This window comes from Triticum aestivum, chromosome 4D (assembly GCF_018294505.1).
Source record: "Triticum aestivum cultivar Chinese Spring chromosome 4D, IWGSC CS RefSeq v2.1, whole genome shotgun sequence".
NCBI classification, from domain to species: Eukaryota; Viridiplantae; Streptophyta; class Magnoliopsida; order Poales; family Poaceae; genus Triticum; species Triticum aestivum.
The window spans coordinates 418416298-418487304 of NC_057805.1; the positions used below are offsets into that span (position 1 = coordinate 418416298).

Genomic DNA, 71007 nt, shown 5'->3' on the forward strand with positions numbered 1-71007 from the left:
AGTGACAAATCCCAGTCTCGATCCGTGCCAACCCAACAGACACTTTCGGAGATACCCGTAGTGCACCTTTATAGTCACCCAGTTACGTTGTGACGTTTGGCACACCCAAAGCACTCCTACGGCATCCGGGAGTTGCACGATCTCATGGTCTAAGGAAATGATACTTGACATGGAAAAGCTCTAGCAAACGAACTACACGATCTTTTGTGCTATGCTTAGGATTGGGTCTTGTCCATCACATCATTCTCCTAATGATGTGATCCCGTTATCAATGACATCCAATGTCCATAGTCAGGAAACCATGACTATCTGTTGATCAACGAGCTAGTCAACTAGAGGCTTACTAGGGACACGTTGTGGTCTATGTATTCACACATGTATTACGATTTCCGGATAACACAATTATAGCATGAACAATAGACAATTATCATGAATAAGGAAACATAATAATAACCATTTATTATTGCCTCTAGGGCATATTTCCAACAAGGGCGTGCCAGGTGACCATGGGGAAAGGTGATGTTGGGGTTGAACCCGCCATGCGCGTCACCATCGGCGTAGCCCGGCGACGGCGTGCAGCCCCAGGGTTGCGGCGACGTTGAGAAACCGGCCGGAGAACCGACGCTTTGCTGGCTCCAGGGCGCGTACGGGCCGTGGTCGCCGGACGGGTTCATCATCACGCGAGCCGCCTCTGCCTGCTTCGCCGCCATCGCAGCCACGAGCCGCGCTGTCCCGAGCCTTCTTGGCATTGGCCCTGTTCCACCGGTCGATGGTGACAGCCTCCCGGCGCTGAACTTCAGCCCTCCAGTCGGTGTTGGACATGCCCGGGGGCTTGGACGGCGGCGCCCTCGGCTTCCTCTGCTTTGGCTGAGTGATGGCGTCGGTTGCAGCCGTCGTGACGCGGGGGATCACGTACTAATTCGGCGGCATGGCGGCCGGCTGGGAGGGGAGGGAGGAGGAGAATGGCGGGAGGAGTGGAGAGAATGGGAGGGAAAGCGGGAAGAAACGGCGGGAAAAAACCCTCCTCTCGCCGACGGAGCGGGCCCACGCCCCTTTTCGCTTGTGCCGGCGCCCCCAGGTGCCCCCAGCGCGCCGGGTTCGGCTCAGGCGTGCCGGCTATTATTTCGGCCCAATCCGGCGAAAAACTGACTCCTAGGGGCGCAACTGGGCCGATTTTCGCCTGCCGGCGCTAAAAATTCGCCTGGGGAGGGCCTGTTGGGGCGCAGCTGGAGATGCTCTAAACGTATGTTTTACCGCGCCGTTTTTACTTATGAAACTAATTCTACTTTTTCTTTCAAAGGTTATTATTTAGGGTAAAGCTTACCTTCTACCGGTCGATCGCGCGCGCCTGTCCGCCGGCTCCGCGGCCATCTGATCTATGTTTTATCAGATGGTCGAGAGCACTCCCGTTTCCGCTAGAGGCGTGTCTGTTTCCTGCAACTCACCTCTTGTTTCAAGACAGCCATGAAGGAAATATTCCCTAGAGGCAATAATAAAGTTATTATTTATTTCCTTATATCATGATGAATGTTTATTATTCATGCTAGAATTGTATTAACCGGAAACATAATACATGTGTGAATACATAGACAAACATAGTGTCACTAGTATGCCTCTACTTGACTAGCTCGTTGATCAAAGATGGTTATGTTTCCTAGCCATAGACATGAGTTGTCATTTGATTAACGGGATCACATCATTAGGAGAATGATGTGATTGACTTGACCCATTCCGTTAGCTTAGCACACGATCGTTTAGTATTCTGCTATTGCTTTCTTCATGACTTATACATGTTCCTATGACTATGAGATTATGCAACTCCCGTTTACCAGAGGAACACTTTGTGTGCTACCAAACGTCACAACGTAACTGGGTGATTATAAAGGTGCTCTATAGGTGTCTCCGAATGTACTTGTTGGGTTGGCGTATTTCGAGATTAGGATTTGTCACTCCGATTGTCGGAGAGGTATCTCTAGGCCCACTCGGTAATGCACATCACTATAAGCCTTGAAAGCATTGCAACTAATGAGTTAGTTGCGGGATGATGTATTACGGAATGAGTAAAGAGACTTGCCGATAACGAGATTGAACTAGGTATTGAGATACCGACGATCGAATCTCGGGCAAGTAACATACCGATGACAAAAGGAACAACGTATGTTGCTATGCGGTCTGACCGACAAAGATCTTCGTAGAATATGTGGGAGCCAATATGAGCATCCAGGTTCCGCTATTGGTTATTGACCGAAGACGTGTCTCAGTCATGTCTACATAGTTCTCGAACCCATAGGGTCCGCACGCTTAAAGTTCGATGACGGTTATATTATGAGTTTATGTGATTTGATGTACCGAAGATAGTTCGGAGTCCCGGATGAGATTGGGGACATGACGAGGAGTCTCGAAATGGTCGAGACGTAAAGATTGATATATTGGACGACTATATTCGGACATCGGAAAGGTTCCAAGTGATTCGGGTATTTTTCGGAGTACCGGAGAGTTATGGGAATTCGCCGGGGAGTATATGGGCCTTATTGGGCTACAGGGGAAAGAGAGAGGAGAGGCTGCGCGCGCCCCCAAGGCCTAGTCCGAATTGGACTAAGGGGGAGGGGTTGCGCCCCCTCCTTCCTTCTCTTCTCTTTCCCCTTTCCTTGACTCCTACTCCTACTACTTGGAAGGGGGGGGGGGGGAAATCCTACTCCCGGTGGGAGTAGGACTCCTCCTAGGGCGCGCCATAGAGAGGGCCGACCCTCCCCCTCCTCCACTCCTTTATATACGGGGAGGGGGCACCCCTTGGAGACACAACAATTGATCTCTTGATCTCTTAGCCGTGTGCGGTGCCCCCCTCCATCATAATCCACCTCGATTATATCGTAGCGGTGCTTAGGCGAAGCCCTGCATCGGTAGAACATCATCATCGTCACCACGCCGTCGTGCTGGCGGAACTCTCCCTCAAAGCTCGGCTGGATCGGAGTTCGAGGGACGTCATCGAGTTGAACGTGTGCAGAACTCGGAGGTGCCGTGCGTTCGGTACTTGATCGGTCGGATCGTGAAGACGTACGACTACATCAACCGCGTTGTGCTAACGCTTCCGCTTTCGGTCTACGAGGGTACGTGGACACACTCTCCCCTCTCGTTGCTATGCATCATCATGATCTTGCGTGTGCGTAGGAATTTTTTTGAAATTACTACGTTCCCCAACAAGCCATTCCTGCAACTCACCTCTTGTTTCAGGACAACCATTCCTACAACTGGATAACAGAAGGGGGTTTCATCCCGCAGCAGCGTGGGCTTGTGTGGCTGGGAGTGTGAGCGGCTGAATTTGGGAGGGCGGCGGACGCGGCGGCGCAAGGCGTTGGGCAATCGGGGCTTATCCAACGCGGTGGCGTCGAGGACTGGCTCAGGATCGGCGGTGGCCGGCGACTACTCAAGCAGGTACGGTTCAGAGATCCCTTCTCCCATTTTCTTGCCGAAGTGGCGATGGTGGTGCTCCCTGCTATTTCTCTTGTTTCTGCAATAGAGCATTTGTTGCGGGAAGTAACGAGTGGCATGCGGCCTTGTTTCCGCAACAGAGTGTTTGTTGCGGGAAGTAACGAGTGGGCATGCGGTCTTGTTTCTGAAACATAGCGTTTGTTGCGGGAAGTAACGAGTGGGCATGCGGTCTTGTTTCTGCACCAAAGCGTTTGTTGCGGGAAGTAATGAGTGGGCATGCAGTCTTGTTTCTGCAACAGAGCGTTTGTTGCAGGAAGTAACAATGGGCGTATGCGGGGCGCGGACACTACATCGGACGGCTATCAGCTCGGGCATCCAACGCCCATCAAGGCGGCGGATAATATGTAAACATCGGCCGGCGGACGTGTAGCAGCGCCCTATTATTTATGGCAACAAAAAAAAACCCGCGCATACTGCATAGTCGGTCGGGCAACCGGGGAACCCCACTTTTGCTATTGAGCTAGCCATAGGACTATCTTTCTGGTTTTGGGAAGGTTTCATTTTGTTTCTTCTTTTTCTTCTACCGGTTTCTTTCTTTTTCTCCATCGTTATTTTTCATTTTTCTTTTATTTTTCATTTTTTATTTACTTATTTCAGGAAAAGATATTCTCAAATTTCTGAATATTTTCCAAAATTTTGGGACATACTTGAATTGATGACAATTTATCTAATTTGTTAAATAATTAAATTCATGAATATTTTTTTTGTATCCATGAACAATTTTGAAATTCACAAACGCTTATAACCCATGAACATTTTTTATTATTTTCACCAATTTTAAAACTCGTGAGCATTTTTCACAACTCATGAATATATTTTTCATATTCATGAACAATAATTAAATTAACAAAGATTATTTCAATTCATGAATGTTTCTTAAAACTGGTGATTATTTTTCGAAATGAAAAAAAATCCTGCCTATTTTTAGAAAACATTCAAAGTATTAAATAGAATAACCGGATGAAATAAGATAATTCGGCTGAAAACCAAACAAGGATCATCAACAATACGCATGGGGTGTTGACATGCACATTTGACCGTAAATCTATTTTATTAAAAAAAATTGAAATCATTTTAATAGAAAAATGACCAAAATAAAGAGTCGGTTGATAAATCAGCCAAGAAAAAACTCACCAGCGGAGTATGCGCATAGCGATACATAGACCGCGGCGTGTCGATTTTAACACTATCATGTGGGACACATGACCAGATCAGACAGTTGCAGGTGAGGTCTCCAAATTTATGATTTTAATTGGGGAACATATTTCAATTCGTAGACATTTATTCTAATTTCTGAACATTTTAAAATTCAAGAAAAAACATATTGGTGAACAATTTTTAATCCGTGAAAATTTTAGCCATTTAAAAATATTCATGTTTCTTCTAGAACTCACAGTTTTTAGAATTCATGAATATAATTTTCATGTTCATGAACAATTTAAGAATTTGTGAAGTTTATTTAAATTCGTGAACATTTTAAAATAATGTACAGGAGCGCCGCATCGAACAAAGAAGAAATTCAGAAAAGAAAAACCCAAAAGGTGTTTGTCACGGTGAAGGATGAGAATCCTATTTGACAAAACAGAACCATTTACCACATATGGCTCTTTTCATTATGCATACCAGGATGGTATTCTTTATGTGTTGGCATCTATTGTTGGATCTTAATGTGATGTCATCTAGTGTTGGAGGCAACTAGCATTGTGACATATGTGTGATCGAGTTGGAGAAGACGAATAGATTTATTTTTTACACGGTGGTAAAATCACCTTAGTACTGACACCTGTCTTTCTTGTTGCGGGGTAAACTCGCCTGACTGACACATGTCATAGTGCTGTTTTTACGGCTGCAGTGCCATCTGAATATTTCCTTTGAGCCTGGGGAGCACCAAAAATAATCCTCCCGCTGATTCAAGTATCAAGCAGTGGTAATTTGGTAGTAATAACAAAACAGAAAAGGAGAAGGATTCATGCAGCCCGTGAGGGTCCGTGGCGGGTCGACAACGCATTGCATGCAGGTTGATGCATCAGATCAAGCGTGAGGGACCGAGCGAGGTAGGAGCTGGCCGTAGCCATATCTCTTCTCTTTACTGAAAGTGGCGCCGTCGTGTCGCCGTCCTCATCTCATGTTTGCGTCAGTTCACTTCACAGGAAGTGGATCCTGATTCCTGATTTGAATGCGGATGTGAGCTAGCGAGGAGGCCGGTTTCTTCTTCTTCTTCGTTGCACGACGAAATTCAGATTATTCTCCATCTCTTGTAAACCCATATCGTAAGAGTAAGATGGCCTCAGTTTAGAGCATGAGGTCCTTGTGTAGGCAAAGCAAGCCATGCATGTGCAAACGTGAAACTGAAATTCTTATCCTTGTAGCACAAAGATGACAATTTCAGGCAAGAAATTAGGCGAACAATCTCGTCATTTTTGCACACGAGGGGGCACAGAGTCAGGCGGCTTATTCTCTAGTTACTCTGCTGCTACTAGCATCAGAAGGCACTGATCCAGGATTCAGAACATACGAACCGAAAGCTTCAAACAACTACTGGAAAAAGTAGTGCCATGCCGGTGATGAGCACGCCGACACGTACGGCTGATACAGTTGATCGCCAGCACCGATCAGTCCACGAAGGAGCCGTCCAGCTTGCGGACCTGCACCTTGAGCTCGTGGTCCTCGCCGCCGCGGAGCGCGCGGAAGAAGCAGGTGTCGCCGACGGTGAGGCGGTTGTCCACCAGGAACTGGTGCCACCCGTACCTGAAGGACGACCGGGTCTTGCCGCCCGCCCGGTTGGTGTGCTTCAGGGTCACCGGCCACGACTTGCCGCTCATCCGCAGCACCACCTTGCTCCTCTCCGCGTACCCGTGCGCCTCATGGAACTCCAGCGGCACGTTCTGCACCCAAATGATCCGGCCCGAAATTAGTTGCTACTCCCTTCGTTTCAAATTATTCGTCGTGGTTTTAGTTTAAATTTGAAGTAAAACCATGACGAGTAATTTGGAACGGAGGGAGAGGAAGTACTAGCACATAATTAAGGATGCGTGACGGGTAATGATCCAGCCCGAATGCTAGCTCTCACCAGATACTGCTGCTGCTTCTCCAGGAAGTGGCAGCCGCTCAGCCTGACCGTGAACTGCGACGTCGGAGCCTCGTCGACCTCCGTCTCCGCCGAGCCGCTGCCGTCATTGCTGCTCCCGCTGCCTGGCCAGATGCAACAGAGTTCTCTTCAATTTTTGCTTACCAATCGTTGCGAAGCGAGACGGGGGACGGAGGAGAGCAAGAAGACGCGCGTACTGGCATCGTCGTCGCGCTGGTAGTGCCTGCGGCACATGCTCACGTCGAACACCTTGACGGTGAGCACGGCGTCGCCGTCGAAGCTGAACAGGAGGATGTAGCCGAGCCGCAGGTCGTGCGCGCGGGCGAACTGCTCCCAGCCGCGCCCTAGGTACATGTGGCCGTCGGCGTCCAGCACCACCTTCACGTCACACAGGCTGTGGCGCCCGCTGCCGGCCTCCCGCAGCTTCACTTCCCGGGGCTCACGTCCGGCGAGCACCTTGGCGAACTTGTCCGGCATCCTCTGCGACGTGGATGAGCACCTTAAGCAGCGGTGGAAGTCGAAGTGTTGAACCAACCAAACCCGGGGTTCAGTGACCAAACATCACGGTGTAGAACCCCAAAACGTAAATAAATCTAATAATTGTGCGACTAGGGTGTGTATGTAAATCCGTACCAGTTTCTTCAAGGAATTGGAGAGCATGATCATGAAGAACTCGAAACCTGACAAGTCACTGGGAAAGGCCCTCTCCTCTTCCATGGTAGCAAAACCCTCTTCTTCTTCTTCGTCCTCCTCCTCCTTGCCTCTGCCCTCTCTTCCCAGATGTGAAGGAGTCATAAGCAACGACATAACAGACAGATTCCTCCTGCTTTAGTCACGTGTGGAAAGACGGCACCAAAATCTTTTGCTTGTTGGGCTACTTGAGGAACGTCTCCAGCCCTTACGTGTCGAGCTCCACGAGCTCCAGTGGTGGGCTGCCTATATATTGTGAGCTCCTAATTAACTGCCCTAGCAACAAAAGGGCATAATCAAACATCAGAGGCGGCACCAAACACCTTTCAACCCCGCCATATATAGGATATGAAGTATTCATATAATCATCCGCATTACAGGAAGTCGCATGGCGGGACATACCCGAATAACAAACCAACAGATTTAAAACTGAAACTAAACTTAGCAATCTCATGTGCTGCTCTATTTTCGTCTCTCGGATCTTAAGAGAGATAGAGAGTAGATCATTTGCAATCAGCACTACTGTCTCCTTGCCCATTCAGGAAGATAGTAGACCAGACTTCAAAGGCCATCGATAGGAAGACAAATGTTTTTCTTCACCGGCATAGGATTGCACACAAATCTTGCTGCCACCGAAAGTGCTCAGCCAATAGAAATAAGATGGTGTAGGCTTAGACTGGAGAGTACATAATATGCTGATAGCCAACGACTGTAGATGCACATGAAAGAGACAGTCTACTCATTTTTCTATGTTTTGTATTTATTGATTTCTTTACCGAATCAGATTGTGGGGAGACTGATATATACAAAGATTACAATTACTTCTGGCTAATGAGGAAAAAAATAAGTTCACTCGAATTTTGCCGCAAAACTAGCGTAAATCAATGCCTTCATCCAGGGCTGTGGAGCCCATCATCACATTTGAATCAATCTGCTTGTCAAACTTCTTCCTTCTGCGTGCTTCAAATTCCCCGAATCCATCCATCTGCAACAGATGAGAAAGAGAATTAGGATTAAAATTAAAATTAAAATAGTGTTGATTCAGTTGCAGGAATCTGTGGTGCCCTCATGTCACTAACTTGCTGAAACTGGTCCATCGAGATTGGGTTGCTGTGCAGTGACAAGTTCTGAAGAGCCTTGCAATCCTTCAGCAAGTTTGGGGGAAGCTGCAGCCAAAAAAGGAGTTTGAGGATGGATAGCTCCTTAATTGCTTCTTGTTTCATAATGGCATGGACAATATGTACATAAAGTGCACAAGATAGTCAAAGATGCCAAATAAATTCACTGGCACATACCTGACGAATTTTGTTTCCATTCAATGATAGAGATTTGAGGCAAGCAAGGTTGCAAATTGATGAAGGCACATCTTCGATTGCATTTCCTGAATATTATTTAGCATGAAGGTTAGCCATAGGTAGCTTTGGTCAACACATAAAGCCGAATAGCATTATCCTAAGAGGTGGTGATTTGACAACCGTAAATTATTTGCAGACTAGCAAATTACACTACTAAATCAACATTTAAACTTCTGGATATTTGTAGACGCTAAGGCAAGATAACATTCATAGCAAAGTAATCATTACTAAATCGACATTTAAAGTACTGAACAGTTGTAGACGAGAAGGCAAGATAACATTCACAGCATGGTAATCGTTAGTAAATCAAAATTTACATTTCTAGACATCTCATTTATATAAATGGTACAAGTCCTTAATTTCATGAAAGAAAAGATCACCAAAAACATACATCCATTAACATGACAATAATGATAGTAAGCAAATCTTAAGTTGATTAACTGGTTCCTTCATTCATCCAGAGCACAGCTAGTCGAGCTGATCCATACCACTTTCAGGCTCTGAGAAGGTAATATTGATGATCTCTGCGCCAAATGTCGAAGGTAATGTCGATGATCTCTGTGCCAAATGTCGATTTAGTATTGATTTCTCTGCTGTGACTGGTGCCTTGCCTTCTCCGGTTCTATATTTTTCTTCTTTGTATATCAAAGTGTTGAAATTACTAGGTACAGATGTACATTGTTGATTTTGTATGGACAATTATCAAAATTGTATCATCTTTATGTTTCTTATATCACGTATTGACAAATTATGGAAGCTGTACCATTTCCATGTTTCTTGTGCTATTTATTAGTCGGAACGTACCTTGCCTGGCCACGATTACTAGTGCAAGCAAAAAGCGGAGAACAGGAAACTCAAATTATATAGGACTAGTAGTATTGCAGAAACAAGCGGGTTTTACCATTAGCCTGCAATTCTTCCAGGGACTTGCAGCCTCCTATTGATTCGGGAAGGGCATTTAGTTTGTTATCAGATACATTGAGTAGCAGCATCTGCATAGTCAAACACAAAATGATGGTAAGCTATTGACAACAACACCACATAGCTCCACAATACCAAAAAGGATAACACTAGGGCATTGACCATTACAAAAAATTAGCTTTCGAATATTTAATGGTGACACAAAATGATGGAATGCAGACTGAATCAATTTCATAAAATTAACTTATTTTGACAAAACAGAAAACAAAGAATACTCCTGTTGTGAAACAAAAACCAATACTGACTGCATCTTTATGGTTTTCGGCAATTAGACATTCCTTTTGTGCTTGAAAACAAGTCTTTTGCAGAGATAAGCTAAGTTTGGCATATTGAACCAAATAAAAAACTTACATTGCACAAATCTCCAACACTTTTAGGTAGGCACAGTAAAGAATTCTGAGAAACTGTAAGCTGCTGAAGATTTGATAGAGAACCCACTGAATGGAAAGAAAGATCATGTGAGAAAATGGAAACAAAGCTAGTAGAATAATGTTATGAAAGTCATAACTCTGTACTAACTCCTTGTTAGGGCAAGGTTTTAGACTAGAGCCTAGGCCACCTTTGTAATGTAATAATAAAATAATAAACCTATGGTAATACTTTGCTTGTTTCACTTCAATTCTTACAAAAGTATAGATAAGATGTATGAACTAACATTCTTCAGGCAAGACAGTGATCCTATTTCTGTCAAGCGTGAGGATTTTAAGGTTCCGCAGGTATCCAATATTAGCTGGAATGTTTTCAATCAAATTACCAGCCAAAACCTACAGGAGAGGAGAAAACATCACTATCAAGCCGCAATTACTGAGAATGAACAAATGGAAGAACCGTTGCTTGCAACTACACATCTCTAAAAAATCCAAGACGATTTTTACTAAGAATGCTTACCAGTCTTTGCATATTCACAATGGTACCAACTTCCTGGGGAACCTCAACTGCAAAATAAAAAGAAAGAATTGTCATTGCTCAAGAGAAATACAATTATACAAACATCAAAGATGTGAAAACAGCTTATGCAGTTTCAGGCAAGACAGCTTATTCAGAACAGCGAATTCAGCCCAAGTAAGATGCTAAAGTAATCTTGCCCAGCACAGGTTTTGGATAAATTGTGTCCACAAACTGGTAGAAAAATAAATGCAAGAAAATAAAGGGTCCAATTGTAGCAAGTAGGCTCACACTGTGAAGTGATAAATAAATGTGCATATAACTTCCAACCAGTTTCTTTCTCTGAATGGAGATAACTACTTGAAAATTCTGATTACCTATTTTGTTATTTGTCAAATCCAGAGTTCTAAGGGAATTTCCCACTTGCAGAACTTCATGTGGTACCACCTGCATGGAATGATATTAAGTAACTCTGGAAGATAAGTGCAATGTTACAGTAAGAAGTGCAGAAAGGCACCCTTTTTCATGTAGACATGCTAAGTTCACTTATATGCTAAATATTTGAAATATGAGAACTATCTGATAGGAAATATTTATACAAGGACAAACAACTGAGTAAGCACCATATGAATTTCATTTAGTGAACCAGTAGCGATATCAAGCACCCCCGCACACACACACACCCAAAAAGGAGAGAGAAAAAACACCAAAAGCTTACGAGTGCCACTCATACCTATTTGCCCAGTCAATGCCGAAAAAAAAAGAACCGTCCATGACACCTGGACAAATAGCCCTTGTGCTGCTGACCTGAGGAGCTGTGTGTCTTCTGGCTCCTTGCTGGATTTCAGAAGGCCATGGACAGCGGTACAGAAGGTAGCGCTCGACACAGACACCACCGATACCACTTTCTGTTGGAAGTTCACACTTCACGGATAGCACATGCGGGCACTACTCGTCATCTTCGGCATACAAAATTCATTTCCTAGGCTTAATGCGAGGCTGAGATTTCGAAGGTCTGGGCATCAGCAGAGTGGCGTCTTCATGTGTGGTTAGAAAATTGGATACTGACAGCAGACTGGCTGCTAGCAAGCCAATAGCCCAGCACCTATATATGCCATCTATGCATCCGAAAACTGTTTACCCACCTGTGTGCTAGAAATCAATTGGTGTGGCAGTTATGGGACAAGCTAGTGCTGCTATGACGGCTTCACTCCTTCAGGGCAAATTACCTGGTATCCTGGAGGTTTGCCTCCCTAACTGATGAGCTAAATTCAACTGGCGGTAAGCGCTCTCGGTCCTGTTAATGCTTGTAGTTTGGGACGTTTCGAGCAGAGAAGCAGGCGTGTGATTCAAGCAAAAGAAGCTTCCATCAATGTGGTTTCTGAGAATTAAAAATAAAAAAGACGAGGCAAACGCCTGGCTGTTGGTCAGGGCACGACACCTGCCAACACAATTGGGGCCTCTGTGTGGCTGGGTGAAACAACTAGTGCTTACCCGCAGTTTGTAACTTTGTATTTTTCTCATCATCTATCAATGAAGCTGTCAGATAGCCTTTTGATTTTAAAAAATGTTAACTGGGAAGTACATCGTTGCAGGCTTGCAGCAGTAACATCGGTACACATCAAGGTGTCGAAAGGATGACAGTTATTCGTAAACACTTTTAGGCACGCCTTTACCAGTACTCTAGAGTTCCTAGAATGCTTAATTTTGGAGTGGCAAGTATGATAATCTTCCTAAGGTTGCATTTCTCTCATTATAATGATGACGAAACCAGCGATTAAAGGTGCCAGGTTTATCGTGTCATCGGCTAAAAAGTTATTTCAGAGAAAAGAAAAGCAACACAGTTCCAAGTTTTAGTGCACCACCACATAGGATGGCATACTTTTAACTTTTATATCGGCAAAATTGCGCTTTCCTTCCACCTAGGATAGGAATCCTCCGTAGATACTCAACCAGTTAATCAAACGGCGATGTACCATCGCTCAGAAAAACATCGTCGCTCGTACTCTCAACGTATAAGCATCCGAAATTCAGGGACGCTGGTACGGCGGACGCCCCCCAAAATGCCAATTTACAGGAAAGGGGGGGGGGGGGGGGGGGGGGGCAGATAACAACCTTCAGTTTGGCGTCCCGGAGGGCGACGATCCCGGTGGAGCGCCAGCGCGTGACGCGGCTGGCCGGCGAGTCCGAGCTCCGGCTGCTGCAGCAGCCCATCTCCGCCGCCGCCGGCCGCCCGCGCGAGGGCGAAACTCGCAGATACTTTCCCCTCCGATTCTGGAAGAGATTTTGTTTCGGGGGGAGGGGCGGGCGACGACTTCGGCGTGGAGGCAGTTGGGGGCGGCCGGCGGGATCTGCCTTGACCTCGTCCACTCGCTGTCAGCTGGGGCCACTGCTGGGTGCCTCTCCTCGCTGGGCTGCGGGTCCCGGTGCTGCTTACCTGGCATCTCGATCTTGTCAAAGGGTTATACTATATGATACTGACAGTGGCAGGCAACGGACCAATTATTTTTTTTATGAACAGACAAGGTTGCCTCTTTGTAAATTTGCAACTCCACTTCCAGTTTTTTTACAGTAACTAGACTTTATTTCCCACATGTCATATCGTATACAAAAAGATGCGAAATAAAATCAGGGATCACAACATCCCAAGAACTAGAAGATTTCGAGCTAAAGGATTCTCTGGCTAATTCATCCGGGATCTGATCAGCTCACAATAACTTTTATGGGCATCGATGTTTTCTCCAGAGTTTGGATCACAGGGCCTTTTACCAGCTGACGGCGCTGCCACCAGAGGAACCATGTTGCAACTGCCGCCAGCTCTGCCATCGGGAGCCCATCAACAACATCACTGAGGCCTCATTTGGTTACCGGGGATCCCCCCCGGTATCCGGCTCATGGCCCACGCGGCAAATCAGTCCGTGAAAAACTTAATGCGCCATTTGGCTACTCGCCCCCTGGAGGCTTTCTGGCCCGATCCACGTCGCTTCCCCGGGAGAGTAATGCACGACCCAAGGGGTCGGGCAGGAAATCCAGGCCGCTGCTTCTCTTCCGCACTCGACCTCCACCTAGCAGCCTGGATCATGGCGCCCCGTAATCTAGCCACCAAATGAGTTAGGGAAATCTCCCAGGTGGTGAAAGGGGATCTCATCTACCCGAGAAAAATCCCCCGACGGGGGTTTCTGCCCTTGTTTTGTTCACCTTGCTACCAAACTAGCCCTGAGTTTTATCAAAATCCCCATGGTGATTGACCCTGATCTGTCATTTGCAATTGCTCTCTGTAGATTCCCAGCTGTGATCACACTTCTTTTACGCAGCAACAACTGAAAAGAGTATGTTATACAACTATGTGTGCTCTTGGGGGGTTGTGCCCCCCTCCCCCCTCTCCCCAGCCTTGCAAAAAGTGTGAATGAATTTTTGTTAGAGGGTTTTGATGAGGATAAATTTAGTATTTGGCCTACTCATGTTTGCATGTTTAATCATTTGCCCCCCCCCCCCCCCCCCCCCCGCCGAACTTTCTCCCTAGCTCCGCCGGTGGCTGTACATCTTCGGCATGAGCCAAACAGTGCGGGCATCTTCATTGACTAAATTGTTCTTACCGTTTCATCTGAATATTTTTTTTAAAGGTCTCTGGAATGCTTTGAAAATTGTAACCAGCTAGTTTTGATTAAAAGAAAAACTCTTGGCTGTGTTTTGTGAATAAAACAATAGGATTACCAACGGTAAAACAAAAGTATCCTGTAGTTTTGTATGTTCATCTTAATTGTCAATTTATCTTTGAATACTTGTCCATTGTATGAGGAAAATATCTAATATGAAAATTAATAAAGCGCGCAAACATCCTTATGTGGTTGTAGCACACGACATCTCAGCTTATACTACCAAAAAATAAAGGCAATTGATCATCTCTTCGTTTGAGCTTCTATTGTCATCTCTTCATTTGGGCACCCTTGCCTTTTGCGGTAGGGGATGATCAGGCTACTATTTCTCCCTCCATCCATGGCAGCTAGAAATCACAAGCGCCATAGCTTGGGTCTTGATCTTCTCCGGTGTGGTTATGAAGGTGATGTTCTATAGTTTAGGTCCCCCGTCAGTTTGACGTGTTGCCGTTCTGTCTTACTGTTTATTCCTATATGTGTGTAGTATTGTGATATGGTTAGTGGTATATATGATAACTGCAGTTTACGAATGCCTCCCTCCACAGCTCCACTGCTCAGATTCCGTTCACCTTCACAAGTCAGAACCTATGATTTTCACAAGCTACCTGTGCCCAGTGCAAGTCGTCCTACAGGAAATAATGCAGAAACTCAGAACATCTGGATCCTAAAATCAAGAGGTGATACTGTAAAATCTGAATAAAAATAATGTATATGGAGCATTGCCAGCAGTTTTTTTTTTCTTCAGACGAGGGCGAAAGGTTTGCCCTATTCATTAATTAAGAAGAAGAGTTCTACATTAACAGGTGACGACCCACAAAGTATTACTCTAGTGGCATGATCCAACACGAAGGCTTGGCGCCCGCTACAACCCATAGTATGGCCTCCTCCGTAATGTTACCAATTTTTACACTTGGCTTAGATGAAATGCTCCTATAAACTCTCGCATTGCGTTCATTCCACACCTCCCACGAAACAAGCATGAGGGAAACAAGCCCCTTCCTAACAGCACCACGGCACCACCATTGTCATTGATATTAGCCATGGCGCACCACCATTCCTTGACCAAAGTGAAATTGCACCACTCATCCATGTGCAGCTCAACGAGGTCCAGTAGGGTCGGAAACAGAGATAAGGGTAGTCAGTCACCTAGAACAAGACATAAGATAAGCCAGCATGCCGGTTTTGGGTTAGGCAACAACCATATCAAAGGACTAGCACATTTAATTCATGATTACGGATACAGCACACTTGAGCAAACTAGCTAATTAGAATGTGGCCTCAGAATTGTTCAATACTTCCCCAGGAGCCAAAATGCAGACAAGCTTATCTGGAATTTTTTAAACTAAATAATCATTTAAAAAGTAGACCCTTACCAAGCATATTTGCAGGCATAGCCTTTTTATCTACACAAAATGGTCTTATGTTGCACAAGAAAAACTACTGCACCATGAGTTTAGACCTGGGTCAATGCATAAAAATACACCCTCTGTTCCTAAATATAACACATTTTTGCAGTTTAAATTGAACTAAAATAAGTCTTATATTTAGAAACAGAGGTAGTAGCTACGAAGCTTTCTGGCCATCCAAACCCATCAACAGTGGTGGAGGGACACATATAGAGCGGGGTAGGGCAGCCGCCCGACCTAACAGGTGTAGCAAATATTCCCTACTATTATGCTTCTATAACATGGCCACAGCCCACAGGCCAGCTTGAGCTCAGGATGGCGACATTGCTGACTCAAAGGTCACCAGGACACAAGACAGACGACCGATGAGCGAAGTGTCAGGGCCTGAGCAGCAAGGCTTTACACGTTTAAGGCACATGAGAGTCAATCAGGCTAGGCTTTACTGAGATTCCTTTACGCTTAAACATCAATGAAGCTTTCATATAGTTAAACATCGATGAAATGTCAAAAAATGTAGTGCAAGCTTGGTGAGGTATTTTTCCATGTGCTAATTTCATTTCAATATGTTTCTACACGGATTTGTTGTCATAAATCTAACATCAAATACCCTTATTAGTATGTATAAAACTATGATCATGATTTCACCCTACCAAAATTTCATCAACATGGCCAAAATGGTTAGTTTATCGACAAAAGTTTGGTGATACAGCACCATTTTTATTTCAAATAATAGTTGCATAATAAAAATAAACCCATTAATGGTGAGGACAATATAGTTGAGCTTTCAAGCACCAATCAACTACAAGATGGTTAATTTCTCTCCCAAAACAGACTTCTTTCGCACATTTAACGGAATGATGGTTAGGCCTGGATCAACATTACAGAGATGTACTGAGTATGTACTTGATGTAATAGACATATATAAAGACACTCAGTTTACTGCTATAGTAAGCACCAGTACAAATAACATAGCTGGTGACCTTTTAAGTCCTAAATAAATCAAAGTTGTCAGAAAAACTCCAGTGGTAAGAAAGAACATCAGACACAAGGGTTCCTAAAAAATTGGTCTGGCCGAATGTTGCTCTAAACACTGCACGAAGTAGCCTTGGCGGCAAGGAGTCACAAGAGAATCCGTAAAAAAAAAGTTTCTCTGGCTTGTGGATAATTCGGTAAGTGGGAATTTTACCATCCAAGCTCAACAATATTGAATTTACTATTTTATTTTTACTGCACACGTTTGATAACATTTTCCCACTAATTTTACTGGAAGAAGTCTTTTGATTACTCTGGTTAGTTCTGCAGACAGTTACAATAATAACTTCACGATTTTAATTTGCACACCCACGGAAATTATGAAACAGAAACTTCAGTTAGTCAAACTCTGAAGAATTATAATTGTGACTTGCTCAGCACTCATGAGCTGTATGATAAGAAAACAAATGTGTACCTCATATGCTTACCTTTTAATGCCGGAATGCTAGGATGACCGCAATGATGAAAAGTACCAAGAGAGCAGCATTCCCACCAGGCAAAATGTCTTCACATGAACCAGGTGACCTGGAGGGTGAAGAAGCAAACCAAAAATGTTGAACAAAATGAAAGTTTACAGTTTAGATACTCGAAATATTGATGCTAACCTACTCTTTTGAAGTTTTTATATAATAAATTATATCATCCTTCACAAGATTAAATATTTCTTGCACATAAAATGACCGCTATCACATAAATTAGTATATTATACATGATACTACTCACACACGTAATGACAAAAAGGCCATCGTGTGCTCTGAAAGCTGGAGGCAAAAAATTGACAGTTTGACTGCAGAACGAATAAAGACAAACGATTGCCTAACTGAAACTGATAAATCGTTAGTGGTTCCACAAACTATACAGCGTCTGTTTAGTAGAATGACATGTTCGTATCCAGAAAAGAGGTAGATGAAAGGGCTGTAGAAGTGTGTGATTGCATTATGCAAGAAACTGAGATGTCTTGTTGTCAGGCTAATCTGAGTAGTAATAAATGTCCTGTAGAAAATTTTAAAGGGGCAGCATAGTTTCAGACAAAAAGTGTAGCAGTGTTGAACTACATTGTTTGTTGGTCAAGCTGGAGGGTCTGGGCACAGACATTCAGACAATTTCCCTATTTACAGCCTTATACTTTTACTATCTCCGTAACTTTATCTTTCCAAATCACATATACTGAATGCAAGCTCAGATAATATAGCCAGAAGTTTCTACATTACAACAAATTTTGATGGTCGTCTTGACATTCAAAGAGCTGCAGACCTATTTACTCTATGTTGAGTTGAACATATAAAGCTATATCATGAAAAGAAGTAACTGTGGCTGTGTGGAAACTCAACAGTTCCAGAGTATTCATACTTTGTTTGCAAGTTATAGAACCAGCCACTCTTCAACTTTATACACGAATGTTGCTAGAAAACATGCTAAACTCATCTAATTAATGCAGAAGGAACACAGCAGTTATCAGGATTTTCCTGTGGAAACAAGGATGGGACAAAGCAGAAAGTCTCGAAACTTGAAGTATAAAAGGGAACTAGTGTGGCGCCCGGATAATTAAGCTACAGTAAACCTCTGTTAACGATGCCACGTCACCATGATTGCTGTTATTAATCTGGTGTTAGTTCGAAACCGATTATAATTCAAAATTCAAAATCAAGCAAACAATAAAAGTTTTCAAATATTAAGACTAAAATGTTCAATAAATAGTAGTTAAATCAGAGGCTATGATAAAATTGTAAACAACATTAATGAAATTTGTTAAGTGACTTAAACAGCCTCAAACAGTGGCTGAAAATATTATTTAATAACCTCTTTATTAATACAAAAGAATTATGAAATGATATTTACCCCAAACTAGTTTTTGGTGGTAGAATATATTGTGCTGTGATTTGTGGGCCAGCTCTCATATTTTACAAAACTCATTTGGTGCCCAAACAATTAGCCGAAATAGAAAAGAATAAATAAAGAGTAAAAAAAAACAAAACAAAACAGAAGAAAAAGGAACCCCCCACACACACGCTGGACCAACCGGCCCAGCTAGCCAACAGTGCCAGCCCAGCCCACCTACCTCAGCCTTTCGTCCTCCTCCTGCAACAGGAGAAGGCCGAGCCTCCATGGCCGCGGGGCACTCGCCCCCGCGCACTGCTGCGGCGCGGGTGGATGAGATCAGCCCCCGACGCTCTCTCTCTCTCTCGCCCAAACCCTAACCCACATCAGATCCCCCTCCTCCCCTCTCTCCCTCGCTCGCGCTCGCCCTTTCTCCCCACTGCCCGAGCGCCCCCGTCGCCGCCCTCCGCTCGATCCCGCGGCCACCGTGCCCCAATCGCCACTTCGCCGTGTCGTACGCCGTCGCTGCCCTCGACTACATCACCTCCGCCTCTCCGTTGAAGCTTGGAGCCACTGCAACGACCTCTCCGAGCTCGTCTTCCCCGCACGGCCGCCGTCGATCGCCGCCTCGAGCCTCCCCCGAGCTCACTCTCGCACACCTGCAGGCTCAATGTGAGCCTCTTATCCCTCCTAGCCCTCTTCCGTTGCCGTTTACTCCCTTTGGCCGCCGTCCTCGACTTGCCCGAGCTCGCCACCGCATAGCACGTCGCCGGCGTCGTTCCGGCGACCATTTGGACGCGCGCTGCTGCTCATTGGCCTCGTCGCACTGCGTAGACCACGCCTAGCTGTTTATTTCACCCGCGCGCGCACCGTAGCACCGTCCCCGACGAGGCCCGTAGCTCACCGCCGCCACGGCTTGTCGCCGGTGCCACTCCGGCCATCCCCGCCCCTGCTGCTTGCTCCATCGGACGCGCCGCATCGCCAGCTAGCTGTAGCCGCAAAGCGCGCATGTTTTGGTGCCCCGTAGCGCCAAACCAGAAAGTGGCCGAACTCCGGCAACCGCCCCGCCTCTCGCCGTCGTCGTTCTAGCCTATTACGGGCCGCGCCGCCACCGTAGGTGGATGCGGCGTCGAACGCCCGATCGAACGCGCCTAGCCGCACCTACTCCCGTGCCCTGTAGCATTTTTCCGGCCGTCTCCGGCGATGAGCCGCTGCGGGAGAGGCTCGCCGGAGCTCTCTCCGGCGCCCCGCCTACGTGGCACCGCCTAGGGCCCCCCCTAGTCGCTGACTGTGGCCCCCAGTGGGCCCGCTGACCCCTGTTGACTTTAGTCAACTGCTGACTGGGCAGGCCCCAGCCACTGACTGGTGGGCCCAGGTGCCCCACTTTGACCAGTTGACCGAGGTCAACGCTGACTGGGCCGGCTTCTGTCACAGACATGTGGGCCCCCACTCTGATAATTAGTTTAATAAACGTTTTTATAAAACAAGTAACTATACTAGCCTAAACACTCACTGACATATGGGGCCCACCCCTCTAATTAGACTCTTAGTTTAGTTTAAATTACTGTTAGACTAACAGAGGCTGACATGTGGGTCCCACTGGACCCACAGGCCCGGTTTGACCCTGGTCAGCGAGTCTGTTGAGTGCTGACGTCATCCCCACGCAATGCTGACGTCATATTCCTTTTCTGTTAATATAAATAATTCCAGAATATTGTTAAATCTTTCAAAAATCATATAAAATAATCCGTAGCTCGGATGAAAATGTTTTCTATATGAAAGTTGCTCAGAAAAATCCAACGAATCCGAATACGCGGTCCGTTCATTTGTCACATGCCTCTAGTATGCTGAACATGGAACTTTCCCCTCCGGTCATCTGTCTAGCATAGGTCCGGAACCGGGAAAACATTCCCGGTTGAATTTCCCCCTTCACCTATTCGTGTAGACATGCGTTAGGTCACACCCGACACGTCGTATTACCACGTTATGCTTTGTGATGCTATGTTTGCTTTATATTTACTGTTTCTTCCCCCTCTTCTCTCCGGTAGACCCCGAGACCGATGCTGCCCCTGTGATCGACTACGTCGACGACGACCCCCTCCTTGCCAGAGCAACCAGGCAAGCCCCCCCTGATCACCAGGTATAGCCTATTCTTCTGTATACTGCTTGCATTAGAGTAGTGTAGCATGTTACTGCTTTCCGTTAATCCTATCCTGATGCATAGCCTGTCATTGTTGCTACAGTTGTTACCCTTACCTGCTATCCTACTGCTTAGTATAGGATGCTAGTGTTCCATCAGTGGCCCTACACTCTTGTCCGTCTGCCATGCTATACTACTGGGCCGTGATCACTTCGGGAGGTGATCACGGGTATATACTTATATACTCTATACATGACATATGTGGTAAATAAAGTCGGGTCGGCTCGTAGGAGTACCCGCAAGTGGATCTTTGTGGCGGAGCGACAGGGCAGGTTGAGACCGCCTAGGTGAGAGGTGGGCCTGGCCCTGGACGGCGTCCGCGGTTACTTCGACATAACACGCTTAACGAGTTCTTGGTATTTGATCTGACTCTGGCCATTTGGTCTATACGCACTAACCATCTACGCGGGAGTAGTTATGGGTATCCCGGTGTCGTGGTATCAGCCGAAGCCTTCGTGACGTCAGCGACTGAGTGGCGCGCGCCGGATTGGACTGGAACGCCACTAGGCTAGGTCTGCTTCCGGCCGCGTACGCAACGTGCAGGTGTGCATAGGGCGATGGGCCCAGACCCCTGCGCGCATAGGGTTAGACCGGCGTGCTGACCTCTCTGTTGTGCTTAGGTGGGGCTGCGACGTGTTGATCTTCCGAGGCCGGGCATGACCCAGAAAAGTGTGTCCGGCCAAATGGGATCGAGCGTGTTGGGTTATGTGGTGCACCCCTGCAGGGAAGTTTATCTATTCGAATAGCCATGTCCCTCGGTAAAAGGACGACCCGGAGTTGTACCTTGACCTTATGACAACTAGAACCGGATAGTTAATAAAACACACCCTTCCAAATGCCAGATACAACCCGGTGATCGCTCTCTAACAGGGCGACGAGGAGGGGATCGCCGGGTAGGATTATGCTATACGATGCTACTTGGAGGACTTCAATCTACTCTCTTCTACATGCTGCAAGATGGAGATGGCCAGAAGCGTAGTCTTCGACAGGATTAGCTATCCCCCTCTTATTCTGGCATTCTGCAGTTCAGTCCACTGATATGGTCCTTTACACATATACCCATGCATATGTAGTGTAGCTCCTTGCTTGCGAGTACTTTGGATGAGTACTCACGGTTGCTTTTCTCCCTCTTTTCCCCTTTCTATACCTGGTTGTCGCAACCAGATGCTGGAGTCCAGGAGCTAGAGATCCCGAGGATGATTCTACATGGAGTTCGGCTTCGAGGAGTAGTTAGGAGGTCCCAGGCAGGAGGCCTTGCCTTTTCGATCGTTGCTACTTTTGTGCTAGCCTTCTTAAGGCAAACTTGTTTAACTTATGTCTGTTCTCAGATATTGTTGCTTCCGCTGACTCGTCTGTGATCGAGCACTTGTATTCGAGCCCTCGAGGCCCCTGGCTTGTATTATGATGCTTGTATGACTTATTTATGTTGTAGAGTTGTGTTGTGATATCTTTCCGTGAGTCCCTGATCTTGATCGTACACATTTGCGTGCATGATTAGTGTACGGTCAAATCGGGGGCGTCACAACTAGTAACAATAGACAATTTATCTTTACTGATAAGAACTGGAGCCATTTGAGTCAGTTAAGCAAACACGGAACTGTTGAACATCAGACAATTGTTGACAAGAAAAAGACTTAATTAAGCTACTTAGTCCCCATTCAGCAATGCCGACGGATATGAGCCAAGGCATTAAGCGTAAGTTAGGAACCCTGATTAGATATTTAAGTACTCTATACTTCGTTTCCATTATTTGAGCATGTATATATGACCATTGGTGGTTGGTTTGGATTTTATATTTTTTACCAATGCTGCTAACTATGTACAGTACGTACTCTTAAGTGATCTAAACGCTCTTATATTTCTTTACAGAGGGAGTAGTATATATATATTCTTTAAAAGAAATATGGCCTAATGATCATTACCTCTTTTTCCTTGACCGATGAATCCAGGCCATTGCAGGAGGCAGGATCCCAAATAAGAAGCAGTTTGCATAAACCCCAGCAAAATCTAATGCCTTGGCAAACGCTGTTGAAAAGAATGATACAATAAATATGGGAATTATCAGTACCGCCAACGTAAGAACCACCTCCTCGTTCCTGCCATGATCACCACCAGCATTGGACAACTCCACACTTCCTTGCTTCATTGAAAAACTCTTAACAATCAACTGCAAAGTGTCTTCCAACTGCTTCGGAAAGCTGACTGCATATCCTATCAAGCTCGTCGCCAATGCAGCAAACGCGAAGCCTCGAACGGGAGCCAATGCTGCTGGATTCACCGAGAGAAGAAGCTTAATAGGGTCATCAAACCTTGCACTGCCGGTCGCGCCTGCCAATCCCAGAATGACCGCATTCCATGACAAAACCATGACCAATGGTACAGCACCCCCAATGAGAATAGCCCTGCGTGCATCATACACCGAGTCACCTACAATCTTGCAGATGAATGGCGTGATCACGTGGAACCCAAGCGTGAGCACGGTGACCGGAATGGCCGGCAAGATGGCACCAGGGCTCCAGCACGCGTGGCCAAGCGAATTCAGCATGCTGCTCCGGCCGACGGAGACGCCTGTCACCACAAGCGACGTGATCGAGACGAGCATCAGGCCGCAGAGCACGCGGTTGACGCCATCGACAGCCTTGAACGGGAAGAACGCGATGAGCACCCCGGCGAAGCACGGGAAGAGCGCGTTGGCCAAGACCGGATTCACCGCGGGGAAGAGCTGAGAGACCAGTGAGCCGATGCCGGCTACGCAGGCGACCATCAGGGAGAAGCTCAGCGCAGCGTAGACGACGGCGACGCCGCCGCCGAAGGTTGCCCCCAAGGTGCTCGACGCAAGTCCTGTGAAGCTGACCTCGTTCACGCCCCCGCTCTCCATGGCCGCGAAGCTGAGCTCGGCGACGAGGACGATGGAGGACACGACGTAGGCCCAGGAGAGCAGGATGGCCACGGTGGAGGGGACCGGGCCGGAGCGGATGGTGGCCGACGGCAGCGCCAGCATGCCCGGCCCGACCGCCGTGCCGATGATGAGGCTCACCGCCGCCCAGAAGCTCTTCTTCTCGCCGCCGCCGGAGACACTGGCCTCGACGAGGGGTGGCGGTTGGACGGCATCGGTGTTGCTGCACCGCCACCGCCATTGCCGCCTTGGCAGTGGCCATGGCCGTGGTGGGGGGTTCTTGGATGCTAGGATTGGGGCTCTGGGCGTTCTTGGCTTGAGAGGGCGGTGTCCACTGGGAGAGGGGACGGCGGTGGGCGGTGAGAAGGTGAGGTGGCGGCGGCAGCAGAGGAACATGGCTGCTGTAATTTGGCAGGTCAAAGGTAGGTTTTTTCCGCAATGACAAGGTGAAACACTGTGGCTTGGAGTTCTCCTTTGAGTGCTGAAGACACTCACAGGGATTTTTTTTATTATACTACGACCTGGTCTCACGGTTAGGGCATCTCAACGATACTGTATTCGTTTATGGAAGGCGAGACCGGTCTATGGACACAAATACAGGAGCCGGTTATTCAAAACTATATGTATACATTTCAAATAACGCATGGCCGCCGTGCCCGGCCGCACCGCCATCGTTGTCCGTGTTGTCGTCATCGTCGTCGTCCCTCCAGCGGCGGTAGGGCGTCGGTGGGTTGCGGCAACCTTGTCCGGCCGTAGCCTGGCGCTCGCAGAGGAGCCGCCCCGCTTCCTCCTGCGCAGTGCAGAGGGATGCCACAACCAATGTCGACGGCGCGCGGAGCCCTAGCGGTGGCTTTGCCCTTGTTACCGGAGGTGTCGCTAAGCGACCACTCCTCGCCGATCTAGGCGAGCTCACTGTCAAAGCGGCATCGGCGGCGCCAGGCGGCCATCTCCGCGATAGTGACGAAGCGGTCGAGGGCCCAGGCGGCAGCCAGGTCTGGGTCATTGCGGGCCCATTCCGGCGCCGCGTCCGACTTGGCGTACGCGGAGCGGAAGGCGGCGTTGCGCCGCTCGTAGCGTGCTTGTTGCCTCGCCGTCCGCTCCTCCTCGAACACGAGGCCCTCGAACCCGAGGCCCTCGAACCCGGGGGACTGTTGCCACTGCCACCTCCAAGGTAGTGGAGGATGCAGCCTCGCGCCTTGGTGAACGCGAGTGGTAGCTCGTCCTTGAAGAACTTCCGAGGGACGGCGAGCAGGCCCATCGATATGGGCGTAGTGGTTGTGCGGCGGGGAGGGGGGACACGGGCTCCTCCTTCACACGCGGCCGATCTGGACGCCGCGGTTGCATGGCGGGGGCGGCTCCTCCCCCTTGACGTAGCATTTGATCAGGATGCCGTCATGGTTATGTGGGGAGATGCGGGCTTCTCCTTCACCCGACGGAGAGGGGACACTGGCTCCAGCTTGATGAGTTAGCACGGCGGGGTGGCGGCTCCTTAACCATACATGGCGGCGACGGTGGCGTCGGGCCCATCTGACGGAGCGATCGCTTCGTCATGAGCTCCATCTACCAGATGAATTCTTCGTCCGTCAAAGCTGCCTCCGCGAGAAGGTGTAGCTACTGATGCGGCTGGTGCTCCTGCGACGACGCCTGGTCCTCCTCGTTGCCAGAGGAGATGGCTGTCGTAGATGCTGAGGGGCCAGGCGAGCGAGGGCGGGCGCCATGATCTGCGTGATGAAGTACTACTGCCGCCTCCGACTGTCGGCGCGGAGAACCAGGACTTCGACATCGCGAGAGTTGAAGATGCTCGGGGAGGAGGAGGGACTCGGAGTGGAGGTAGTGTAGATGTGTGCATAGCCGACGCGTGCTTAAATAGTCGTGGCCAGACCATGCGAAGGGCTGGTCTACCTGCTTCAATGCGGCGCTGCGGCTGGAGCTGGTTTCTCAGGATGCCATGTCCGCAATGAAGCGATGACGCCCGAGAGGGAGCGGCCGTCAGCACCACCCTCTCGTCCGGTTACATCGCTCGGCATCAATGTCGGTCGCTGCATGCTCTGAGTCAGCATGAGTGCGGTGTGCTACTCTCTATAGAGTTGTTGGGCTTCCCTGAAGAGGAAGGGTGAAGTAGTATAGTAGCAGATAGTATTTCTTTCAGTTAAGAACCAAGGTTTATTGAATCAGAAGGAGGCCGCACACAAACAACATGAACAGTAAATGCACACACACAAAGTAAATGCTTACACCAAAAGAAGGCAAGAGGGTTCACTACTAGGGAAAACCCTAGTAGTGGCGCTGGAAATAGTGCTAGTAGTAGCGCGGGTGGCCGTGCTACTACTATGATGCTACAACTAAACCTTAGCAGTAGTGTCGGTTTACCAGCGCTACTTCTAACCATACATAGCAGTAGCATGGCTACTAACCCTCGCTTCCGCTAAACCAACGTTGCTGCTATCTGCACGCCCCGCGCTACTACTAATATTTCCTGTATTTTGTTTTCTTCTGCGTATTGGCGTTGTATTTGTACATGTCTTATACAGTTGTCTTATCATATGATTTTATGATCACGATGAGTTACTATATTAGTGGGTGAAAGAGACGTGGATTAGATTCAAGTGGAGGCAACATGGTGCAGATCGAAAGTACTACTAATCCAAACTTGATCACCAAGTTGCCTCCACTTGAATCTAATCCACGTTTATTTCACCCAATCATATATATATATAATAACTCATCATGCTCATATAACAACTCAGCATCATCATCATCATCATAATAACTCATCATCGTTATCATAATAACAAGTCATACTCATCATCATAATAGTCATCTAACAACTTCTACTCGTTATCATAATAACAAGTCATACTCATCATCATCATAGTCATCTAACAACTTCTACTCGTTATCATAATAACAAGTCATACTCATCATCATCATAGTCATCTAACAACTTCTACTCGTTATCATAATAACAACTCATACTCATCATCATCATAGTCATAACCAACCCTAGTCGCACTCAGGGATCCTATCGTCATCGTCAGACATTTCCTATGTTCATTATTCAAAGATTAAACTTCTAAAATTCAATATATGTACTACAAAAACTAAATTAGATCATTATTATTCATCACGGGTTGACTATCGGTCTGTCGGGATTCTTCCTCTTTGACATTTGCGATCGTCGGTGATGGAAACTCCTAATTTCATTTGAAAGTGCATTACACCAAAATGTCTAGCACCTTCAAATGAAAAAGAAGCTCCCCTCACGACAATAGTCGGGATTCTTCTTCTCTCATATATGGTGGACACTCTCCGTCATTGATTTTTCGTCCGTCGGTGATGGTCGCTACTCCTCCTCCCCCTGGTGCATAACAAAGGTCTAGCACAAGGAGAAGAAGGAGAAGCGACCCCCACGACAATAGTCGGGATTCCTCTTCTCTCATATTGGTGAACACTCTCCGTCACTGATTCTTCGATCGTCGGTGATGGTCGCTACTCCTCCTTCCCCTAGTGCATAACAAAGGTCTAGCACAAAGCGAAGAAGGAGAAGCGACCCCCACGACAACAGTCGGCATTCTTCTTCTCTCATATATGGTGGACACTCTCCCTCACTGGTTTTTTGACTGGCATGTATGGAGCCCCGACAGACTTCAAGTCAACCCAAAATGTCGTTTAATTCTCTTTCCGGCAAATCCAAGGCACTCGATATTTATACATTCTAGCAAAGCCATGCTAAATCATGAAAAAATCCGGCATGACCTTTGCTAAAAAGGACATATCGAGTGCCTGAAATTTGCTAGAACAGAAATTAATCAACACTCCGGCAAAACATAGGCCACTCGGAGGTGTTCTCTGCAAAATGCATCTATGCATCCATTTTGTCGGCATTTTTCAAAATCAATAATGAAACAAAAGTGCATATAACAGGGAGTAGCCTCACAGATACTTTCTAAAAAAACAAGCTAGCTTCATCACATTGTCACAGCTACTCATCTACTACTCTACTACATATATGAAATCATCTACATCATCATCGACATCAACGACATGGGAATTTGGTTGGTCTCACCTCGAGGTCGGAGGGGGTCGGTGACGGGGATGACGGTGGGGATGATGCAGGGGCTCCTTGATTTCTGCAAAAACAAAATATAAACAAAAACATTATTATCCTGATTTTAGGACTTAGTGAAACCCTATAAGCTATCAACTAAACATTATTATATTGATACAAAAGACCTACATTTACTAAAAATTTGTAAAACTAGTTTTTTTACTAAAAATTTGTATTACCAAATATACCCTACTTCTAACCCTAACAGCTATCCATCCATCCATCTATCTATCCAAAGCATTACTAAGAGAAACCTAGTTTAATCCATATGTCTATCCATCTGTCTGTACAAGCATTAAAAAAACTAATTTCATCCACCCATTTATGCAATGTAGGAGGGAGAGATGGAGGGAGGGATGGTTGATGGTGGGAGGGAGGGAGGAGGGACAATGTCAGAGGGAGGGAGACATACCAGGGGGCGACGATGGCAGAAGCGGGCGGCAATGCGGCGGCGACGGGCAGCGACAGGCGGGATGGAGATGGAGAGTGGGGAGGGAGAGTGAGGGCCGCGCGCCCGGGTGAAGGTGAGTTAGACTTACCAGTAGCGCAAGATAGGAAAAGGCGCTACTGCTACCGAATTAGTGGTAGCGCTGGATTTCGCCACCCGCTACTACTAAAGGTAGCCCCGGTCGGTGGCGATGGGACCACTTAGAGGTAGCGCTGGTTGAACAGTGATCCTTTCTTTATGTATTGTATCTGTGTCACTATTTTCCCCAAGGAGTAAGGGATGATGCAGTACAGCGAAGGTAGGTATTTCCCTCAGTAATGAAACCAAGGTTATCGAACCAGTAGGAGAACCAAGCAACACTATGTAAATGGTACCTGCACACAAAGAACAAATACTTGCAACCCGACGCGAAAGAGGGGTTGTCAATTGATATGTCTCCAACGTATCTATAATTTTTGATTGTTCCATGCTGTTATATTATCATTCTTGGATGTTTTACAATCATTTTATAGTCATTTTATATCATTTTTTGGTACTAACCTATTGACATAGTGCCAAGTGCCAGTTGCTGTTTTCTACATGTTTTTTACATAGCATGAAATCAATACCAAACGGAGTCCAAACGCAGTGAAACTTTTTGTGGATTTTTTTGGACCAGAAGACATCCTGTGGGCCGGAGAAGTGCCTGGGGGTGCTCCGAGGGGAGCACAACCCACCAGGGCACGCCTGGAGGCCCAGGCGAGCCCTAGGCGCGCCCTGGTGGGTTGTGCCCACCTCGGGTGCCCCCCGAACCACCTCTTTGCTCTATAAATACCCCAATATTCCAGAAACCCTAGGGGAATCGACGAAAATCAATTCCAGCCGCCGCAAGTTCCAGAAACACCAGATCCAATCTAGACACCATCACGGAGGGGTTCATCATGTCCATTGGTGCCTCTGTGATGATGCGTAAGTAGTTCTTTGTAGACCTACGTGTCCGTAGTTAGTAGCTAGATGGCTTCCTCTCTCTCGTTTGATTCTCAATACAATGGTCTCTTGGAGATCCTTATGAACTCTTTTTGCGGTGTGTTTGTTGGAATCCGATGAACTTTGAGTTTATGATCAGATCTATCTTTTTATCCATGAAAGTTATTTGAGTCTTCTTTGATCTCTTATATGCATGATTACTTATAGCCTCGTATTTCTTCTCGGATATTTGGGTTTTGTTTGGCCAACTTGATCTATTTATCTTGCAATGGGAAGAGGTGCTTTGTGATGGGTTCGATCTTACGATGCTTGATCCCAGTGACAGAAAGGGAAATGACACGTATGTATCGTTGCTATTAAGGGTAACAAGATGGGGTCTATTTCTACATAAATAGATCTTGTCTACATCATGCCATCATTCTTATTGCATTACTCCGTTTTTCCATGAACTTAATACACTAGATGCATGCTGGATAGCGGTCGATGTGTGGAGTAATAGTAGTAGATGCAGGCAGGAGTCGGTCTACTAATCTTGGACGTGATGCATATATAATGATCATTGCCTGGATATCGTCATGATTATTTGAAGTTCTATCAATTGCCCAACAGTAATTTGTTCACCCACCGTTTGCTATTTTTCTCGAGTGAAGCCACTAGTGAAAATTACGGCCCCCGGGTCTCTTCTTTATTATATTTGCCTCTGCGATCTATTTTCCTTTGCTTTTATTTTTAGATCTACTAAACCAAAACTACAAAAATACCTTGCTGCACTTTATTTTATTTAGCGTTTGATCTATCAAATTATTACAACTTTCTCACGTCCATTTGCCAATTTCTGGCGCCGTTGCCCGAAAGGGATTGACAACCCCTTTAATACGTCGGGTTGCTAGTATTTGTTATTTGTGTGCAGGTACCGTTCACGTAGTGTTGCGTGGTTCTCCTACTGGTTTGATAACCTTGGTCTCATCACTGAGGGAAATACCTACTGTTGTTGTGCTGCATCATCCCTTCCTCTTTGGGGAAATACCGACGTAGTTCAAGCCAACATCATCAATCCCTCTCAGGTAAAAAATTGGTAAAGTAATAGATTGGTAGATGCAAAAAAATTAAAGACAAATAAAATTCAGTGAGGTATTTTTGGGTTTTTGATAATATAGATATGAAAATAAAAGATGCAAGTAAATAAAAAGGCAAATAGCAATATAGATATGAAGATATATGATGAGAAAATAGACCCGGGGCCGTAGATTTCACTAGTAGCTTCTCTCGAGAAAATAGCATACGGTGGGTAAACAAATTACTGTTGGACAATTGATAGAACTTCAAATAATTATGACGATATCCAGGCAATGATCATTATATAGGCATCACGTCCAAGATTAGTAGACCGACTCCTACCTGTATCTACTACTATTACTCCACACATCAACCGCTATCCAGCATGCATCTAGGGTATTAAGTTCATGGAGAACCGAAGTAATGCAATAAGAATGATGACATGATGTAGACAAGATCTATTCATGTAGGAATAGACCCCATCTTGTTATCCTTAATGGCAACGATCAATACATGTCTTGCTGCCCCTTCAGTCACTAGGAAAGAACACCGCACGATCGAACCCATCACAAAGCACCTCTTCCCATGGCAAGAAAAATCGATTTAGTCGGCCTAACTAAACCAAAGATTCGAAGAAGAAATACGAGGCTATAAGTAATCATGCATATAAGAGATCAAAGAAACTCAAATACCTTTCATGGATAGAAAGATCTGATCATAAACTCAAAGTTCATCGGATCCCAACAAACACACCGCAAAAAGAGTTACATCAAATAGATCTCCAAGAGACCATTGTATTGAGAATCAAAAGAGAGAAAGGAAGCCATCTAGCTACTAACTACGGACCCATAGGTCTACAATGAACTACTCACGCATCATGAGGATGATGAACCCCTCCGTGATGGTGTCTAGATTGGATCTGGTGTTTCTAGAACTTGTGGCGGTTGGAATTGTGTTTCGTCGACTCCCTTAGGGTTTTTGGATTTTTGGGGTATTTATAGAGCAAAGAGGCGGTGCGGGAGGCGGCAGAGGTGGGCACAACCCACCAGGGCGCGCCTGGGCCCCCTGGCACGCCCAGGTGGGTTGTGCTCCCCTCAGAGCCCCCCTCTGGTACTTCTTTTGCCCAACAAGTGTCTTCTGCTCCAGAAAAATCTCCAAAAAGTTTCGCTATGTTTGGACTCCGTTTGGTACTGATATTTTGCAAAGTAAAAAACAAGCAAAAAACAGCAATTGGCACTGGGCACTGTGTCAATAGGTTAGTCCCAAAAATGATATAAAGTTGCTATAAAATAATTGTAAAACATCCAAGAATGATAATATAACAACATGGAACAATAAAAAATTATAGATACGTTGGAGACGTATCAACATCCCAAAGCTTAATTGCTGCTCGTCCTCGAGTAGGTAAATGATAAAAACAGAATTTTTGATGTGGAATGCTGCCAATCATGTTCATCACATTCTTTTCTTTTGTAGCATGGACATATGGACTTTTATATGGTTCAAAGCAATAGTCTAATTTTGACATGAAGATTTCAATACTCAAGCATATCAACAAGCAACCATGTCTTTCAAAATATCAGCACTAAAGCAAGTTATCCCTAGCCCATCATGCTCAATCATTGATCCATTAATGAAACACACTCGCATATTAGCTACATCCAATGCTCAAGTACGGTCATAGTGCCCCTTAGTTGGTGCTTTATAAGAGAATATGGAGACTCAAATAAAAATAAAAATAGCATAAAGTAAATAGAAAGGCCCTTCGCAGAGGGAAGTAGGGATTTGTAGAGGTGCCAGAGCTCAAAGCGAAAAAGAGAGATAAAAACATTTTGGGTGGCATACTTTTCCCGTCAACGAAAACGACCGAGTAATTCCCACACTTTCCATGCTAGATATATCATAGGCGGTTCCCAAACAGAAAATAAAGTTTATTCCTTTTCCACCATTCTTTCACAATCCATGGCTAGTCGTATCCATGGGTGCCCTCCATACCAACACTTTCCAAGGAATTTATTATTTGACAACATAAAGTAAATTAATTTTTCATTTCGGGACTGGGAATCCCTAATACCTTTGCCATACTCTCGTGCAATGACAAGTGAATAAACACTCATCTTGAGAATAACACATCTAGCATCGAAAATATTGGCCACCCCCTGCCGCTTCATGAGCGATACGAGCACACAAAAAGGAAATTATTTTGAAAATTTAGAGATGGCACATACAAATTTGCTTAGAATGGCACGGGAATACCGCATCTAGGTAGGTATGGTGGACTCACGTGGCAAAACTAGGTTTAAGGATTTGGATGCCCAAGTAGTATTTCTACTTAGTACAAGTGAAGGCTAGCAAAAAGATTGAGAAGCATCCAACCAAGAAACGAAAAATCACATAAGCGAGCATTAAGCATAACTAACACCGAATAATGCACCACAACTAGGATGTAATTTCATTGCATAACTATTGACTTTCGTGCTTGCGTAGGGAATCACAAACCTTAACACCAATATTCTTACTAAAGCATAATTACTCATCAGCATGACTCACATATCACTATCATCATATCTCAAAACTATTACAAAGAATCAAGTTTATTTTGTCCAATGATCTTCATGGAAGTTTTTATTATATCCCTCTTGAATATCTATCACTTTGGGACTAGTTTCATATGTTGCTTTTGATAAGCTCTGCTACCTCTTGAGCACTGCGTTGGTTTTCCCTTGAAGAGGAAAGGGTGATGCAGCAAAGTAGCGTAAGTATTTCCCTCAGTTTTTGAGAACCAAGGTTTCAATCCAGTAGGAGGCCACGCTCAAGTCCCTTGCACCTACACAAACAAATAAGAACCTTGCAACCAACGCGATAAAGGGGTTGTCAATCCCTTCACGGCCACTTGCAAAAGTGAGATCTGATAGAGATGATAAGATAATATTTTTGGTATTTTTATGATAAGGACTAAAAGTAAAGAAAGCAAAATAAACGGCGAAAGAAATAACTTGTTGACGGAAGATTAATATGATGGAAAATAGACCTGGGGGCCATAGGTTTCACTAGTGGCTTCTCTCAAGATAGCATAAGTATTACGGTGGGTGAACAAATTACTGTCGAGCAATTGATAGAATTGAGCATAGTTATGAGAATATCTAGGTATTATCATGTATATAGGCATCACGTCCGTGACAAGTAGACTGATAACCCACAAGTATAGGGGATCGCAAAAGTTTTCGAGGGTAGAGTATTCAACCCAAATTTATTGATTTGACACAAGGGGAGCCAAAGAATATTCTCAAGTATTAGCAGCTGAGTTGTCAATTCAACCACACCTGGATAACTTAGTATCTGTAGCAAAGTATTTAGTAGCAAGTAATATGATAGTAGTGGTAACGGTAACAAAAGTAACGGAAGCAAAAGTTATATTTTTGGTGTTTTGTAGTGATTGTAACAGTAGCAACGGAAAAGTAAATAAGCGAAGAACATATGTGAAAAGCTCGTAGGCATTGGATCGGTGATGGAGAATTATGCCGGATGCGGTTCATCATGTAACAGTCATAACATAGGGTGAGACAGAACTAGCTCCAATTCATCAATGTAATGTAGGCATGTATTCCGAATATAGTCATACGTGCTTATGGAAAAGAACTTGCATGACATCTTTTGTCCTACCATCCCGTGGCAGCGGGGTCCCAATGGAAACTAAGGGATATTAAGGCCTCCTTTTAATAGAGTACCAGAACAAAGCATTAGCACATAGTGAATACATGAACTCCTCAAACTATGGTCATCACCGCGAGTGGTCCCGATTATTGTCACTTCGGGGTTGCCGGATCATAACACATAGTAGGTGACTATAGACTTGCAAGATAGGATCAAGAACTCACATATATTCATGAAAACATAATAGGTTCAGATCTGAAATCATGGCACTCGGGCCCTAGTGACAAGCATTAAGCATAGCAAAGTCATAGCAACATCAATCTCAGAACATAGTGGATACTAGGGATCAAACCCTAACAAAACTAACTCGATTACATGATAAATCTCATCCAACCCATCACCGTCCAGCAAGCCTACGATGGAATTACTCACGCACGGCGGTGAGCATCATGAAATTGGTGATGGAGGATGGTTGATGATGACGACGGTGACGGATTCCCCTCTCCGGAGCCCCGAACGGACTCCAGATCAGCCCTCCCGAGAGGTTTTAGGGCTTGGCGGCGGCTCCGTATCGTAAAACGCGATGAATCCTTCTCTCTGATTTTTTTCTCCCCGAAAGTGAATATATGGAGTTGGAGTTGAGGTCGGTGGAGCGTTAGGGGGCCCACGAGGTAGGGGGGCGCGCCCCCACCCTCGTGGGCAGGGTGTGGGCCCCCTGACGTGGATTTTTCTTCCAGTATTTTTCTTATTTTCCAAATAGATGTTCCGTGGAGTTTCAGGTCATTCCGAGAACTTTTGTTTTTGCACATAAATAACACCATGGAAAGTCTGCTGAAAACAGCATCAGTCCGGGTTAGTTCCATTCAAATCATGCAAGTTAGAGTCCAAAACAAGGGCAAAAGTGTTTGGAAAAGTAGATACGACAGAGACGTATCAACTCCCCCAAGCTTAAACCTTTGCTTGTCCTCAAGCAATTCAGTTGAAAAACTGAAAGTGATAAAGAAAAACTTTTACAAACTCTGTTTGCTCTTGTTGTTGCAAATATGTAAAGCCAACATTCAAGTTTTCAGCAAAGATTATGACTAACCACATTCACAATAACTCTTAGGTCTCATGTTTACTCATATCAATAGCATAATCAACTAGCGAGCATAATAATAAATCTCGGATGACAACACTTTCTCAAAACAATCATGATATGATATAACAAGATGGTATCTCGCTAGCCCTTTCTGAGACCGCAAAACATAAATGCAGAGCACCTTTAAAGATCAAGGACTGACTAGACATTGTAATTCATGGTAAAAGAGATCCAGTCATAGTCATACCCAATATAAATTAATAGTAATGGATGCAAATGACAGCTGCGCTCTCCAGCTAGTGCTCTTTAATAAGATGGTGATGACTCAACATAAAAGTAAATAGATAGGCCCTTCGCAGAGGGAAGCAGGGATTTGTAGAGGTGCCAGAGCTCGGTTTTGAAATAGAGATAAATAATATTTTGAGCGGCATACTTTCATTGTCAACATAACAACCAAGAGATGGCGATATCTTCCATGCTACACACATTATAGGCGGTTCCCAAACAGAATGGTAAAGTTTATACTCCCCCTCCACCAATAAGCATCAATCCATGGCTTGCTCGAAACAACGAGTGCCTCCAACTAGCAACAGTCCCAGGGGGAGTTTTGTTTGCAATTATTTTGATTTAGTTTGCATAAAGCATGGGACTGGGCATCCCGGTGACCAGCCATTTTCTCGTGAGTGAGGAGCGGAGTCCACTCCTCTTGAGAATAACCCGCCTAGCATGGAAGATAAGGGCAGCCCTAGTTGATACATGAGCTATTCGAGCATACAAAACAGAATGTTTATTTGAAGGTTTAGAGTTTGGCACATACAAATTTACTTGGAACGGCAGGTAGATACCGCATATAGGAAGGTATAGTGGACTCATATGGAATAACTTTGGGGTTTAAGGGATTGGATGCACAAGCAGTATTCCCGCTTAGTACAAGTGAAGGCTAGCAAAAGACTGGGAAGCGACCAACTAGAGAGCGACAACAGTCATGAACATGCATTAAAATTAATAAACATTGAGTACAAGCATGAGTAGGATATAATCCACCATGAACATAAATATCGTGAAGGCTATGTTGATTTGTTTCAACTACATGTGTGAACGTGTGCCAAGTCGAGTCACTTAAATCATTCAAAGGAGGATACCACCCCACTATACCACATCACAACCATTTTAATAGCATGTTGGCACGCAAGGTAAACCATTATAACTCATAGCTAATCAAGCATGGCACGAGCAACTATGATCTCTAATTGTCATTGCAAACATGTTTATTCATAATAGGCTGAATCAGGAACGATGAACTCATCATATTTACAAAAACAAGAGAGGTCGAGTTCATACCAGCTTTTCTCATCTCAGTCAGTCCATCATATATCGTCATAATTGCCTTTCACTTGCATGACCGAACGATGTGAATAATAATAAGAGTGCATGTGCATTGGACTAAGCTGGAATCTGCGAGCATTCAATAAACAGGAGAAGACAAGGCAATATGGGCTCTTGGTTAAATCAACAATAATGCATATAAGAGCCACTTCAACAATTTAATCATGGTCTTCTCCTATCGACCCCCAAAGTAAAGAAAAGAAATAAAACTATTTACACGGGAAAGCTCCCAACAAGCAAAAGAAGAACGGGAAATCTTTTTGGGTTTTTCTTTTTAATTACTACTACTATAGCAAGAAAGTAAACTAACTAAAAGCTACAACTAATTTTTTTTGGTATTTCTTAAAGTTTAACAAACACACAAGAAGAAACCAGGAAAAAGAAAATAAACTAGCATGGATGTTACCGTGAAAGAGTAAGAGCACCGACAACTAGCAATGAGTGTGTTTGAACATAAATGTAATGTCGGTGGGAAATACGTACTCCCCCAAGCTTAGGCTTTTGGCCTAAGTTGGTTCATTGCCACGGATGGCATGGCGGATATCTGTAGTTGTAGCCGGGGTCGTACTGAGATGCAGCGGCTATCTCCTCCTGAGCTGCAGCATGGCGGCGAGCTGCCTCCGCCCTCCTCTCGTACTCATCTGCCTCCTCTCTGGTAATAACATATCTTCCTTTTGCCTGATAATCAAAGAAGGCAGGAGCAGGGAGAGTAATACGGACAACACGACGTCTGTCAAAGATTAAGCGATATCGGAGAGGTGATTCATTCCTCTCGACAAACTGGTGGTGGACCATAGCATTATAGTCTAAATAAGTAGGAGGCAACTCAATATCATCCTCACGAACGTCCACACCAAGAAAATCAGCTAAGCGGGTTGCATAAATTCCACCAAAGAAATCTCCATTAAATCTATTATGATGCAACCTACGTGCAACAATGGCTCCCAAATTATAAGATTTGTCTCCTAACACAGCACTCCTAAGAATACTGAGGTCAGGGACACACATATGACATGCTTCATCTTTACCATTTATTCACCTACCTATGAAGAGAGCAAAATAATGTATATCAGGAAAGTGAATGCTCCCTATGGTAGCTTGTGCTATATCTCTAGATTCCCCCACAGTTATACTAGCAAGAAAATTTCTAAATTCAGATTTGCGAGGTTCACTAGCACTACCCCATTGTGGAAGTTTGCAAGCAGTGGTAAAATCCTCTAAGTCCATAGTATAAGATTTTTCATAAAGATCAAACAGGACAGTTGGAGAATTACGTGAAGATGAAAATTCAAACCTCCTCACAAAGGAACTAGTGAGATAGTGGTACTGGCGGCATTTGTCTGCCTCAAAGCTCACAAGATCAGCATTACACAAATATGCGTTAAATTCTTCCTTGATTCCCGCTCGATCCATAAAGTTTCTGAAGGCCATTCACAAGGCCGAACTGGAGCGTCCCTTGGTGGCTCATCGTCAACATCACACATTGCAAGCCTGGGTCCTTGCTTCCTTGAAGAACCACCTTGGAACATTTTCCTAAGCATATTTCTTCCTCTGAATTTTTTTTGAAATTTTTAGTAACTTCAAAAAAAAGTAAACCAAACTCAACAAAATTGATAGAAACTACTCCTACAAGTGCCTAGAGCCTATATCATGCATTAGAACTACTTGGAACCATATAAATTTGACATGCAAGCTCAAGAACATGGTCACCTAGGCAGCACAAATTTGCAATGAATAGAGCACTAGAACAAAAACTAATTGCGCCAATGGAGGAGTCACATACCAAGGAACAATCCCCCAAGCAGTTTTGTGAGAGGTGCTTTGAGCAAGGAGATCGAAAATCGCAGCAAAATGAGCTAGAACTCGTGCTTGAGCTGGATATTGGTGTTTGTGGGAGGAAGAAGTGTGTGGGTGCAGGAATAAGTGGAGGGGGGCCACCATGGGCCCACGAGGCAGGGGGCACGCCCAGGGGGGTAGGGCGCGCCCTCCACCCTCGTGGCCAGGTGCTTGCCCCTCCTGCTGTGTTCTCAGTGTGAGATATTCTCAAATATTCCAGAAAAAATCATATTCCATTTTCAGGGCATTTGGAGAACTTTTATTCTCAGGGTATTTTTATATTGCACGGATAAATCAGAAAACAGACAACAAAAATACTATTTTTACTTTATTTCAACTAAATAACAGAAAATAGAGAGAGGGTACAGAAGGTTGTGCCTTCTAGTTTCATCCATCTCATGCTCATCAAAAGGAATCCACTAACAAGGTTGATCAAGTCTTGTTAACAAACTCATTCCGAATAACATGGAACCGGAGAAATTTCGAATAACACTATGTTACCTCAACGGGGATATGAACATCCCCTATAATAAGAATATCATATTTCTTCTTGACAGTAGGAAGAGGAAATTCAAAACCTCCAAAATAATCGATGGAATTTTTCCAATAGAGTTGATACTATGAACTTGAGGTTGTTTCCTCGGAAAGTGTACCGTATGCTCATTACCATTAACATGAAAAGTGACATTGCCTTTGTTGCAATCAATAACAGCCCCTGCAGTATTCAAAAAGGGTCTTCCAAGAATAATAGACATACTATCGTCCTCGGGAATATCAAGAATAACAAAGTCCGTTAAAATAGTAACGTTTGCAACCACAACAGGCACATCCTCACAAATACCGACAGGTATAGCAAAGATATTTCAGTAGGTGTCAACTTATTCAAATCAAGTCTACAATATAAAGAAAGAGGCATAACACTAACACCGGCTCCAAGATCACATAAAGCAGTTTTAACATAGTTTCTTTTAATGGAGCATGGTATAGTTGGTACTCCTGGATCTCCAAGTTTCTTTGGTATTCCACCCTTAAAAGTATAATTAGCAAGCATGGTGGAAATTTCAGCTTCCGGTATCTTTCTTTTATTAGTGACAATATCTTTCATATACTTAGCATAAGGATTCATTTTGAGCATATCAGTTAATCGCATACGCAAAAAGATAGGTCAAATCATTTTAGCAAAGCGCTCAAAATCCTCATCATCCTTTTTCTTGGATGGCTTGGGAGGAAAAGGCATGGGTTTCTGAACCCAAGGTTCCCTTTCTTTACCATGTTTCCTAGCAACAAAATCTCTCTTATCATAACGTTGATTCTTTGATTGTGGGTTATCAAGATCAACATCAGGTTCAATTTCTACATCATTATCATTACTAGGTTGAGCATCATCATGAACATCATCATTAACATTTTCATTAGATTCATGTTCATTACCAGATTGTGTTTCAGCATCAGAAATAGAAATATCATTTGGATTCTCGGGTGGTTCAGCAATAGGTTCACTAGAAGCATGCAAAGTCCTATCATTTTTCTTTTTCTTCTTTTTAGAAGGACTAGGTGCATCAATATTATTTCTCTGAGAATCTTGCTCAATTCTCTTAGGGTGGCCTTCAGGATACAAAGGTTCCTGAGTCATTTTACCAGTTCTAGTAGCCACTCTAACAACATAATCATTTTCTTACTATTCATTTCATTGAGCAAATCATTTTGAGCTTTAAGTACTTGTTCTACTTGAGTGGTGACCATAGAAGCATGTTTAGTAATGATTTTAAGTTCACCTTTAACATTAGACATGTAATTACTCAAGTGTTCAAGCGTATCGGAATTGTATTTAAATTGTCTACCAAAATAAGCATTGAAGTTTTCTTGTTTGACAATAAAATTATCAAACTCTTCTAAGCATTGTCTAGCAGACTTATAGTGAGGAATATCACCTTCATCAAATCTATAGAGAGAATTTACCTTTACTACCTGTGTCGGGTTATCAAGACCAATAGGTAATGGATTAAGATCATAAGTTTCTTCAACAGGCGGTAGATTAAGACCATGTATTTCTTCAATAGGAGGTAAATTCTTAACATCTTCAGCTTTAATACCTTTTTCTTCCAAAGATTTCTTTGCCTCTTGCATATCTTCAGGACTGGGAAATAGAACACCTCTCTTCTTCGGAGTTGGTTTAGGAATAGGCTCAGGAATTGGCTCAGGAAGTGTCCAATTATTTTCATTTGTCAACATATTATTCAATAGAATTTCAGCTTCATCCGGTGTTCTTTCCCTGAAAACAGAACCAGCACAACTATCCAGGCAATCTCTGGAAGCATCGGTTAGTCCATTATAAAAGATATCAAGTATTTCATTTTTCTTGAGAGGATGATCAGGCAAAGCATTAAGTAACTTGAGAAGCCTCCCCCAAGCTTGTGGGAGACTCTCTTCTTCAATTTGCACAAAGTTGTATATTTCCCTTAAAGCAGCTTGTTTCTTATGAGCAGGGAAATATTTAGTAGAGAAGTAATAAATCATATCCTGGGGACTACGCACACAACCAGGATCAAGAGAATTAAACCATATCTTAGCATCACCCTTTAATGAGAACGGAAATATTTTAAGGATATAAAGGTAGCGAGATTTCTCATCATTAGTGAACAGGGTAGCTATATCATTTAATTTAGTAAGATGTGCCACAACAGTTTCATATTCATAGCCATGAAAAGGATCAGATTCAACCAAAGTAATTATATCAGGATCAATAGAGAATTCATAATCCTTATCAGTAACACAGATAGGTGAAGTAGCAAAAGCAGGGTCAGGTTTCATTCTAGCATTAAGAGATTGCTGCTTCCATTTAGCTAATAACCTCTTGAGTTCATATCTATCTTTGCAAGCTAAAATAGCTAAAGTAGCTTCTCTTTCAAAAACATAACCCTCAGGAATAGCAAGCGATTCTTCATCATCACTTTCATCAATGTTATCAGTTTCAATAATTTCTTTCTCTCTAACCCTAGCAATTTGTTCATCAAGAAATTCACTAAGTGGCACAGTAGTATCAAGCATAGAAGTAGTTTCATCATAAGTATCATGCATAGCAGAAGTGGCATCATCAATAACATGCGACATATCAGAACGAATAGCAGAAGCAGGTTTAGGTGTCGCAATCTTACTCAAAACAGAAGGTGAATCAAGTGCAGAGCTAGATGGTAGTTCCTTACCTCCCCTCGTAGTTGAGGGATAAATTGTTGTCTTAGCGTCTTTCAAGTTCTTCATAGTGACCAGCAGATATAAATCCCAAGTGACTCAAAGAATAGAGCTATGCTCCCCGGCAACGGCGCCAGAAAATAGTCTTGATGACCCACAAGTATAGGGGATCTATCGTAGTCCTTTCGATAAGTAAGAGTGTCGAACCCAATGAGGAGCAGAAGGAAATGATAAGCGGTTTTCCGCAAGGTATTCTCTGCAAGTACTGAAATAAGTGGTTACAGATAGTTTTGTGATAGGATAATTTCTAACGAGCAACAAGTAACAAAAGTAAATAAAGTGCAGCAAGGTGGCCCAATCATTTTTGTAGCAAAGGACAAGCCTGGACAAACTCTTATATAGAGAAAAGCGCTCCCGAGGACACATGGGAATTATCGTCAAGCTAATTTTCATCACGTTCATATGATTCGCGTTCGGTACTTTGATAATTTGATATGTGGGTGGACCGGTGCTTGGGTGCTGTTCTTACTTGAACAAGCATCCCACTTATGATTAACCTCTATTGCAAGCATCCGCAACTACAACAAAAGTATAAAGGTAAACCTAACCATAGCATGAAACATATGGATCCAAATCGGCCCCTTATGAAGCAACGCATAAACTAGGGTTTAAGCTTCTGTCACTCTAGCAACCCATCATCTACTTATTACTTCCCAATGCCTTCCTCTAGGCCCAAATAATGGTGAAGTGTTATGTAGTCGACGTTCACATAACACCACTAGAGGATAGACAACATACATCTCATCAAAATATCGAACGAATACCAAATTCACATGACTACTAATAGCAAGACTTCTCCCATGTCCTCAGGAACAAACGTAACTACTCACAAAGCATATTCATGTTCATAATCAGAGGGTATTAATATGCATAAAGGATCTGAACATATGATCTTCCACCAAATAAACCAACTAGCATCAACTACAAGGAGTAATCAACACTACTAGCAACCTACAAGTACCAATCCCGGACTTAGAGACAAGAATTGGATACAAGAGATGAACTAGGGTTTGAGAGGAGATGGTGCTGGTTAAGATGTTGATGGAGATTGCCCTCTCCCGATGAGAGGAGCATTGGTGATGACGATGGCGATGATTTCCCCCTCCCGGAGGGAAGTGTCCCCGGCAGAACAGCTCTGCCGGAGCCCTAGATTGGTTCCGCCAAGGTTCCGCCTCGTGGCGGCGGAGTCTCGTCCCAAAAGGTTGCTTATGATTTTTCTTGGGACGAAAGACTTCATATAGCAGAAGATGGCCACCGGAGAGCCAACAGGGGGCCCATGAGGCAGGGGGCGCGCCCTGGGGGGTAGGGCGCGCCCCCACCCTCGTGGACAGGTGGTGGCCCCCCTGACATATTTCTTCCGCTCAATATTTTTTATTATTTCCAAAAATAACTTTCGTGGAGTTTCAGGACTTTTGGAGTTGTGCAGAATAGGTCTCTAATATTTGCTCCTTTTCCAGCCCAGAATTCCAGCTGCCGGCATTCTCCCTCCTTAAGTAAACCTTGTAAAATAAGAGAGAATAGACATAAGTATTGTGACATAATGTGTAATAACAGCCCATAATGCAATAAATATCGATATAAAAGCATGATGCAAAATGGACGTATCATAGACCGACTCCTGCCTACATCTACTACTATTACTCCACACATCGACCGCTATCCAGCATGCATCTAGAGTATTAAGTTCATAAGAACGGAGTAACGCTTTAAGCAAGATGACATGATGTAGAGGGATAAACTCATGCAATATGATATAAACCCCATCTTTTTATCCTCGATGGCAACAATACAATACGTGTCGTTTCTCCTACTGTCACTAGGATCGAGCACTGCAAGATTGAACCCAAAGCTAAGCACTTCTCCCATTGCAAGAAAGATCAATGTAGTAGGCCAAACCAAACGGATAATTCGAAGAGACTTGCAAAGATAACCAACCATACATAAAAGAATTCAGAGGAGATTCAAATATTGTTCATAGGTAATCTTGATCATAAACCCACAATTCATCGGATCTCGACAAACACACCGCAAAAGAAGATTACATCAAATAGATCTCCAAGAGAATCGAGGAGAACTTTGTATTGAGATCCAAAGAGAGAGAAGAAGCCATCTAGCTAATAACTGTGGACCCGAAGGTCTGAGGTAAACTACTGACACATCATCGGAGAGGCTATGGTGTTGATGTAGAAGCCCTCCGTGATCAACGCCCCCTCCGGCAGGACGCCGAAAAAGGCCCCAAGATGGGATCTCACGGGTACAGAAGGTTGCGGCGGTGGAATTAGGTTTTCGTGGTGCTCCCCGATGGTTTGGGGGTACGTAGGTATATATAGGAGGAAGAAGTAGGTCGGTGGAGCCACAAGGGGCCCACAAGGGTGGAGGGCGCGCCCAGGGGGGTAGGTGCGCCCCCTGTCTCGTGGCCTCCTCGTTGGTTGCTTGACATCCACTCCAAGTCCTCTGGATCACGTTTGTTCCAAAAATCACGCTCCCTAAGGTTTCATTCCGTTTGGACTCCGTTTGATATCTTTTTTCTGCGAAACACTGAAATAGGCAAAAAAACAGCAATTTGGGCTGGGCCTCCGGTTAATAGGTTAGTCCCGAAAATAATATAAAAGTGTATAAATAAGCCCATTAAACATCCAAAACATAATATATAATAGCATGGAACAATCAAAAAGTATAGATACGTTGGAGACGTATCAAGCATCCCCAAGCTTAATTCCTGCTCGTCATCGAGTAGGTAAATGATAAAAACAAAATTTTTGATGTGGAATGCTTCTTAGCATAATTTTCAATGTAATTCTTTTTATTGTGGAATGAATATTTAGATCCGAAAGATTCAAGATAAAAGTTTAATGTTGACATAAAAACAATAATACTTCAAACATACTAACCAAGCAATTATGTCTTATCAAAATAACATAGCCAAAGAAAGCTTATCCCTACAAAATCATATAGTTAGGCCATGTTTCAATATCGTCATACACACGTTCTCATCATGCATAACCCCGATGACAAGCCGAGCAATTGGTTCATACTTTTAACGCGCTTCAGCTCTTTCAACCCTTACGCAATACATGAGCGCAAGCCATGGATATAGCACTATGGGTGGAGTAAAGTATAATGATGGGGGTTATGAGAGAAGACAAAAGGTAGAAAGTCTCACTTTGACATGGCTAATCAATAGGCTATGGAGATGCCCATCAATTGATGTCAATGAGAGGAGTAGGGATTGCCATGCAACGGATGCACTAAAGCTATAAATATATGAAAGCTCAACAAAAGAAACTAAGTGGGTGTGCATCCAACTTTCTTGCTCACGAAGACCTAGGGCATTTTGAGGAAGCCCATCATTGGAATGTACAAGCCAAGTTCTATAATGAAAAATTCCCACTAGTATATGAAAGTGACAACATAGGAGACTCTCTATCATGAAGATCATGGTGCTACTTTGAAGCACAAGTGTGGAAAAAGGATAGTAACATTGTCCCTTCTCTCTTTCTCTCATTTTTTTCTTTTTTGAGCCTTCTCCTTTTTTTTCTTTGGCCTCTTTTTTTAGTCCGAAATCTCATCCCGACTTGTGGGGGAATCATAGTCTCTTTCATCCTTTCCTCACATGGGACAATGCGCTAATAATGATGATCATCACACTTTTATTACTTACAACTCAAGAATTACAACTCAATACTTAGAACAAAATATGACTCTATGTGAATGCTGTCGGTGTCAAAACCGGCGGATCTCGGGTAGGGGGTCCCAAACTGTGCGTCTAGGATCGATGGTAACAGGAGACGGGGGACACGATGTTTACCCAAGTTCGGGCCCTCTCTATGGAGGTAATACCCTACTTCCTGCTTGATTGATCTTGATGAATATGAGTGTTACAAGAGTTGATCTACCGGGAGATCGTAATGGCTAAACCCTAGGAGCCTAGCCTATGTGAATATGGTGATGAATCTCCCTCTATCCGGACTATGCTCTCCGGTTTATATAGACACCAGAGAGATCTAGGGTTACACGGGGTCGGTTACATCAGAGAGAATCTACATAGTTGATTGCCAAGCTTGCCTTCCACGCCAAGTTGAGTCCAATCCGGACACAGGTACTATCTTCGGTCTTCATGTCTTCACAGCCCATCAGTCCGGCCCACAGATAACAGGACGGACGCCCGAGGACCCCTTAGTCCAGGACTCCCTCTGTAGCCCCCGAACCAGGCTTCAACGACGAGGTGTTCGGCGTGCAAATTGTCTTCGGCGTTGCAAGGCGGGTTCCTTCTCCAAGTAATATATTCGGCCATTGATCCAATATCTCTCCCCTTGGCTTCTGTGCGCTAATAACTTCGTCTTCCACGTGTCGAGCGAATGTGGAGAGTCAGGGTATTTTTGCAAATAACACCCTGTCCGCGCAAGGCAGAGCTTCTATTTAAAGGTACTGGATCTCAGATCCAGGCGACACTGCGCCGAAAAATCCCCGGAGACTGCCAGGAGAAACCATTCCATCATGGCTAGCATTCCCAGCTCCTCCTCCCTCTCCAGGCCAAAGAGAAGCGAGTGGGAGAAGTGCTCTGTGACTCATAGTCAACTAGCAAAGTTGCAAACGCAGGGATTTCTTCCTCCCGCGGATCTGGTCCCTATTCGAGCAGGGCCGGCCCCCTTCAATGGCATGACTAAGGCGGAGGACTTCCCCAATCCATTCGGGGGAGAGCGAGTGTGCTTCGTCCCCTACCAGCTAAGAGGCATTGGATTTCCCGTCCATCCGTTCCTCCGGGGGCTTCTGGAATATTATGGCCTTCAGCTGCACAACTTTACTCCCGCCTCTATCCTGCACATCGCAGGTTACGTCGCTCTATGCGAGTTATTTCTGGGTGTTGAAGCCCATTTCGAGCTGTGGAGAAAATTGTTCTGTCTTGTCCCGCGCAACCATGAGGGGTCAATATTTGAAGTGGGCAAGGCCGAAGTGTGGCGCATCGCCGATACCGGATACCTGTCCGGCACACCAAGGAGGGCAGCAAAGGAATGGCCTTTCGAATGGTTCTACATTGAGGACGTTGCACTTCCCGACCCAGTTCGAAAGGGTCTCCCTGACTTTGCAAGCGTCCCGCTAAAGAAACGCCATAGTTGGCGTCCCCGGAGCCTTGAAGAGGATGACCGTGCGGAGGTTCGCAGCTCCTGGGCAAGATAAGGACGCTCGCCCAGTCCGGATTAACAATGGTTGAGGTAGTGGCGGTCTTCCTAGTGGGAGGGGTTCAGCCGCTTCAATATAGAGGGCTACCGATGTGGCACTACAACGGGGAGGACGACGCCTCTCGCTGTGGTCGGAAAGGTCCGGACAACCCTGCCGCTCTAGCCAAGATACTGGCCGAGCTGTTCAAAGGGGAGGAGGAGGAATTTCTTCGCATCAATCACAGATATGGATATTCTATGTATAATCCTCCCAGTTGGGTAAGCCCCAATCCTTCTGCTCTGCTCATTCTGCCTCCCGGATTACCTTTGATAAATTTCTAATCCGCTTATAACAGCATTGGCAAAAAATCACCGAGGGGTTTCACAGCCCCGCCCCACAGCTCGAGAACCACAATCGGGAGCTGGATCCCAGGTTCGAAGAAGATCCGGACATATTCGTGGTACTTGCGGAAGGGGTGTTTTACCAGGCGAGCTACGATGGCACGGAAGTGGCCATTATCCCGATTACCCGGGTCTTCTTCCTTCTTCCCACGTAAGTCATCAAGAGAAAATATCACTCGCAAGAGCTTCCTCGCACTGCCTCACCCATCGCACTGTCTCGTGCTCCATAGGGGAGGCGTTCGGCGCGCCACGCTACTCCGGGGGCGGCTCCAAGGAGAGCGGCTCCGGCACCGAGCAAGGCTACCAAAAGGAAGGTCGGTGAAGACACGATCGGTTCCTCGTCAAAGAGGTAAGGATTTGAAGGTATACTTTAGTAGTCACATCCAATTGTAACTTGTATGTTTGTTTGGTACCAAGAAAAAGGTTCACCGGACTAAGCCCGAGGGTCCGGCCAGCCGTACTCCCAGCGCCCGGGTTTTAGACCCCGTTGTAGAGGCGGAAGCCGATATAGGAACCATGCCGGACTGTCCTTCGGCCGAGGGTTTGGAGAATATGTCCGTTACCAACTCGGAAGTGGAGAGCGCCCTGAATCATCGGTGTTGTAGGGCTATGTTACGAGACCCGGAGTTTTCAGAAGAGGCATTCAATGCCTTCAGTTTGGCTGATGCGTACATCCGAGCTGCTCGAAACAGGCTTAGTAGAGCCACTACTTTTGCTTCCAGATCTGAAATAGGAGGTATACCCAACTGTTTTGGGTTTTCTATGAAGATGCATTTATCCGCTTTGGGTTCGAGCTTATCAGCCTGAAACTTTTTCACATAAGCATCGCAGCCCCAAACTTTTAAGAAACGACAACTTAGGTTTCTCTAAACGGTGTCGTCTCAACGGAATTGTGTGGTGCCCCTTTTAAAGTGAATGTGGTTGTCTCTAATGCCTAACCCATAAACGATAGTGGTAATTCGATAAGAAACATCATGGTATGCACCATATCCAATAGGGTGCAGTTATGATGTTCGGACACACCATCACACTATGGTGTTCCAGGCGGTATTAATTGTGAAACACTTTCCACAATGTCTCAATTGTGTGCCAAACTCGTAACTCAGATACTCATCTCTATGATCATATCACAGACATTTTATCCTCTTGTCACGACGATCTTCAACTTCACTCTGAAATTACTTGAACCTTTCAATAATTCAGACTTGCGTTTCTTTTTCCATTATCCAAACACCGTTGTATGGGTGATGTCATGAAATTTCTCTCACCTTACCTAAAGAGTTTTCTACATTATATCATGTCCTGGATATCATGCTCTGCTTGTCCTTGGGAAGGATACACCCTTGAAATATGTCTTTAAACACATTTTCCTTTCCATTCTTCTGTTTAATCTGATAATCATATTTTCCTTTCCATTGTTTGGTTTAACCTTTCTGGTGGTCTATATGATCTAAGCAGTAATATTCTCCTGCTTATGTAAGCACCTCGGTGTACAATTCTGTCAGCAAGACCCTGTTACTATTGTTGATGACATCCCGGTAGCCACCGATGGACGAGAACTTTGCCTTATGGTCCGCCTCGTTTCAACGAGCAGGAAAATGGTTCTCTTCGTCCCTCCCCCTTGGTACCAAGGTGTTGCCGACATAACTGACAGGGTACTCTCTGACATGCCTTGCTATCATGACCGTGCAACATGTCACTGCTCCTAAAAAACCCACAGTTCCACAGGATCCAAAACTGACTCTCCTGTACACCATGTTGTCAGAGTTATTCCTCGCTCTTGACTTTGTATGTAATTCACGGGCCACCTGCCTAGTGATCTATACTCGTATTAGATGCAATGCTTATTCACATTGCACTAAACCCCTTCAACACTTTGTTTCAGGCAACGAACGATTGCCTATGCGCTTGAAAACTTCTATTTTTGTACCTTCTTACTTTGCCCTCGATAATTTCTTAAGTTGCAATTCGAGAGTTACTTTCCGCCACCTTCGCCGATGTTATCGACCAGATAGTCAACCTTACGGAGGTCCGTTCTCCCGGAATACCCACCCTTCATTCCTTCGTAAGTACGATGGAGTTCCCGAAGAAAGGACGACAACTTTATCATGATGAACTGAAACAGCAGAATGAAGACATCAATGTAATGGATCAACCTCTTCGAGGAGAACAACCAAGACCAAGAACACTCCCTAGAATTTCGTAACCCAAACCTTCCCCCTTTACTTCCCTCTTAAATCTCAGGACGAGATTTCTTGTAGTGGAGGAGAATTGTGACGCCCGGATAATCAACCTACAGTAAACCTCTGCTAATGGTGCCACGTCACCTCGGTTACTGTTGATAAACTCGAGTTAGTTCAAAAACGATTCAAGTTAAAATTTAAAATATAGGCAAACAATAAAAGTTTTCAAATGTTAAAACTAAAATGTTCGGAGTGAACCAAATATTGCATAGATAATAATGGTGGAGAAATCTAAATTTAATAGAATGCTTAAGTGTTCAAAATAATTAAAATAGAGGTTTAAATGTTAAAATAAATGCCTTTTGAATTTTATAAAATATTAAACTATTTTAATTTGGGTTGAGGATTAATGTGGCAATAGTATATTTAAAAGTATTAATTTAAGTGCTAGTGATAATTTTTATAAAACTAAAATAAAAGAAAACTAAAAGTAAAACGGTAAAAGAAAGATAAATAAAAAGAAAAGAAACAAAACAGAAAAATAACTAACAAAAAAAACAAGAAAAGGAACCCCCCTCCCCCCCCACTGGACCCTGGCCCAACTGGGCCGACTCCCCGGCCCAGCCGGCCGGCCACCCACCCCCCACCGACACCTTATCCCCTCACCCCCACCCACTCACCGACAGCCCCCACTCCCCCCCCGAAATATCCCCCCTCCTCCTCTGCCTCCCCCGATCTGGATCGGGAGGAGACCTCCATCGCCGTCGCGCTCGACCCCGCCGCCGCCTGGACGTCGCCGGAGCACCCCCCCCCCCCCGCCGGCCTGCTTCCCCTTCCTCCCCCGCGTGCGTCGTCCCCGTCGACCCCCTCAACCCCCGCTGCCCATCCCCTACGGCCCCTGTGAGCCGCCGCCTCCCCTCCTCCCTCTCTGCTCCCGCGCCGCGCCGTAGTCGCACGCACTTGCCGCCGCCGTGGCGACCGCCTGCCGCTCGCGGACGCCACGACGCCGTCCTCACCCGTGCCCCGGCGCCCCTGAACGCGCCCATGGCCGCGCCCCCGCGCCCCGTCTCTCCCGCCCGCACGCGCGCGCACTGTCGCGCCTGCCTGTGGCCACCCTCGCCCCCAGGCCGCTCCCGTGTGAGCTCCCTGGGCCGGGCCCGCCCGCCGTTGGCCGCCACTGGCCGCCGCTCCCCGTGCCCCGCTCCGGTGCCGCCCGCGCCGCCGCGGATGCGCCGCACCGGCCGCGTCCCGCGCCCGCTGGCCTTCGACGCGCCTGACTCCGGCCGCCCCTGGCCACTGGCACCCCCCTCCCCTTGCTCCGGCGCCCTGCTGTGGCCGCCGGCGCCCAGTCGGGTGCGCCCCTGCCGGCCACGCCCGCAGCGCCCATTCGGGCGCCCGCACGCCCATGTGCCCGCTTAGGCCCCAGGTGCCACTGACCCCTGGGCCCGAACCCCTCTGGGCCACTGCCGAACGGGGCCCACGCCCTAGAACGAATTAAAAAAATGATTTAAAAAAATAAAAATAATAATAATAATAAATAATAAAATTAATTAATTAAGATAATTAATTAACTTATTTAATCATGTTAATATTAATTAATTAAAGTTAATTGATCCTAATGAATTAATCTAATTAACCTGTTAGTTTAATTAAACAGAATTAGTTTAATTAAACCCTAATTAACCTAACAGAGTATGACACGTGGGTCCCACTGGACCCACACGACAGTTTGACCCAGTCAACCCCTGTTGACTGCTGACGTCAGCATGACATCATGCTGATGTCATAAATCCATTTTCGAATTAATTTAAATAATTAGTTAAATTCCAGAAATTAATAAAATCTTTAGAAAATCATATCTTTTAATCCGTAACTCGGATTAAAATATTTTCAACATGAAAGTTGCTCAGAACGACGAGACGAATCCGGATACGTAGTCCGTTCGTCCACCACACATCCCTAACCTATCGAACTCGCAACTTTCCCCTCCGGTCCGTCTGTCCGAAAACGCAAAACATCGGGAATACTTTCCCGGATGTTCCCCCCCCCCCTTCGTCGTACCACCTACTGTCGCGTTAGGACACACCTCGCACTGTTCATTGTCATGTCACGCATCGTCATGCTTATGATTGCATTGTATTTACTGTTTCTTCCCCCCTCTTCTCTCCAGTAGACTACGAGACCGACACTGCTGCTACCCAGTTCGACTACGGAGTTGACGACCCCTCCTACTTGCCAGAGCAACCAGGCAAGCCCCCCCCCCTTGATCACCAGATATCGCCTATTCTTCTCTATACTGCTTGCATTAGAGTAGTGTAGCATGTTACTGCTTTCCGATATCCTATCCTGATGCATAGCCTATCCTTGCTACTACTGTTGTTACCTTTACCTGCAATCCTACATGCTTAGTATAGGATGCTAGTTTTCCATCAGTGGCCCTACATTCTTGTCCGTCTGCTGTGCTATACTATCGGGCCGTGGTCACCTGGGCGGTGATCACGGGTATATACTTATATATTATATACATGACACATGTGATGACTAAAGTCGGGTCGGCTCGTAGGAGTACCCGCAAGTGGATCTTTGTGGCGGAGCGACAGGGAAGGTTGAGACCGCCTAGGTGAGAGGTGGGCCTGGCCCTGGTCGGCGTTCGCGGATACTTAACACGCTTAACGAGATCTTGGTATTTGATCTGAGTCTGGCCATTTGGTCTATACGCACTAGCCATCTACGCGGGAGTAGTTATGGGTATCCCGGCGTCGTGGTATCAGTCGAAGCTCTTTTGACGTCAGCGACGGAGCGGCGCGCGCCGGATTGGACTGGAACGCCACTAGGCTAGGTCTGCTTCCGGCCGCCCTCGCAACGTGCAGGTGTGCATAGGGCGATGGGCCCAGACCCCTGCGCGCATAGGTTTAGACCGGCGTGTTGACCTCTCGGTTGAGCCTAGGTGGGGCTGCGACGCGTTGATCTTACGAGGCCGGGCATGACCCAGAAAAGTGTGTCCGGCCAAATGGGATCGAGCATGTTGGGTTATGTGGTGCACCCCTACAGGGAAGTTTATCTATTCGAATAGCCGTGTCCCTCGGTAAAAGGACGACCCGGAGTTGTACCTTGACCTTATGACAACTAGAACTGGATACTGAATAAAATACACCCTTCCAAGTGTCAGATATAACCCGGTGATCGCTCTCTAACAGGGCGACGAGGAGGGGATCGCCGGGTAGGATTTATGCTATGCGATGCTACTTGGAGGACTTCAATCTACTCTCTTCTACATGCTGCAAGATGGAGATGGCCAGAAGCGTAGTCTTCGACAGGACTAGCTATCCCCCTTTTATTCTGGCATTCTGCAGTTCAGTCCACTGATATGCCCCTTTACACATATACCCATGCATATGTAGTGTAGCTCCTTGCTTGCGAGTACTTTGGATGAGTACTCACGGTTGCTTTTCTCCCTCTTTTCCCCCTTCTATACCTGATTGTCGTAACCAGATGCCGGAGTCCAGGAGCTAGAGATCCCGAGGATGATTCTACATGGAGTTCGGCTTCGAGGAGTAGTTAGGAGGTCCCAGGCAGGAGGCCTTGCCTTTTCGATCGTTGCTACTTTTGTGCTAGCCTTCTTAAGGCAAACTTGTTTAACTTATGTCTGTACTCAGATATTGTTGCTTCCGCTGACTCGTCTGTGATCGAGCACTTGTATTCGAGCCCTCGAGGCCCCTGGCTTGTATTACGATGCTTGTATGACTTATTTATGTTTTAGAGTTGTGTTGTGATATCTTCCCGTGAGTCCCTGACCTTGATCGTACACATTTGCGTGCATGATTAGTGTACGGTCAAATCGGGGGCGTCACAGATATCCACCTTGCAAAAGCGTCTCCAATATGCGCTTCTATCCTTGGTGGGACCTTCAAGTTCCTTTAGGATAAGGTCGCATATTGGGCGTGACAGCAGCCCAGGGGAGGCTGCCCCCTCAGGAGGTCTTGGCGTCGTCCGCCTCGCGAGGGTCCTGTCTTGATGGTCTTGCAGATGGGCCGTACCAAGCCGTCGAGATGGAGCCACTCCGTGGGCCGCATGCAGGCAAGTCTGGGTACCCTGGTTCCCAAAACGCCGACAGTAACCCCGGGGCCCCAAGGCACGCTCGAACTTGGCTTCGAGGCAAAGCCAAAGACAAGGGCGAAGCGCCATGGGCCCTAATCGCCTGCGGGCCAAGCTGATGCGTGGCGCCCGATGGGACGTGAGCGTCTCCACTTCCCCATGCTGCCTCGGCTCTTAACACTAGCGAGAGGTGGGGTAGGGGTGCAAGCGGGCATCCCGTATAGTCCCGTATAACTAGGAAATTAGTTCAAACTAAGCTAAATCCCAGCTGAAAAGTTATAACTAAGATGATTGATTTTTACTGTGGAGTGGAGCGTATCGGTCGCCGCACTGCACCCCTAGGGGAGAGGGAGAGAGAGGGAGAGGGGAGGGAGGAAGAGAGGACCACTTGGGGGTGACGGTTGTGGGCGTGGCAAGGCGGTGGTTTCAGTTCGAGTGGGCGGTGAAAAGATGTTCTCGATTCAAGGATGTAAGAGCAACTCCAACGCAGCGACCCAGATCATCCGCCTGCATCCATTTGCGTGCGCACGGGTAAAAGACAACGCCCAACGCACAGACCCATTTCTATTTCTTGTTTATTTTGTTTTCGCGAAGACCCATTTTCGTCCCAAATTTAGGACACATTGGGTCGAAAGCGGACGCTTTTCTGCGTCCCCTCATCCGTGTGTGTCCGGGCCTGGCCCCCCTATCATCCACCCATCCGTGTGTCATTTTATTCGCTGGCCCGCTGGTCGCTGCCGCAGGTCGCCGCCGCCGCACCGCGGAACCTCGTCGCCTCCGGAGTTCCCTGCGCGGCCCAGGCGGCCTCCGCCGCCTCCACTGCGATCCACTGCCACGAAGAAGAGAACCCGACCGCCGTAGCTCTCGGGCGCCTGGCCGCCACGCCGCTCGCGGCGCTCGCGCGCCCGGCCGTGCCCGCCCTCTCCCAGCGCGCATCGGGGGATGCCGGCTTGCGGAGGTCCCTGAGCGCACGGATCGAGGCCCCCGCCGGCTTCTTGGTCTTCTTCTCTGGCGTGGGGACGATGGTGCAGATAGGGCGCAGGCGGCGTTGGTTGGACGACTCGGCCTCAGAAGAGGAGAAGCCGCGGGTGCTAGCGCGCACGCACGGTAGCTCGTCAGGGGCAGGTCAGACGTAGGTCGGACATTCATCGGATACTGATCAGACGCAGGTCGGACGCTCGTTGCTGGCCGCGTGCGTGCGTGCATGCACAATCGCCGTGGCCTTCGCTCGCCCGGCTCGCCGTGTCGTTCGCTCGCCGTGGCCACGCCTGCCCCGCTCGCATCGCTCGCTTTGCCGCGCTAGTCATGGCCGCGCTCGCCCCGCTCGTGGACTTCCTCCAGTTCACGGACTCGCCCCGCCGCGCTCGCCGCAGCGCGCTGCGCTTCTCTACCGCGCGGCAGCAAGAGCCCACCATGGCTAGGGAGGAGCTGCTCGCCTGCTGCCGCTGCCGGCCTCGACCAAGTTGCAGCGCCCACGTGGCGGCAGCCCGGGCGGCGACGATGGCCATGGAGGCCAAGTTGTAGCGCCCACGTGGCGGCAGTCCACGCAGCGACTGTGGCCATGGATGCAGCTGGAGTTGCCCTTCGAGGACCTCCGTGCTCCGCGGCATCCTCCTGCACGCCCGCCTCTGTGCCTCCTAGGCGTTTGATGAAATGCCGGAAAGCGGACATCTCACAACTGCGGCAGCATCGTTGGGTGCATATACCGACCCAAATCAAAAAGTAGACAAAAGTACCCGCTAGGGCGACCCAAACAGATAAAAAGCGAACAAAACGCATGTCCATTTGGGTCAGCCGGTTGGAGTTGCTCTAACATCAGCTCGAGTAGAGTTGCAGTTGCTCTAACATCAGCTCGAGTAGGTGTTTGCTTCCCCTCAAACAAAACAAAAAACATAGGTGTTGCGACGACTCCTAACTTCAAAGAATTAATATCTGCACATTCCTCAGTTGTAACAATATCCTGTAGGTACACACAGCAATGGCATATCTACTACAGTCTTCTCCAACCTCTACCAGAACGATCACAAAACTAGCAGAACAAAATTTCAAGAAGGAAAAAAGAATAGATGGAGGAAAAATAAACATTATAAACTGTCACGACCTTAGCTGCCTCCTTTCTTCACCGTGATAAATCCATGTTCCATTTGCTAAACCATCCGCTGCATTATTCTCCGATAATGGATCAGCCCAATCCCAGAGGAAGAGACCTCACCAAGCTACCCTTGATAGTTAAGACTATCCAAAAGAATGACCAACCAATATGATACAGATGAAAAGAATCGTGTGCCCATATGATACAGATCAAAGTATCGAGGTATCTGCAACTCGGTTGGTGCAGGGGCGTGTCAGAGATATATGTATGTGTTCACTGATGATTGCTTTCCTCCTTCAACAGCAATCCACCTCTCCAGTAAGCAAATGAATGGCGGGGCTATGCCCCCTCAGTTCAGTGTGTCTACACCATTTCCCAAAGTCCTTATCTGTCGTATAGGGGCTCCAAAATATGGCAGTTTCTAATGAAGTCGTTGGAGTAATTTACGTGCTTGGTCCAAAACGGTTGCAAGTTTTTAAAAGCAATGTCTAGCCATGGCTTGCACTGACCATTGTAGTGGATCACTGCAGCCTTCTTAACACTTTCTATGTCCGTGCTTTCTTGGTATCCTAAGCCAAGCATGTGCCAAGATGGGTCGATACCATGGACATGACCCCTGAATGCTATAAGCGCAGGTGGTAAAGTACCGAATTTCCAGAGAGTAAGACCGGCTTTTAGATTCTGCAAAAAAAAATGGAACAATTATGAAGATGAACAACAGTGCCAACAACTATAGCATGTATTAGCATCACAAAGTTTAAGCTTGAAACAATAGCTGTGAGTAACCATTCTTCATACCCAAGTGACATTTGATATAGGCAAGTGTTTCACTCTATGTATGGAGGAGTGAAGACAACACAGGATTGCAGATACGGAAATAAAATCTTCATTATTTCTTTAACAGTTATACAGCAGATGTTAAAATCAAGTACTTCATATAGAATTTGGAACACTAGACAGCACAAATGTGACATAAAACATGACTGAAGCCTGAACATTTTCAAGTTGGAAATGACATGACTAAACTATGCAGCACAAATTATAGATGTGTGGTTCTTCAAAGCATCAATTTATTCATATATAAGATTGTACCTTAAGTTGACTGATTAAACTTAGGAGATTTTTGCAGGGTTAAAATGTGTTACCTCCTTCAACCAGAAATGGTATGTATCCCTAATATTTGTCTTCCTCCAAGCTTCCAGATCAAAGATATTCATCCCATATGCCCATGCACATTCATCTGGGTCAAGACTTCGATCTATAACAGGGTGAGAGAAGTTGAAATATGTCCTGAAGCGCTTAGACATCACCCAATTATCTTCACCTCTGCATGTCTCCACAGCGCCATTAACCTTCCCTTCAAGATCAATCTCCCAAAGAGGAGATAAATCACGCTGAACAACAATGTCATCATCAAGGAAGACCACCTTGTTGAGGCTTGGAAAGAGCTGGTTTAATGAGAACAGCATTAGGTTTAGGAATTGTGAGAATCACAACAGACCATCAGCCATGACCTTACAAGCAAAAACAGTATCGACACAAGTAAAGAATATATACCAGAATTGGACAAAAAGATAACAGCATCTAGAAGAGGAGAGGGTGGCACATTTTAGCAGCAAGCAGAATGAATGTGGCAATCGTACATGAAGAACACAAATGCACCTTTTCGTCTTAGTATCATATAGAAAGAAAATCAAACATGGATATTAACAGTGAGATGGGTGGTTGGATATCTATCTTGGCAGGTTTCAGCATTCATCAACTTGGTATACGTGGATAGACCATATCTTTACGTAGTTGCCATAAATGTCATATTAAGCAATTTTCCATGCTTGAACACATTTTAATGCTATTTTGGCAAACCCCTGATGCCACAAAAGGAACCGATAAGGAAATTTAATTCACATTGGCTGCATAACCTAGATCCGAGCATATTATTACATATGATTTTATTTGAGTTTGCCCCAACCATCAATCTAGTGATACATTTTCACATCATTGTTCTATTGTGAAAGAATGCTAGCAGGCAACAAAGTGAACTCAATAAGAAAGAAGGTGCCTCTAAGGTAACCACTAATAATAAGTTGTTGAAATGTGCCATGGCATGACATTAATCTTATCATGATCATGGAATGTACTAGTTGTAAACATACTACTTGAAAGCTATACACTTGCAGTCTTGCACGACAATCCGAAACATTTGACACAAAGAACAGCCACTTGTAATAGATAGAAAGCAAAGGAAGAGAACATTTCTGATCAAAAGGCACCTCAGGCAAATAGATGCGCAGATGGTTAAGCAGGGATATGTATTTGGGGCTTCGGGCCTGCAGCTTGGAAGCAAGCACCCTTGGGTTGTCACTTGCACTGGAAACTGTTCCATGATCTCCATGATAGTGATTTCTGACTCCACGGTGGTTTTCTATAGCCTCTAGTACTGGGACATTCTCTCTGGTCAACCAGTCAAACTGATGAACACCTTTCACTTCAACTATTGCAGGTGATACAGAATTAAGGGCAAACCATGAATGCATCCCTGGATATGTTTTTTTATCAGTGATAACATGGAAGACTACTTTCTCAGGTACCGAGGAAGACCGTACAGTTGAGCTGACAACGACTGAAGCAGCAAGGATGTTATCACTAGCAAGAATATAATGCTGGAAGGAATTATCAGAAAGCAACGGTAACAGTTCAGGTGGTGGCAACTGTTTCCTTGCATGAGCATTTGAGGAGTATTCATCGGTAAGGCGCAGAGACAGGCAATGAATGCCTTTGGGAATAGCAGTTGAAGCATAATGTTTATACAGCTGTTCTGCGAGCCTTGACCTCTTTACCTCCTTATCCATGTTTTTCATCTGCAAAGAAGCGCATGACTAATTAAACATAGTTTGGAAACAAAATGCAAAGCTTTATAGCATATAGCAAACCAGGAATAATAGCCATGAACTAAGACAAATTGTGCCAGCAAGGACAAGTGCAGAATTCTACAAACCAGTATATAACAAATCAAGCTGGTAACATAAAATTGCAAAATGACCAGAACTGCAGAAACGCGTGCTCCAAAAATGGCAAGGTAAAAGGTAATTTAGTTGCAAGTCATGGTAAATTACATGAATCAGCTGCAAAACACCCCTAGTGAAATGTGAGTTAGATATACTTTTTCAAAAGATTACAAACAACAAAGAGCATATCATGCCTGCAATTTTTTAGAAACGATTTCTTGGTAAGTTGTGTAGATCACAGCATATGGTGATAGAGACTCCGTGTTCTCACACACAAGGGCAGAATTATCATGTAAAAATGCAGTTCAACCTACTAATTCTATGGCTATGTCCCAGATCACAGAAAGATATAAAAAAACTTTGCACAATCCAGAGTGACTGTTTCTTCCACTTAACAATATTTTGAGTTTCTTAGATTTTGCACAGAAACACATAGTACAAACCATATTGAAGACTACCCGTATCACAAAACAAATTCAGTTTGAGAAGTTAGCTGCTGAGGCACACGCCAAGTAGCAATACATGATTGTTTGGATCCAGTCTTCTGAAGGATTTAGAGAATGCAGTGCTTTCTCAAAAATACTTTAGTATCAGAAGTTTTGAGAGGTTTGGGTACAGCAGACATTCCTATCTCAAATTCGTCATGTTAAAAAAAACAATAACAGCCTCTTTTTTTATATAGTTAAAAAAGGCGGTGCCTCAATTCCTAGGTGATACTTTCCCTAACTAAGTTGTCCAACACAATTATGCAATGTAGAACATGGATCTGTAAAATTGTGTGCGAGCTAATTTTGGCAACACACATGCCAAAATTTCAAGTTTTACATATCTAATCATATAGCATGTAATTCTGCAAACAATAGAAGGGTATACCCAAAGATTAAATAAAATATAGCTCTAGAAATATAGAAATATGAGCTGGCTAAACAACAAAACAACTTAAAATAAAAACATGTGGTATTTTATACACAGTACATCAAAATTGTGGTTTTCAGATGCCATGGTCTTCGGATGCTTTAAAATCCAAGCCGGTGCAAATTTGAGCTTCAAATAATGCAACAGTACAGATTAAAGTAGCATTGTTAGTTTCATACCGTAGCCTTCAACCTGACAGCAAATGTCCTAGCATCGTAATGGTTATCCTTCATCTCCGAAAGAAACTCCCTGAATGATTCTGGTAACTTCTTATCGGAAGTGGATTCCTCATTGTTAACTTGATCAAAAATCCTATACAGGTCTTGCACCAGTCTCTGTTCCCAACAAGTAAAAAAATAAATACATATTCCCCTCTGCAAATCATGTTTTACCAACAGAAGAAGTCAGCGAGTTGAGTGTCTTACCGTAGAATCACCCCCCTGCCTACCAAGGAAACTAGGTCCTATTCGCCTCCCCAAGCAATCTGCAAATCAGGATTGCAACAGTTACACCAAATATGTGCAGCAAACTTGTACATGTAGAGCTCATAGAACAAGATAGCTAACCATAAGAAAAACATGACATCCAACAGAATACACATCTACAGCACCAAAATACCAACAACTCATGGACAAACACAATCTTCCTAGTGCCATATCAGCAGCTTGAGAAAAGCATATGCCTACATCCGAGCTAGAAAGCTTACACATCACAATCAAAACAAGGAGATCCTTTCCATACACAAAAACTAGCATATTCTTGGAGCCTATTGGCCAAGATCTCTGGCCACTACTACAGAGAAGCTCAAGAGCCAAAATGTGGAGCCTATTTGGCCAACATCAATAGTCACTGCTATAGAGAAGCTCAAGAGTCAAAATATGGTTTAGCACCCAGGCAAAATGTCTATCACCAAAGGCATCAGTGTGGTAAAGTGGTAACTTGACTTATCAAAATATGGGTTACATTTTTTAGGGCCAAACGGGTGAGCACTATTGCAAAAATCACAAAGTTAAAAGCAGGCATCTGGACCTATGCCATCTATCTCATCCTCCCAGTGGATGGTATATTCCGCATCTGTTTGGGATGGTACTAGGAGAATCTTTTTCATTTTCTAACCATGAAGCTGAACAGGGAGATAGATCCAACAAACCAACATTCAAGCTCTTATGAAGAAAAAAAACTCTCCACACAAGGCAGCGAACTGAAAGTCTCAGCAAAAAGAAATTAGACTTCAAATTCAAAATAAAACATCAAATAAAGTGATTACTTAGTCAGAACATGACCAGGGTTTGCTGAGAGACTGGGAGAGGAGAACTATCTAGTAACCCAAATTACAAATCTAATCAGGTCAGAGCAGATTGCGCAATAAGCCTGCTGCAAGGGACGCTTCAGTAAACACATTTAACTTCAATGGGCGATAGAGAGGGTTCAGCTAATCAGCAGAGAGGTGGACTGATATTAAGAGAAAGCTGATAGCATCTTTCAGGGTATCCTTTCTACTGCAATTTTGCAAAGAGTTCAAAACCAATTCCTTCGAAATCCAACAGTGCGTCTGACAGCGCTAAATCCAGCTCCCCAAGCTAACCCATCGATGGCTGAAAACTAGAGAATGAAGATCCTATATTTTGGCTAATAGCAGGCAATCATGCGGCCGAGATGAAAAAAATTAACTAAGCCGAAGCCTAATCATAATTCATAAACCCAAATCACTAACTCTCTTGGTTTCACTTCAAATCTCCAGAGGTAACGTCATCAAAACCTGACACCTGAATCTCTAACTCAGTAAGTTTGCTGAAAGGGTTGGAGAGGAGAACTACAAGGTAGCCTGAGTTAAGAATCTAATCAGGTCAGAGCAGAGTGCCAAATAAGCTTTCTGCAGGTGAATTGATCAACCAGGTGCATGAATAGCTCCCTGCCTTGGGAGTCCTCAGTTATCAATGAGAAGCAAAGAATTTGGGTAGGGTTCAGCTAATCAGCAAACAGTTGCAGCTTGTGGTATAATGATACGTAGGGAAAGCTGATAGCATTTTCCGGTGTGTCCTTTCTAATCCAGTTTTGCAAGATTTTCAAAAGCAAGGTAGAACTATTCCTTTCAAATCCAACAGTGTGACGGATTTCCAGCGCCCAAATCCAACCCAGTCGATGGTTCAAAACTAGGGAGTGACGATACTACATTTTGGCCAATAACAGAAAATCATGGGGCCGAGATCTGAAATTAAACTAAACCGAAAGCCTGATCATAAACCCGAATGACTAACTCTCTTGGTTTCACTCCGAAACACCAGAGGTAGATCAGGAAACCGGGCAAGCTGAATCCCCAGCTGAACAAGTGAGCCTATATCATCGAGGAACAAACAAACCACACGTTTTCAGCACGAAATCCACGCATGAGCCATCTCCATATTTCCACATTCCCACCGATACCGCCAAGACCGCACGGCCCAGGGCAGTGAGATCCAAGGTTCGCCGGCCCCCAAAAGCACCGAATCACTAGGCCGCGGGGGGAATCAATCGATCGTATCCTTACCGATGGAGGAGCACTTGGTCCCGCCGGCCTCGAGCGCCGGCACGGCGAGGAGGATGAAGGCGAAGGGCAGGAGGCAGCCGAGCGCGACGACGGCCGGGAAGGCGACGGCGCGGAGGTACCAGGCGGCGCCCCACCCCCCGCCCCCTCCGCCTGCCCCGCCGGCGCGGCGGGCCGCGGGCGGCGGCGCGAGCGGCGGCGCGAGCGGCGGCGGGGGCGGGGGCGGCTGCGGCGCGACGCGCACCTTCATGGAGTCGACGACGCCATTGCTGCTGGAGATGGTGATGCTGCGCATGCTCGGCGAGATCCGCAGCTGCATCCTCCACCTCCCCCGCCGACGGCGCCGACGAGGGGAGCTCCGACGACTCCGGCGGCCTAGGGTTCCGGCGACGTCGGCGAGGCGGTGGCATTGGGCAGAGACATGCTAATCGCACGGGCGGTACTAATAGCAGGGAGGGAGGCGAAAGGGAAAAAAACAGGGAATAATGCTGGTCGCGCGGCCCGTGCAAATACGAGCTGACCCGGGGGGCTATCAGCTAAAACTGGCTCGAGGGATTTGAGAATTTCCGGGAGGAGAGGCCAACGGAATATGGTGGTGGTGCGCGGCTAGGCGAGACGAGGCGAGACGAGGCTGGGCGTAATGGCGGGTTGCTTCTACTCGCCTTCCTCTTCCGGCTGCGACGCAGGGAGAGATGGGAACAGGGGAGAGGGATTTGTTTGGTTCCTCGGCTTCTGATCTTTTCTTTCTTATTATTAATAATAAAAACGGTGAATTTTTTTCGAGAAACTTTCGATCTATTCATTTTTTAATCATGTCAATACAATGAACATCAGAAGGAATAAAAATTACAAGCAGGTTCGTGGACCACCTAGCGATGACTACCAGCACCGGAGCGAGCCGAAAGCGCGCCGCCGCCATCGCCCTTTCCTTGACTGAGTCGGGCAAATATTATTGTAGTATACAGGTCGGAAGTCATCGTGCTAAGCCTCAATAGAACCAGCGCACCAGAGCAGTAACCATCGTCGATGAGGAAAGCCATAGATCAGATCAAACATGTAAACACTCAAACGAAGACCGGATCCAAATGGATCCACCAAATAACAGCACCGACCAAATCCCACGAGACCCGGCGGAAACACCTCCAGAGGCCCTCCGACGGAAACACTCAAACCATAACGTGGGAGACAGCCTAAGAGACGTCGCCGCCGTCACACGGCCCCAATCAAGACGTTGAAACTAACAATAATAAGAACGGGGTCCCTCTCATCGACGGGGGGCCAAGATCCTCCGCACCTTATGGTCCAGAGGCCATCGGAGATGGGGCTAACCGGCGACAACACCGACGGAAGGAGAAGGGGCTTTTCTTGTGAAGACGGAAATAGATACGCTTTAAGGATTGTATTATAATTTGGCTTAACCGGCTGCTTTGGTCATACTCCCTCTCTCTCAGTTTACAGGGCGTGCGCGTACTCCTAGGTTGTCAATTTGACCAACCTAATATAAGTCATATATTACAAAAAATATACCAATATAAACTTTAGATGTTCTATTTTCAAATGGTCTAATTTTTATGTTATATAATTTATATTAGTTTGGTAAAATTGGCAACCTAGGTATACGCGTAGAACTTGTAAACTAAGACGGAGGGAGTACTATAGATAACAAATATGTTTCTGTCTTCCCTAACGCACGATAAAACGCCAGTTCTCGTAGAATTGATCCCAAGCACACCGGGTAACAACTGTTAACTACTTATAAATCTCTGTCTTTATAGTTATACTTACTTATATTTATATTTATACTACTTAAAGAGAATATAAGGTTTCATGCTTCACCTTCTTTCCATCACCATTTCGTCCAGCATTCCCATTATTATAATCACTCATCTTTATTTACTATTTACCTTCTGAACCAATTTTATTTTAATTTACTTATAAACATTTATTTACACAATCTTATTAATATGGACAGATAAATCACAAGCTAACGTAACATAATATTTATACCCCGTTGAAACGCACGGGCGTTGTCTTAGTCTACAAAAATTACACATCAAAGATGAACACATTTTCAAAGCGTGCATTCATGGTGTGAATTGACATTTGGGGAGCTCGGGGCAGAAAAAGAAAAGCCATTACTTCAAAAAAATTGAACCTTTCTCGGAACTTTTTTTTTCAAAGCTCCTCCGATGCCCAATCAATGCACTCGGTTACAAAAATGTTGAAACTTTCTCAAAATGTTGCCTCTATTACTAAAAATCATCTAAAAGATCATTTCATATAACCACATACTTGACTAGCAAAATGTTAATGCATGTCACTAAAAAAAATTGTTGGCTTGGTATCTGAATGTTGTTTCCAATTATATTATTTCTTTCTATGCATAATTCATATTTTATTAGTTAAAATCATGATTAAATACGAGGGGGCTAGTAAACCAAGACAGGGGTAAGTATATAGTGGAGAGTTCAGACCGCAGTAAGGCAGGACACCAAGACTACCTTGAAAGTGCAATCTTGCCCTTACATCATGTTTTGATGTTGATAAAAATATACATCTAGGGAACTAACTATGTTTGTCAAGTAAATCTCAGGTGTTAGTCTCCGGTTCATCAGAATGTGTGAGGATCATGTGCATACGAAGTTGATTTTACCCAAAGTATACTCAAGCAAGAAGTATCAAAAAATTGCATCATTTGATTTCTTGAGTATAGGATCCCGCACTATTAAGAGGGGATCGATAGGGTTAGTGAAGGACTTGCTCAAGCCACAATAATTCCAAGCTTCAAAATCTTAGGGTCACACAAAAATATTTTGGTGCATATGTTCTGTTTTGCTCCCTTGCCGGATGTCCGGGCCGCACGTCGAATATCCGGCCCACTCGTCAGATGCCCGGCTCACTGCTATCCAGACACTAGTAGGCTTGCACGTTTTAGCCGGATGTCCGGGACTTCCAGCCACGCCGGATGTCCGGACTTTGCCCCGGATGTACGGCTCCCTGCTATCCAGACACTAGTAGGTTTGCACGTATTTGCCGGACGTCCGGGCTTCACCCCGGATGTCCAGGACTCCCAGCCACGCCGGATGTCCGGGCCTTGCCCCGAATGTCCAGGCCTTAATGTGTTGCCGGATGTCTGGGCTTTGCCCGGATGTCCGGCCCCTCTGCTTCATCCTCTGCTTTCTGCTTTACGCTTGTAGTGCTACACTAGGCTGGATGTCCGGCCTCTGCCCCAGATGTCCGGCCTATCCTATCATTTGCACTACAACGGTCACTTTTGCTCACACACTATATATAGCCCTCTTCCCCCACGGGAAAGGGTTGACCATTCACTTTGAGCAAACCCTAGAACACATTTCACTCCCTCTCTCTCACCCTTCCACACCAAATCTTAGATCCCCAAGGGATTTGAGAGCATTTGAGAGAAGTCGTCCGTCCAAGTGATAGATCCACTCCTTCCCCTTCTTTGCACCAAAGGAATTCGTGATTTGAGCAAGTCTTGAGCTTTTCCCCATCGTTCTTGTTACTCTTGGAGGTTGGAGACTCCTAGGCGGTAGGAGTCATTCGAAGAGGAATCGTTCATTGTGATTACCCCCGAAAAGTTTGTGAGGGTTTGGAGACCACCCCAAGGTCTACCACTAGTGGTTGAGAAATGCCTTCGTGGTGTTTTCTCAAAGGGAGAATAGGGTGAGCCTTCGTGGTGTTGGTGTGCCTTCGTGGTAACATCCACCTCTCTAACGGTGACGTAGCTTCCCTCTAAGGAAGTGAACATCGGCATACATCCTCGTCTCTCGGAGTTGCGATTATTCCTAACCCTAACTTCCTACTTGTGGTTACTTGTCTCTTAGTCTTTACTTATATCATATTGTGCTTGCTTACTCTCCTCTAGTGTTACTTGTTTACCTTGGTTAGCTCATCGCATCACACTTGCAATTGTTAGGCTCAACTTCATATTCCGCATTATTACCTAAAATTGCTAAGTAACAATTAAAATTTGTAACTGTACCTATTCCCCTCCTCTAGGTTCATCTCGATCCTTTCAATTGGTATTAGAGCCTCGTGCTCTATTCTTGTGGCTTAACCGCCCTATAGCGAGATGAACCCCGATGGGACTCCCCTTGTTGCAGATCCGAAGGATAAGGGCGCGGCTTCCACGGAAGGCACGTCCTTCACTTCTAAGGATCTGGAACGGGCGCTTGCTAAGCAAAAGGAGGAGCATGATGCTTCTCTTGAGGCCTTGGTCCAAATGATACTAGCCACCTTGACCCCGATGCTTGCACCACTTTCTGGTGGTGCGGTGATGCGGAGCATCCTATGGCCATCCCCATGGACCTACCATCGTCTCACCAAGTGCCAAGAGGACCTATGACACGAGCACGAGCTAGAGCTCTCGAGGCTGAGTTGACTTCTTTCCTTAGTGATATCTCATACCATCCTCTCGAGACATGGCTACTACCTGTCAGGACCGATTTTCCAATAAAACATTTATTGAGAAACCGACCCTTATATCAAACCAGTATAGAAGAATCCTTCTTATTGGTGGACAAATCCTTGATACAGAAATCCAGAAGTACTAAATATTATACAAGGTTGAGCTGAGGTTGCTCAACAATTTATTACAAGCACGCCGATATAATACATAAGGGCGGATATGACACAAGGAGTATGGTGGCATAACTACTAACTTGTAATAAAAGTGGTGGTGGATATGTCACAGCGAAATGGGTGACAAGACTCCTAAATTTTACAGCTCATCGAGCGCCGGAGTGAGGGTCGATGATTTTATTGGTGTAGCGGAAGCGTATATAACACAAGTGACCAATTCCAGGATCGCACGGAACTGACTGGGACTCCTCTAGGCGTCGGACTCGCTATCGAACTCTTCATCCATAAGATCGCCTTCGTCAATATCGGGCCAAATCAACAAGCCAGGTGAGTACTTTGAATGTACTCGCAAGACAGTTTGGACATAAGATATAATAAATGCAAACATGATGCACATGAGCAGATTGGTAATGCGCACTCAGATAATAAATTGCACTGCACGATAAATAAAAAGGAAGTCAGGCGGTAGTCCTCCCGAAATCCCAATAAAATAGCTGAAGACCGATCGGGTGTCTGAAGCGACGCCTCAAAAGGTAAAATAAATTACCAATGCCGCAGTCGGGCGTCAGAGCGACACCACATAAAGGGCTCATATTGAAATATAAACGACAGTGCGTGCCACAGTCGGACGTCTAAGCGACATCTCGAAAAGGGCTTATATCAAAAGTAAATAGCAAGAATGCCACAGTCGGACGTCTGAGCGACATCACATAAAGGGCTTATATCAAAGTAAATAACAAGAGTGCCACAGTCGGACGTCTGAGCGACATCACATAAAGGGCTTATATCAAAAGTAAATAACAAGAGTGCCACAATCGGACGTCTGAGCGGCATCACATAAAGGGCTTATATCAAAAGTAAATAACAAGAGTGCCACAGTCGGACGTCTGAGCGACATCACATAAATGGCTTATATCAAAAGTAAATAACAAGAGTGCCACAGTCGGACGTCTGAGCGACATCACATAAAGGGCTTATATTTCATTATTCGAATTCAAGTAGCTCATGAATTTAAATCATCTCAAGGGAATACTCATGTATGTAATAATAAACTGGTTAGTCCATCCATAGGAATAACATTCAGCCGGGTTTACCATTCATGTTTATTCACCGGGGATTTTCACGGAGACTGACACAGAGACTAACGCTGAGACGGACGTTGAGACTGATACTGATACTGATATGGATATGTTGACCAAGATCCTTGACCATGGACACGGTTACTCGGATGGGTTTTGACTCTGCAGAGTTTGTACTCTTTAACCACAGCCAACGGATTTCAGTAGTCACAAAGGACTAGTTCCGTTTACGGTATTTTAGGAGAAACACATCTAACCAGTACACACCCATTCCACATTCCGCTGCCAGGGATCACCCTAGGCAACGTTCAAGAAAAACTTTAAGACGGGGAGGCCACAACCTCGAGTAGCATGGGATCAAATTTATATCGCGCGCTCTAAGGGGTGCCCCCCTCTCGGTCCCAACCGGAAACACCCATGCCCCCTGACCGGATGACGGGCTTTAATCCAGGGCCATGGAACCCTCATCACGGCCCCTCTATTTGGTGTGTACGAGGAAAGAGGTTTGCAACTTACTAAACCGTATTCTTTGCAGAAAACATGTGGCAGCACGAAAAGGGGACGGACGGTAACGTGGCTTGATCCACGTTAACACTGGAGTTTAACGGTTGACATAAGACTGGCATGCTTCAACAATACCATCTTACCACCTTTCATGTCACCACATGATCATGTTATCTCCCATCAAATGATCACATCAAGTTTCGAAGCATACTGGTAGTTGCCTTGCATGCAATATAACACTCACTGATGCTCATATAAACATGCCATGAACTAACTATTCAAGCAAACATGCAAAACACTCATCATATCAAAGGTTCAAACATGCTTGCCTGGTTCGGAGCAGTCGGTGTCTAGCTCAGTGAAGTTTGCGGCTCCGTCACCTCCTCCGGTATCTACGGTATAAAGAGAACGCGTACTAACGTAAATACCGAGTGTGCATAAAAGTTGTTCCAAATATTTTTCAAATAAATATGATAAAAAACTAGACAGAAAAATAAAGCTGACAGAAAAAGAATCAACTCAAAATCATCTTTTGTTTAAAAGTTATTAAGGTTTTAGTCCAGGGACCCATCTGTAATGAAACAGAAACTTTCCAGGGGCTAGTTCATAAAAAGGACAGAAAACGCCTCAGTTAGAAAACGTATTTTGCCCGAAGGCGTTTTCAGAAAACTTTTCGAAAAAGAGAAAAAACTGACGAGGGGGTCCCACCCGTCAGGTTTGAATTTCAAACAAAGCACACTGGCGCCCGAGGACCGCGGTGGCCGCCGGCGTCGATCCCCGGCGAGGTAGGGGAAGTGGTTGGTACCTACAGACTCATGATGCTCTTCCGCACCTGTGGGTGGTGGAGTTGGTCGTCGGCGAGCACCACGTCGACGGCGGCCTCTACTCCGGCGGACGGTGGTTCGGGTGGTGATGGATCTCGCCGAGGAGGGCTGCAACCATCAAATTGGGGCTCGGGTTAGAAGAGTGGGTGCATGATGAGGCTGCTGGCAAGGTTTGGGAGGCGGGGGTGGTCTCACCAGAGGGAATCGTGCCGGAGCCCAAAGCGGATCGGGGCGGCCGGAGTCGGGGAAGAAGGCCTCCCCGAGGTCTCCCTAGTAGCTAGGTGTGGCTCTGGTGAGGTGTAGGAGTGGTGCTGGGTCGAAGGCGAGCTCGAGGCTCCCTTTTATAGCCGGTCCGAGGCGGTTGCCGAGAACGGGATAACTCCGGCGATGATTACGGCGAGGCAGCGGTCGAACGGGGGTTTTCGGCGACTGGGCAGCTACGGATTGGTCTACTGGTCCCATCCAGGCTAATCTTGGTACAACTTGGGCGATACTCCAGGCCTTCGACGGAACGGCCTCATGGGCTCGTCGGCGGCAGAGAGCGCGCTCTGCGCATCTCAGGCCATGGCGACGGTGCTGCAGCGCGTCCAGAGAAGAGGACGGCCACGCGGAGGCTCGTGGTGGTGTGGGCGGTGCTGGACGGCGTCGTACCTCGCTGAGCTTCTCTGGCGGCCGCAGCGAGCGCTGCTGTCGCCGCTCACGGGGGCGGTGTACCTCTGCCAGCTCACCGCCGACGCTCGCAACCGTCCAGACGACCGTGCGGCGTGATGGATAAGAAGAAGGAGCAGTGAGCAAGAGGCCAGAGCGAGCACTGGTGAGATTGACGACGAGGCTCTGAAGAAAACGACGCTGTCGACTGAACCCAACACTGAAACTTTGAATTTTCTGAATTTGAACAGAAACAATGCATGCCAACTGTTCGATGAAATGATCCTGGCTTGTGGAAATTTTTTTTGGAGCTGATCTTTGGTGAGGTGGTCTCTCAATGCATCTGGGGGCTGCCTGATTTATCTCATAATTTTTGGAGAAGAAAAATAATGAATTTCACCCAAAATGGCAAATCTGGTCCAAACTTGCAGCAAGAAAAATTTGAAAAATTTGAATTGTGGACAAGTGGATCTTGAGGGATCTAGGTTGGGGGTACTAAGGACTAGTCAGAGGAGTTTGTTTGGAACCAAAACTCAAAAGGGATCTGGTGGTTCCTTTGTAAATCACTAAGGTTCAAAATAAATGACAGAAATAGTTTTGAGGATAAAATAAATAGAGTCAAAATCAAAATGGGTTGAACTTGCTGGGATTGGATATCTGACTTGACTCAAAGTGGAGGGAGGGGTTTTGGAAGAAAATTTTCAACCTAGGTCATGGCAATAAAAAAAAATTGAATGAGGAAGAATCAATTCATAAGTCATATGGTTATTTTTAAAAGAAAGGATTTCAAAGACTTTCCCAAAGAAAATTTTTGTGTTGAGTCAACACTAAATGAAAAGCCCTCAAGACCAAAGTAAATGTTGGGAAGAACAAATAAAATACTTGCCTTAAAGGTTTTTGAGAAGGAGAGGTTTTTTTTAAAAAAAAATTAAATAACCTCCTTCCCCTAAAAAGGAAATTAATAAAACCAAATAATTTTTTTTCGGGTGTTACACTACCTAAGTCCGTAATGTTGTGCATGATTAGGTACCAAGAGAACCCTCTCGAGGATGCACATGAAGATGGCCAAGCCCCCAAGTTCATGGATGAAGAGGAACGACGGAAGGAACCGGTGAAGTCCCCAGGACCCGGACATCCGGCCACAAGCCCCGGACATCCGGCCCCTGGAACTTCTACCACAACCGCAGCCCAGTAGAAGCTACAGGCCCCCGGACATCCGCCCCAGGCCTAGACATCCGGCGCACGGCGAGTAGCCGGACATCCGGCTCGACCCTTGGAAATCCGGCGCCCCATCACAGAAGCTGAACCCAGTCAGCCGGATATCCGGCCCCAGCGCCCGGACATCCGGCGCCTCGCGAGCACCCGGACATCCGGCCCGACGCCCAGACGTCCGGCCACCCCTGTCTATGCACAGTGTAAAGGGCCGAGCCCATGTATCCCCTTCGCCCCCTAGACTATATATACTCCCCCTCCACCTACGTTTTAGGGTTAGCGTTGTGATAGCTCATTTGTAAGACAGAGCCTCGCTCATCCATCCGGATCTACTCCTCTGAGAGAGACCGTGCCTCTTCGGAGAAGATCCACTTGGATTCAAGACCCCTAACGGGAAGAACTCAAGACCTCCTCTAGGTTACCCTATGTATCGTCCCTTGTTGGATTTGGATCGTGTATCTCTTTGTGTTTTGAGGACCTAGC

General features: G+C 45.7%; 5 protein-coding genes across 7 annotated transcripts; all 5 read right to left on the reverse strand.

The window, feature by feature from the left end:
- Positions 1–5873: 5873 nt before the first annotated feature.
- On the reverse strand, positions 5874–7726 carry LOC123098279 (B3 domain-containing protein Os03g0212300). Its single transcript, XM_044520231.1, has 4 exons — positions 7211–7726; positions 6775–7057; positions 6560–6681; positions 5874–6374 (listed from the first exon to the last, which is right to left on the reverse strand). The coding sequence occupies exons 1-4, from the start codon at positions 7382–7384 to the stop codon at positions 6102–6104; spliced, it is 852 nt and encodes a 283-aa protein (XP_044376166.1). The 5' UTR covers positions 7385–7726; the 3' UTR covers positions 5874–6101.
- Positions 7727–7983: 257 nt separating this feature from the next.
- On the reverse strand, positions 7984–12886 carry LOC123098280 (plant intracellular Ras-group-related LRR protein 7). 2 transcript variants are annotated; one of them, XM_044520233.1, is made up of 9 exons: positions 12604–12886; positions 10866–10935; positions 10492–10538; positions 10358–10367; positions 9955–10040; positions 9524–9614; positions 8563–8648; positions 8347–8433; positions 7984–8252 (listed from the first exon to the last, which is right to left on the reverse strand). In XM_044520233.1, the coding sequence occupies exons 1-9, from the start codon at positions 12700–12702 to the stop codon at positions 8139–8141; spliced, it is 690 nt and encodes a 229-aa protein (XP_044376168.1). In that variant the 5' UTR covers positions 12703–12886; the 3' UTR covers positions 7984–8138. The 2 variants fall into 2 exon arrangements, with proteins under 2 accessions (XP_044376168.1, XP_044376167.1); XM_044520232.1 differs by having other exon boundaries at positions 10259–10367; positions 12604–12885.
- Positions 12887–14313: 1427 nt separating this feature from the next.
- LOC123098282 (tyrosine-specific transport protein 2) lies at positions 14314–23982 on the reverse strand. 2 transcript variants are annotated; one of them, XM_044520235.1, is made up of 3 exons: positions 22523–23982; positions 17011–17107; positions 14314–14770 (listed from the first exon to the last, which is right to left on the reverse strand). In XM_044520235.1, exons 1-2 carry the CDS (start codon positions 23890–23892, stop codon positions 17014–17016), a joined length of 1464 nt encoding a protein of 487 aa, XP_044376170.1. In that variant the 5' UTR covers positions 23893–23982; the 3' UTR covers positions 14314–14770; positions 17011–17013. The 2 variants fall into 2 exon arrangements, with proteins under 2 accessions (XP_044376170.1, XP_044376169.1); XM_044520234.1 differs by lacking the exon at positions 14314–14770 and adding an exon at positions 14838–15290 and having other exon boundaries at positions 22523–23979.
- A 29598-nt stretch (positions 23983–53580) lies between these two features.
- LOC123097017 (protein BIG GRAIN 1-like) lies at positions 53581–54239 on the reverse strand (the record flags this gene model as incomplete). Its single annotated transcript, XM_044518785.1, has 1 exon — positions 53581–54239. A coding segment is annotated over one exon (408 nt), but the record flags the coding sequence as incomplete, so codon positions are not given.
- A 796-nt stretch (positions 54240–55035) lies between these two features.
- LOC123098283 (probable galacturonosyltransferase 14) lies at positions 55036–62180 on the reverse strand. The gene is made up of 6 exons (XM_044520236.1): positions 61659–62180; positions 59557–59615; positions 59311–59466; positions 57482–58069; positions 56357–56659; positions 55036–55892 (listed from the first exon to the last, which is right to left on the reverse strand). The coding sequence occupies exons 1-6, from the start codon at positions 61972–61974 to the stop codon at positions 55596–55598; spliced, it is 1719 nt and encodes a 572-aa protein (XP_044376171.1). The 5' UTR covers positions 61975–62180; the 3' UTR covers positions 55036–55595.
- Positions 62181–71007: the final 8827 nt, after the last annotated feature.

What these genes read in the sequence shown, in the direction of transcription:
- LOC123098279 (XM_044520231.1), bottom strand. Translation starts at nt 7,384, where the DNA reads ATGTCGTTGCTTATGACTCCTTCACATCTGGGAAGAGAGGGCAGAGGC. An exon ending in CCAATTCCTTGAAGAAACTG is followed by an intron (nt 7,058 to 7,210) that starts GTACGGATTTAC and finishes TCCACGTCGCAG; the next exon opens with AGGATGCCGGACAAGTTCGC. An exon ending in AGAAGCAGCAGCAGTATCTG is followed by an intron (nt 6,375 to 6,559) that starts GTGAGAGCTAGC and finishes ATTTGGGTGCAG; the next exon opens with AACGTGCCGCTGGAGTTCCA.
- LOC123098280 (XM_044520232.1), bottom strand. Translation starts at nt 12,702, where the DNA reads ATGGGCTGCTGCAGCAGCCGGAGCTCGGACTCGCCGGCCAGCCGCGTC. An exon ending in GGAAGAATTGCAGGCTAATG is followed by an intron (nt 8,649 to 9,523) that starts GTAAAACCCGCT and finishes AATAATATTCAG; the next exon opens with GAAATGCAATCGAAGATGTG. An exon ending in CGATGGACCAGTTTCAGCAA is followed by an intron (nt 8,253 to 8,346) that starts GTTAGTGACATG and finishes CATCTGTTGCAG; the next exon opens with ATGGATGGATTCGGGGAATT.
- LOC123098282 (XM_044520235.1), bottom strand. Translation starts at nt 23,892, where the DNA reads ATGTTCCTCTGCTGCCGCCGCCACCTCACCTTCTCACCGCCCACCGCC. An exon ending in CATCGGTCAAGGAAAAAGAG is followed by an intron (nt 17,108 to 22,522) that starts GTAATGATCATT and finishes TTCACCCTCCAG; the next exon opens with GTCACCTGGTTCATGTGAAG.
- LOC123098283 (XM_044520236.1), bottom strand. Translation starts at nt 61,974, where the DNA reads ATGCAGCTGCGGATCTCGCCGAGCATGCGCAGCATCACCATCTCCAGC. An exon ending in CTGTCAGGTTGAAGGCTACG is followed by an intron (nt 58,070 to 59,310) that starts GTATGAAACTAA and finishes GCTTCTTTGCAG; the next exon opens with ATGAAAAACATGGATAAGGA. An exon ending in TGCGCATCTATTTGCCTGAG is followed by an intron (nt 56,660 to 57,481) that starts GTGCCTTTTGAT and finishes TCATTAAACCAG; the next exon opens with CTCTTTCCAAGCCTCAACAA.